Here is a 71337-nt window from a genome sequence, read left to right on the forward strand (position 1 = left end):
GCAGGTAACTTCCACTAAATGCAGAAGGATATCCCAGAGGACTTCTGGAGAATGTGCCCTAGGGATAGGGAGAAAACCTTGAAAATGATCAGCAGGGTCTGAAAACCTTTAAAAAAAAAAAAAGTTAAAGTAGATATGGCTCTGTGGCTTTTCAGGCATGACTCTTTGGGGCCGGAGGAAATGTTTGCCTTGCATCAGCTGCAACGTAGACAGACGCGCAGCAACTGGAGTGTTGAACATCAGAGACTGGGCTAATGTTTTTCCCAGGAAAATAGACAGAAGATCACAAGGAAACATGACAGTGTCTCTGTACAATCTAATTGTCCTGTGAAACTCAGAAGCTGGTGATGCTCTGGTGCTACTGCTAATCCCTTCCACGAAAAAATTCATTCCAGGAAGCAGCAACATCTCCTCTCAGATACCGAGTGTTGCCACCAGTTGCTCCAGGTGCTCCTGCCAACAGCCCCCTGTAGGAAGGAGCACAGCCCCCACTGCGCCTTGGCCTTGGCTGCCCTCTGGCAGAGAAGCCCCCCGGGGGCACAGGTCTCTGGGGCAGGAGACGGGCACCAGCGCTGCCAGGGCACGGGGGGCTGGCAGGTCTGCTTCGGCGGGGACTCTGCCACACCTGCTGATTTCAGCGCTCCCCGGGGCCCCGGGGTCAGAGCAGCATTTGCGCCCTGGCCCACACGTCCTGTGTCTGTGTCACAGCCCCGGCTTTAGGATGGCCACCGGCCGGGACGTGTCCCAAGGAGGCCGTGCCAGCTTCTGTGGAAGACCCCGTGCCCTTCCTGCCATGGCTGTGTTGGTGGCCGTGGGGGCTCCTGGTGCTGCCTCGAGCCCACAGAGCAGGGGAGCGTTTGCTTATGGATTGAGCCATTCCTAAAGCTGCTGTCGGGCTGTCTTAGGCACTTGGGGCAAGGGATTCCTTCCAACCTGGGCCACTTGGGGTGGGCTGGGGGCAGCCCCAGGGCAGGTGGCGGTGTGTCCAAGGGCTCTTTGTGACACAGTGCACCACCGTCACCATGGGATGGAATGGGACAGGGTGTCCAAGGGCCCTTTGTGACACGTGCTGACATAGGTGCTGGCGGTGACGCGGCCACACCACAGTGCTCGGAGCACGCGACAGGACAGGACAGAACAGAGCGGTGCTGTGAGGAGCCCCCGCACAGTGCACTTGTTCTTTGCTGGCCCGGAGCCTTTCCGAGGCGTTACTCCTGCAGGTGACCTCGAGGCCAGACCATAGGACTTGGTGACCCACGGCCTGCCTGAGGCTTCTCTTCTGCAGGTGCCCTCGAGGGCAGACCGTGGGACTCGGTGCCCCGGAGCTTTTCCAAGGCATCTCCCATCCCTGTGGCCGGTGCCCTCGAGGCCAGACCGTGGGACTTGCTGTCCTTGCTTCCCAAGACTTCTCTCTTGAAGGTGCCTTCAAGGCACGACTGCAGGACTTGCTGACCCGGAGCTTTTAAGAAGCATCTCTCCTGCAAGTAGCCTTCAATCCAGTCAGTGACATGGAGCAGAGACCCCCAACCATGCCCAAGCTGGCCTGGGTGGAGGAGGATGAAGAAGGCCCTGGAGCTGTCCCAGAACAGCAGCTAGAAGAGGTGGAGCAGTTCCAGCTGCCACAGGAGGGTGAGTGGCAGAGCTAGGCCGCAGTGCTGGTGCCTTCAAGGCACAACTACAGGACCTGCTGACCCGGAACTTTTTGGAGGCATACCTCTTGCAAGTACCCTTCAATCCAGTCAGTGACATGGAGCAGAGACCCCCAACCGTGCCCAAGCTGGCCTGGGTGAAGAAGGAGGAGGAAGAAGGCCCTGGAGCTGTCCCAGAACAGCAGCTAGAAGAGGTGGAGCAGTTCCAGCCGCCACAGGAGGGTGAGTAGCAAAGCTGGGTCACAGGGCTGGTGCCTGCAGCCAACTTGGCCCCATCCCGTCCCGTCCCATCCCGTCCCATCCTGTCCCGTCCCCTGGGGACATGCAGATGGACAGGACGGAAGAGGGGCCGGGGCAGAGCCCCCCACAGCAGCCGTGCTCCATCCCCTGGGCATACCGGGGCTGTCCCTGCCTGGGGAGCGCAGGGCTGGGCTGTGTTCTCCGGCCTCTCCTGCAGCCCCTCAGCTCTGGCTGCGCTCGCTCTTTACCAGACCCAGCCGTGGACCGGACACAAGAGCACAACCCCGCCCGTGGCCGCTTCCGCAGAACAGCGCAGGTACCTGCAGCCATCCCCACCTGGGCTGGGCCTGCTGTCGCTGCTCAGCCAAACACCATGCTTGGAGCACCCCATGGAACATCCTTCTCCTCTTGCCCTCCTCTTACAGATGGTTTGCAAATTCATCAAGAGCATTCGGGAGAAAGAGACCAGTGTCACGGGCACTGGGGTCATACCATACTCAGAGGTCTTCAAACACGAGGCCAGTGCCGCCCTGCTGGATTTGCTTGTGGAGCAGGGTGTTTCCAGTCCAGAACAAGTAAGCAGCATGTGGCCAGGGTTCAATTCCCCCAGGAGTCACATGGCTTCCCAAGCCACGCCTGCTGGTCACTTTAAGCCTTTGAGGCCATCCCAGGGTGGTGGGAAGGGAAGCAGTTCTCTGGGGAAGCTGGGGACATTACTCCCTCTGGCAGCTTCCAGCTCTCCCCGTGCCTTCTCCAGGTGCCTGCCATGGTGAGGTACATCCACCGATGGCTCATGGCCAATGAGCCTGCTGAGCACAGGCTGGACAATACCCTGCTGGAGCTGACAGAGGCACAGCCAGCTGATGTAGTCATGACTCTCCTGCGTGTGGCCCCATCGTGTGACAGGTATGGGGCCCACCTGCCCAAAGGGCTCAGGGCTCACCAACCCATCACCCTGTGGAGCCTGTCTCCCAGGCGCGTGACAAACGGAGAGTTCCAGGGCCCTCTGGCTCCTCCATTTTCCAGCCCTGGCATGTCAGCCCCTGAGCCTGCTGCCATGCTCCCTCCCTGCCCCTCAGGGGCCAGTGCCCACAGGGCTGGGCTGCCTGGGTGCTGCTGGTGAAGGGCCGTGGGCAGAAGCAGAGCTGGCAGTCAGCCCGGGCCCCTACAGCTGCCCAGGCCACGGTGCTGTGGCTGACACCCCCCGACACAGAGTTCTGACCCCACAGAGCTGCTGCGACCATGTGGATGACAATCATGTCCTCGCCCAGGACTGCGGAGCTGGCGCAGCTGCTGCTCCTCGATGTGCTGGGGAACTGGCCAGAGCACAGCATGCGCACCTCCGATGGCGACAACACAGATGTCTTTGCCCTGGCTGTGAGTTTCTGGAACTGGCCTTTGCTCGCCCCCAGGCCACCTGTCCATCAGCTCTCCATCCTCCTGCCCCCACTGCATCTCCCTGCCTCAGGCGCTGGGCTGAAACCTGGGCTAGGGGCAGGTTCAGGGGCACCAGGCCAGGTGCTCCGCCTACGTCTCCCCTGGCCTCCCCCTTCCATGCTCTGGCCCTGCCACGTGGACGCCTTGGCACTGGGTGCTCTCTCAGGGTGGTTTGTCCTTTGCAGGCAACTGTGGTGATGTGGAAGATCCTCCAGATGCCCTGTGTCCCACACGTACTGATATTATTTTTCCCCCGCCTCTTTGCGTATCTCCTCTTCCAAGTGTACTTCAGCACACTGGATACGCCAGAGGAGGTCAATACCTTCTGGAAGGGATGCCAGGAGGAACACGGCCTTGCCACCAACCCCAGCAGGTGCTCCATCCCAGCCCTCCTGTCCCTCCCATGTTGCCAGGGCAGGAGCCAGTCCCCCAGCGTGACCTGCGCTTTGCTCTGCACATAGGTTTGCAGTGCGGACCCTGAAGGCCCTGCTCTGCCTTCTCCAGTGTGAGCACGTGGTGATGGCAATGGAGCGCAAGTGTGGCTGGGACACGCTGCTCTGTGCCGACACCCACCACTATGCCATGGGTCTGCTGGCCAGGTGAGAGCCCCTTCTCCCCGCTGCCCTCGGCATTTGTGCCCTGTGCCCAGGGTGCCCCACACGGTGGCCATGGTCGTGGGCCAGAGGGCCTTGTCACCGAGGAACAGCTGAGCTGACCGGAAAAGGCCGGGAGAGGAGGGTTGCCCCGGAGCAGCCGCCTCCCAAAGGGCTCAGGTCCCTTCACAGGGTGGTCGGGAAAGACCAGAACTATGTGACCAAACCTGTCCTGGGACAGGTCTGCCCCCCCCCACCCCAGCTCAGGGCCTGAGTGCCTTTTTCTGCCTTCCAGGGAGATGAGACGAGCATCGCTGCACTTGTGTAAAAGCATCTTATGCTGTCTCCTTGAGATGCTCAGCAAAGAGATGCCATACTGGGATTTCCCCGCCCTGGCGTTCCTTGTGGAGGTGAGCCCGATGGCCAGCACTGCCTCGCTGAGCTGCCTCCCAGCTCTCTGCCCTCCCGTAGCCGCAGCTGCCTGGGACGGTGCCCGCGCCCTGTGCTGCTGCCTGGGCCCAGCCCTGTGCGCTTCCCGGCTCCTGCCGGCCGGCTCCCCTGTCACTGCCCTGTGCCTTTCAGGTCCTGGAGTGCCTGGACCTGAGTGAATGCAGTGACAGCATAATGGATGTCGTAACAAGACACCTGAAGAGCGAGCGCAGGGAGATGCGTCGCCTGGCACTCAGGGTCCTCCTCCTGCTCAGGGATGATCCCTCAATGGTGAGAAGCGGGCAGCACCTGAAGCTGCGCTGGCAGCGTGGGGCTGGGGAACGCAGTCGCTTGGGCTTGGCCAGGCTTCGGGCACTGAGGCAGCTGTTTCCAGCTCTCCTGCCTCCTGGTTCAGCTGCCCGAGTGCTTCGGGACAGCCCTTTGGCCTCTGGGCCCTACTGTAGCAGGGTGGCGTTGCACAGCCTTGTGTTCCGCACAGGCCGAAAGAATGTGGAGCCTGAATAAAAGCCTTGTGGTGCTCCTGCGGGATAGTGACAACGACGTGGTTAGGATGACCATCGTTCTCCTGAGTTATTTCTTCCTGGACAAGGATGCCCCGATACCGAGCCCCATCGCCCTGCAGCTGGCTGAGGCCCTCCTGCCACTCTTTGACCACGTAAGGCTCTGTTGCCCCCAGGCAAGGCCACTGGATGCCGCCTAGATACTGTGTACCCTGTGGGTTTTCAGGCCTGCGCCCAGGTGGGCCTGGAGCAGCTGATGTTGAGGTCTTTTTTTCTTCCTTTCATACAGGATGACAGCCAGGTGCAGCTGCTCTCCATGTTTGTCTTCAGAACACTGATGTCTTTTGTCATAGAAAAAGAGCCCCTGAAAACACAAGTGTGCCAAAGCCTGCTCCCACTCTTCTTCCACTGCCACGATGAGAACCAGCACGTGGCAGAGGTGAGGACTCGTGCCCTGGGATGGAGATGGGCTGTCTCCTGCCCTGGCGCCTCGCGGGCTGCAGCCTTCCTCCTGGCCTTGGCACAGGGACGCGTGTCCTGTGCCCTGGGCCGTGGTGCCATCTCCGGGTCTCTGCTGCTCACCAGGCTTCTTGGGAAACGCTGCTTTGTGCGGTCCAGTTTCTGAAGAGGAGAGATCTCGAAAACCTGGTGAAGAAGGAGAAGCTGTGGAAGTTTGCTGAGTGCCTGGTAAGGACGGCCTGGCCGCAGCCTGGAGAAGCCCCCTGCCCCCGGCGCTCAGTGTGCGGGGCTGGCAGCTGTGCTCCCTGTCCAGTGCTGCACCCAGGGGCGCCAGCCTGTGCCCCACACGCTGCTCCCTTCCCTGGGCCGCGCGGGCTCTTCTCCAGGCTCCTCTGGCCCCGAGCCGGATGCCGAAGGAGCGCCGGCCCAGCTGGGCTGTGGGGCGGGGCGGCACCGCGGCTCCCCGGGCAGCACCCGGCCCTCGGCCCTCTCCAGAGCCCGGCGCCAGCGGCTGCTGGCCGGGCCTCGGGGCTGTGCGGGCAGGGGAGGCAGTGCCGGCCGTAGGGAGCGCCCGGCCAAGGGGCTGAGCCCGCGCTAACCCTTCCCTCCTGGCGCTCTCTGCAGCTGGCAGAGGACAGGAGCCGAGCGGCCGATCACCTGAGCCTGGCCCTGCCGTACCTGGAGAACCCGCAGGAGTCCCTGCGAGAGGCGGCCGTCAGGTTCATGGGTGAGCCACGAGGCCGGGGCCCCTCCCCGCCCCGCCGCAGCTCGGCCCCGGTCCCGCCTGCTGCCCCGGCAGCGGGATCCGGGCCCGGGGCCGTGGAGCCCCGCCTTCCCCTGGGGCGTCAGGATGCGGCAAGAGTCCGGGCTGAGCCCTGCCGGGGGGAGGAGAGCGTGTGGCCGCAGGGCTGGCAGCGCCGGTGTGGGGCAGCCGTGCTGCTGGGGCTGTGACAGGCTCTGTGTTCCCAGAGATTGCCGGGCGGAGCATGAGGGGGCAGCACAAAGAGCTCCAGCTCATGTGCAAAGGTGAGTGAGGGCAGCGGGCTGTCAGCGGGGGCTGGTGGGGGGATCTGCAATTCCTGCCCCGGCTGCGGAGGGCTCTGCTCCCTGTGCGGACGAGGGGCGGCATGGGCAGAGCACAGAGAGGTTTCAGGGCCGCGTGGGGCATTGGTGGCCAGCACCTTTGGGCTGATCCCGTCGGTCCCTGCTCCCTCCTGGCCATGGCAAGAGCGGGCTGGGATGGCCCTGGAAGGGGGCTCTCCTCGGGTCCCCGCAGATCCGGGATCTGACCGTGGCTCTGTTCCTCTCTCTTGCAGCCCTTGAACAGCTGACAGAGGACATCAGCCCTGCCGTCTCCAACCTGGCACTTCAAACATTGTACGCTCTCCGGTCACTAGAGACATCTCGATACTCCGTATTCCGGAGGCTGCAGGATCAACTCCGCAGGGCATGGAAGACACGGCCTCGGCTGTCGAGCCTTGGCCGGCTGCGTTTCTGGAGCTCTGCGAGAGCTGATCTGGGAGGCTCTGCCTGCTGGGGCCACCTGAGCTAGAGGGGATTTTCTTTTCTTTAAGAATTTTCTTTTCTTCTCTATATTCTGTAGAATATAAATATAGAATGTGTTATAATACCCAGACTCCCAGGAGCTTTCTTTTGGTGCCCAGTATCGGCAGGGCATAGGGGAAGATGGGAGAAGGGGTGCTCGCGCTCAGCAAGTTGCCCAAGTGTGCGGTGTGGAAGGGAAAATGGCCAGAAGCTCCTTGGCCTTTGGTGGGTCTGCTGAAGCCTAAACGCTGCCGACAGAGCGGGTACGCAGGGGCCAGAGCTGCGGGGATCCCTGCGGGACTGGTGCCGGGAGATGGCCACAAGCCCTGTCCCAGGCAGGAGCCGCCATCTGTGTCCTCCGGCCCGTGCGCTGCTGCCTGGGTTGCTGAGGGCTCCAAGGTGCCTCTTGATCCGGCTCGTCTGGAGCTCTGTCAGGGCTGTGCTGCTGCCGGGCAGGTTGGCCAGGCTGGGGGAGACCCTGAGGGGACAGGGCGGTGGTAGGCCGTGAAGGGAGGAGGTGCTGCGGAGGCCCTGACGGGACAAAGCAGTGGGAAGGCACGAGGAGGATGTGTGAGGGAGTGGGTGGCAGGAGGCTACAAGGGGACAGGAGGCCCCTGAGGGGCTGGGGTGGTGGGAAGGCCTGAGGAATTGGGTGTCAGAGGCCATAAGCAGCCCCCAGGCAGCCACCTCGTTCCTGCTACCCGGCTGCTCTGGCGCTTCCCCGACACGTCTCCCAGGCCTGTGGCAGAAGCCCTTGAAGCTGGGCGTCAGCAGGACAGTGGGGACCAGCCTGAGGTGCCCAGGCTGGGCTGGCTGGGGACAAGGAGGGAGGGCAGAGGGGCCCTGCCGGGGCACGGCCACTGGGTGCTGCCAGTCCCCACGGCTGCCCAGGCCACGGTGCTGTGACCGCAGCCCCCCTGACACAGAGCTCTGAGCCCGCAGAGCTGCTGCCACCATGGGACGGACGGCGATGTCTCCTTGAGCAGGGCTGCCCAGTTGCTGCTGCCAAAGCGGCTCTGGACGCCACAGAAACGGCACCAGAGTGTGCCCAGGAACAGCAGGAGCCCGAGCGCCGGCACCTGCTCAACGAGGCATCCGGGCCAGCCGGGATGCCAAAACGGGGGATACTGTGGGCACAACTGCACGTGGTTTGGCAAAAGGCTCCAGCAGAATTGGCCATGGTGGCTTTCTCTTGACTCGCCAGCCTCCCAGCAATGCTTGGCAGCTTCAGCTGCAGCCTGTGCCCCTGGACTGACTTCAGTGGCTGTGCTTGAGGGCAGACTGGCCTTCCAGTCAGGCATCCCAAGGCAGCAGCATTGGTGCCACCGTGAGAGCGAGACTCTGATGGGACACGAGCCCTGCGCTGCAGCTGCCGTCCCTCTCCTCCATGCAGGCACCTTACAGACAACGTGCATGAGCTTCGAAACTAAGTCCTGGACTTGCTTGGAAGAAAGGAAGCAGCCGCAGGCGCTGAAGAAAAGCAGGGACTTATATGGCTCAGTTTTGCTCACCACTTGGGGAATCACAGAATCCCAGAGCACTTTGTGTGGGAAGGTATCTTAAGGATCATCCAGTTCCAGCCACCCCGCCATGGGCACAGGTGGTGTGCACGCACACCTGTCACTAGAATTGGAAGAACGCTTGGCTGCCATGTTTACCTTTTCCCCTCCTGGATTTCAAGCTAAGAGGAAAAGATCAGCTGGTTAAAGCTGAATCTTGTAGCTCACGGAACTTGGAATAGGAGTCTTCAATGGGACCTGGTATGTCCATTCAACCTTTTGTAAGACCTCATGGTTGGAGCTCAGCCCTGTCCAGCCCAGGCACAGGCTCCAGGCTGGTCCATTTCAGCATCCCCGAGTCTTTGTGGCTTCCTGTGCACCCTGAGACTTCTGAATCCATTCTTGAATTCCCAGTTACTGCTGTGCAGGACGTGAGAACACAGTGCTTGGAACAGCCTGTTTGGCTCATTCTTGGGTTTCTGCTCCCGACTAAAGTAATAATCAGGAGTATATGCTGATGCACAGGTATAGCTGAACACCAGGGACTTTCTATGGAGTGTCTAAAACCTTGTGTGACTGCCCAGAGACTCTAAAATCCAGAGGTGAAAAAGACGGCTTTGCTATTTAAGAATCCTAGAAATTTTGACATCTGATTTTTCTGGTCAAGGATTTTAATGCCAGTGCGGAAATGACAAAAATATTAAAACTTGTTTTCATTGGTAACCCCTTTTAAATGGCATCAGTAAACTTACAGGGGACAGGGTGTGACACTGGGGATGATACTTGGCTTTAGATGTGGGAGAATAATGTTTTGCCCAGTTTCACCCAGGAGTTCAAGTGTTCCCAGGGCTTTGTTCAACTGGTCATTGCAGGTAACTTCCACTAAATGCAGAAGGATATCCCAGAGGACTTCTGGAGAATGTGCCCTAGGGATAGGGAGAAAACCTTGAAAATGATCAGCAGGGTCTGAAAACCTTTAAAAAAAAAAAAAGTTAAAGTAGATATGGCTCTGTGGCTTTTCAGGCACGACTCTTTGGGGCCGGAGGAAATGTTTGCCTTGCATCAGCTGCAACGTAGACAGACGCGCAGCAACTGGAGTGTTGAACATCAGAGACTGGGCTAATGTTTTTCCCAGGAAAACAGACAGAAGATCACAAGGAAACATGACAGTGTCTCTGTACAATCTAATTGTCCTGTGAAACTCAGAAGCTGGTGATGCTCTGGTGCTACTGCTAATCCCTTCCACGAAAAAATTCATTCCAGGAAGCAGCAACATCTCCTCTCAGATACCGAGTGTTGCCACCAGTTGCTCCAGGTGCTCCTGCCAACAGCCCCCTGTAGGAAGGAGCACAGCCCCCACTGCGCCTTGGCCTTGGCTGCCCTCTGGCAGAGAAGCCCCCCGGGGGCACAGGTCTCTGGGGCAGGAGACGGGCACCAGCGCTGCCAGGGCACGGGGGGCTGGCAGGTCTGCTTCGGCGGGGACTCTGCCACACCTGCTGATTTCAGCGCTCCCCGGGGCCCCGGGGTCAGAGCAGCATTTGCGCCCTGGCCCACACGTCCTGTGTCTGTGTCACAGCCCCGGCTTTAGGATGGCCACCGGCCGGGACGTGTCCCAAGGAGGCCGTGCCAGCTTCTGTGGAAGACCCCGTGCCCTTCCTGCCATGGCTGTGTTGGTGGCCGTGGGGGCTCCTGGTGCTGCCTCGAGCCCACAGAGCAGGGGAGCGTTTGCTTATGGATTGAGCCATTCCTAAAGCTGCTGTCGGGCTGTCTTAGGCACTTGGGGCAAGGGATTCCTTCCAACCTGGGCCACTTGGGGTGGGCTGGGGGCAGCCCCAGGGCAGGTGGCGGTGTGTCCAAGGGCTCTTTGTGACACAGTGCACCACCGTCACCATGGGATGGAATGGGACAGGGTGTCCAAGGGCCCTTTGTGACACGTGCTGACATAGGTGCTGGCGGTGACGCGGCCACACCACAGTGCTCGGAGCACGCGACAGGACAGGACAGAACAGAGCGGTGCTGTGAGGAGCCCCCGCACAGTGCACTTGTTCTTTGCTGGCCCGGAGCCTTTCCGAGGCGTTACTCCTGCAGGTGACCTCGAGGCCAGACCATAGGACTTGGTGACCCGCGGCCTGCCTGAGGCTTCTCTTCTGCAGGTGCCCTCGAGGGCAGACCGTGGGACTCGGTGCCCCGGAGCTTTTCCAAGGCATCTCCCATCCCTGTGGCCGGTGCCCTCGAGGCCAGACCGTGGGACTTGCTGTCCTTGCTTCCCAAGACTTCTCTCTTGAAGGTGCCTTCAAGGCACGACTGCAGGACTTGCTGACCCGGAGCTTTTAAGAAGCATCTCTCCTGCAAGTAGCCTTCAATCCAGTCAGTGACATGGAGCAGAGACCCCCAACCATGCCCAAGCTGGCCTGGGTGGAGGAGGATGAAGAAGGCCCTGGAGCTGTCCCAGAACAGCAGCTAGAAGAGGTGGAGCAGTTCCAGCTGCCACAGGAGGGTGAGTGGCAGAGCTAGGCCGCAGTGCTGGTGCCTTCAAGGCACAACTACAGGACCTGCTGACCCGGAACTTTTTGGAGGCATACCTCTTGCAAGTACCCTTCAATCCAGTCAGTGACATGGAGCAGAGACCCCCAACCGTGCCCAAGCTGGCCTGGGTGAAGAAGGAGGAGGAAGAAGGCCCTGGAGCTGTCCCAGAACAGCAGCTAGAAGAGGTGGAGCAGTTCCAGCCGCCACAGGAGGGTGAGTAGCAAAGCTGGGTCACAGGGCTGGTGCCTGCAGCCAACTTGGCCCCATCCCGTCCCGTCCCATCCCGTCCCATCCTGTCCCGTCCCCTGGGGACATGCAGATGGACAGGACGGAAGAGGGGCCGGGGCAGAGCCCCCCACAGCAGCCGTGCTCCATCCCCTGGGCATACCGGGGCTGTCCCTGCCTGGGGAGCGCAGGGCTGGGCTGTGTTCTCCGGCCTCTCCTGCAGCCCCTCAGCTCTGGCTGCGCTCGCTCTTTACCAGACCCAGCCGTGGACCGGACACAAGAGCACAACCCCGCCCGTGGCCGCTTCCGCAGAACAGCGCAGGTACCTGCAGCCATCCCCACCTGGGCTGGGCCTGCTGTCGCTGCTCAGCCAAACACCATGCTTGGAGCACCCCATGGAACATCCTTCTCCTCTTGCCCTCCTCTTACAGATGGTTTGCAAATTCATCAAGAGCATTCGGGAGAAAGAGACCAGTGTCACGGGCACTGGGGTCATACCATACTCAGAGGTCTTCAAACACGAGGCCAGTGCCGCCCTGCTGGATTTGCTTGTGGAGCAGGGTGTTTCCAGTCCAGAACAAGTAAGCAGCATGTGGCCAGGGTTCAATTCCCCCAGGAGTCACATGGCTTCCCAAGCCACGCCTGCTGGTCACTTTAAGCCTTTGAGGCCATCCCAGGGTGGTGGGAAGGGAAGCAGTTCTCTGGGGAAGCTGGGGACATTACTCCCTCTGGCAGCTTCCAGCTCTCCCCGTGCCTTCTCCAGGTGCCTGCCATGGTGAGGTACATCCACCGATGGCTCATGGCCAATGAGCCTGCTGAGCACAGGCTGGACAATACCCTGCTGGAGCTGACAGAGGCACAGCCAGCTGATGTAGTCATGACTCTCCTGCGTGTGGCCCCATCGTGTGACAGGTATGGGGCCCACCTGCCCAAAGGGCTCAGGGCTCACCAACCCATCACCCTGTGGAGCCTGTCTCCCAGGCGCGTGACAAACGGAGAGTTCCAGGGCCCTCTGGCTCCTCCATTTTCCAGCCCTGGCATGTCAGCCCCTGAGCCTGCTGCCATGCTCCCTCCCTGCCCCTCAGGGGCCAGTGCCCACAGGGCTGGGCTGCCTGGGTGCTGCTGGTGAAGGGCTGTGGGCAGAAGCAGAGCTGGCAGTCAGCCCGGGCCCCTACAGCTGCCCAGGCCACGGTGCTGTGGCTGACACCCCCCGACACAGAGTTCTGACCCCACAGAGCTGCTGCGACCATGTGGATGACAATCATGTCCTCGCCCAGGACTGCGGAGCTGGCGCAGCTGCTGCTCCTCGATGTGCTGGGGAACTGGCCAGAGCACAGCATGCGCACCTCCGATGGCGACAACACAGATGTCTTTGCCCTGGCTGTGAGTTTCTGGAACTGGCCTTTGCTCGCCCCCAGGCCACCTGTCCATCAGCTCTCCATCCTCCTGCCCCCACTGCATCTCCCTGCCTCAGGCGCTGGGCTGAAACCTGGGCTAGGGGCAGGTTCAGGGGCACCAGGCCAGGTGCTCCGCCTACGTCTCCCCTGGCCTCCCCCTTCCATGCTCTGGCCCTGCCACGTGGACGCCTTGGCACTGGGTGCTCTCTCAGGGTGGTTTGTCCTTTGCAGGCAACTGTGGTGATGTGGAAGATCCTCCAGATGCCCTGTGTCCCACACGTACTGATATTATTTTTCCCCCGCCTCTTTGCGTATCTCCTCTTCCAAGTGTACTTCAGCACACTGGATACGCCAGAGGAGGTCAATACCTTCTGGAAGGGATGCCAGGAGGAACACGGCCTTGCCACCAACCCCAGCAGGTGCTCCATCCCAGCCCTCCTGTCCCTCCCATGTTGCCAGGGCAGGAGCCAGTCCCCCAGCGTGACCTGCGCTTTGCTCTGCACATAGGTTTGCAGTGCGGACCCTGAAGGCCCTGCTCTGCCTTCTCCAGTGTGAGCACGTGGTGATGGCAATGGAGCGCAAGTGTGGCTGGGACACGCTGCTCTGTGCCGACACCCACCACTATGCCATGGGTCTGCTGGCCAGGTGAGAGCCCCTTCTCCCCGCTGCCCTCGGCATTTGTGCCCTGTGCCCAGGGTGCCCCACACGGTGGCCATGGTCGTGGGCCAGAGGGCCTTGTCACCGAGGAACAGCTGAGCTGACCGGAAAAGGCCGGGAGAGGAGGGTTGCCCCGGAGCAGCCGCCTCCCAAAGGGCTCAGGTCCCTTCACAGGGTGGTCGGGAAAGACCAGAACTATGTGACCAAACCTGTCCTGGGACAGGTCTGCCCCCCCCCACCCCAGCTCAGGGCCTGAGTGCCTTTTTCTGCCTTCCAGGGAGATGAGACGAGCATCGCTGCACTTGTGTAAAAGCATCTTATGCTGTCTCCTTGAGATGCTCAGCAAAGAGATGCCATACTGGGATTTCCCCGCCCTGGCGTTCCTTGTGGAGGTGAGCCCGATGGCCAGCACTGCCTCGCTGAGCTGCCTCCCAGCTCTCTGCCCTCCCGTAGCCGCAGCTGCCTGGGACGGTGCCCGCGCCCTGTGCTGCTGCCTGGGCCCAGCCCTGTGCGCTTCCCGGCTCCTGCCGGCCGGCTCCCCTGTCACTGCCCTGTGCCTTTCAGGTCCTGGAGTGCCTGGACCTGAGTGAATGCAGTGACAGCATAATGGATGTCGTAACAAGACACCTGAAGAGCGAGCGCAGGGAGATGCGTCGCCTGGCACTCAGGGTCCTCCTCCTGCTCAGGGATGATCCCTCAATGGTGAGAAGCGGGCAGCACCTGAAGCTGCGCTGGCAGCGTGGGGCTGGGGAACGCAGTCGCTTGGGCTTGGCCAGGCTTCGGGCACTGAGGCAGCTGTTTCCAGCTCTCCTGCCTCCTGGTTCAGCTGCCCGAGTGCTTCGGGACAGCCCTTTGGCCTCTGGGCCCTACTGTAGCAGGGTGGCGTTGCACAGCCTTGTGTTCCGCACAGGCCGAAAGAATGTGGAGCCTGAATAAAAGCCTTGTGGTGCTCCTGCGGGATAGTGACAACGACGTGGTTAGGATGACCATCGTTCTCCTGAGTTATTTCTTCCTGGACAAGGATGCCCCGATACCGAGCCCCATCGCCCTGCAGCTGGCTGAGGCCCTCCTGCCACTCTTTGACCACGTAAGGCTCTGTTGCCCCCAGGCAAGGCCACTGGATGCCGCCTAGATACTGTGTACCCTGTGGGTTTTCAGGCCTGCGCCCAGGTGGGCCTGGAGCAGCTGATGTTGAGGTCTTTTTTTCTTCCTTTCATACAGGATGACAGCCAGGTGCAGCTGCTCTCCATGTTTGTCTTCAGAACACTGATGTCTTTTGTCATAGAAAAAGAGCCCCTGAAAACACAAGTGTGCCAAAGCCTGCTCCCACTCTTCTTCCACTGCCACGATGAGAACCAGCACGTGGCAGAGGTGAGGACTCGTGCCCTGGGATGGAGATGGGCTGTCTCCTGCCCTGGCGCCTCGCGGGCTGCAGCCTTCCTCCTGGCCTTGGCACAGGGACGCGTGTCCTGTGCCCTGGGCCGTGGTGCCATCTCCGGGTCTCTGCTGCTCACCAGGCTTCTTGGGAAACGCTGCTTTGTGCGGTCCAGTTTCTGAAGAGGAGAGATCTCGAAAACCTGGTGAAGAAGGAGAAGCTGTGGAAGTTTGCTGAGTGCCTGGTAAGGACGGCCTGGCCGCAGCCTGGAGAAGCCCCCTGCCCCCGGCGCTCAGTGTGCGGGGCTGGCAGCTGTGCTCCCTGTCCAGTGCTGCACCCAGGGGGCGCCAGCCTGTGCCCCACACGCTGCTCCCTTCCCTGGGCCGCGCGGGCTCTTCTCCAGGCTCCTCTGGCCCCGAGCCGGATGCCGAAGGAGCGCCGGCCCAGCTGGGCTGTGGGGCGGGGCGGCACCGCGGCTCCCCGGGCAGCACCCGGCCCTCGGCCCTCTCCAGAGCCCGGCGCCAGCGGCTGCTGGCCGGGCCTCGGGGCTGTGCGGGCAGGGGAGGCAGTGCCGGCCGTAGGGAGCGCCCGGCCAAGGGGCTGAGCCCGCGCTAACCCTTCCCTCCTGGCGCTCTCTGCAGCTGGCAGAGGACAGGAGCCGAGCGGCCGATCACCTGAGCCTGGCCCTGCCGTACCTGGAGAACCCGCAGGAGTCCCTGCGAGAGGCGGCCGTCAGGTTCATGGGTGAGCCACGAGGCCGGGGCCCCTCCCCGCCCCGCTGCAGCTCGGCCCCGGTCCCGCCTGCTGCCCCGGCAGCGGGATCCGGGCCCGGGGCCGTGGAGCCCCGCCTTCCCCTGGGGCGTCAGGATGCGGCAAGAGTCCGGGCTGAGCCCTGCCGGGGGGAGGAGAGCGTGTGGCCGCAGGGCTGGCAGCGCCGGTGTGGGGCAGCCGTGCTGCTGGGGCTGTGACAGGCTCTGTGTTCCCAGAGATTGCCGGGCGGAGCATGAGGGGGCAGCACAAAGAGCTCCAGCTCATGTGCAAAGGTGAGTGAGGGCAGCGGGCTGTCAGCGGGGGCTGGTGGGGGGATCTGCAATTCCTGCCCCGGCTGCGGAGGGCTCTGCTCCCTGTGCGGACGAGGGGCGGCATGGGCAGAGCACAGAGAGGTTTCAGGGCCGCGTGGGGCATTGGTGGCCAGCACCTTTGGGCTGATCCCGTCGGTCCCTGCTCCCTCCTGGCCATGGCAAGAGCGGGCTGGGATGGCCCTGGAAGGGGGCTCTCCTCGGGTCCCCGCAGATCCGGGATCTGACCGTGGCTCTGTTCCTCTCTCTTGCAGCCCTTGAACAGCTGACAGAGGACATCAGCCCTGCCGTCTCCAACCTGGCACTTCAAACATTGTACGCTCTCCGGTCACTAGAGACATCTCGATACTCCGTATTCCGGAGGCTGCAGGATCAACTCCGCAGGGCATGGAAGACACGGCCTCGGCTGTCGAGCCTTGGCCGGCTGCGTTTCTGGAGCTCTGCGAGAGCTGATCTGGGAGGCTCTGCCTGCTGGGGCCACCTGAGCTAGAGGGGATTTTCTTTTCTTTAAGAATTTTCTTTTCTTCTCTATATTCTGTAGAATATAAATATAGAATGTGTTATAATACCCAGACTCCCAGGAGCTTTCTTTTGGTGCCCAGTATCGGCAGGGCATAGGGGAAGATGGGAGAAGGGGTGCTCGCGCTCAGCAAGTTGCCCAAGTGTGCGGTGTGGAAGGGAAAATGGCCAGAAGCTCCTTGGCCTTTGGTGGGTCTGCTGAAGCCTAAACGCTGCCGACAGAGCGGGTACGCAGGGGCCAGAGCTGCGGGGATCCCTGCGGGACTGGTGCCGGGAGATGGCCACAAGCCCTGTCCCAGGCAGGAGCCGCCATCTGTGTCCTCCGGCCCGTGCGCTGCTGCCTGGGTTGCTGAGGGCTCCGAGGTGCCTCTTGATCCGGCTCGTCTGGAGCTCTGTCAGGGCTGTGCTGCTGCCGGGCAGGTTGGCCAGGCTGGGGGAGACCCTGAGGGGACAGGGCGGTGGTAGGCCGTGAAGGGAGGAGGTGCTGCGGAGGCCCTGACGGGACAAAGCAGTGGGAAGGCACGAGGAGGATGTGTGAGGGAGTGGGTGGCAGGAGGCTACAAGGGGACAGGAGGCCCCTGAGGGGCTGGGGTGGTGGGAAGGCCTGAGGAATTGGGTGTCAGAGGCCATAAGCAGCCCCCAGGCAGCCACCTCGTTCCTGCTACCCGGCTGCTCTGGCGCTTCCCCGACACGTCTCCCAGGCCTGTGGCAGAAGCCCTTGAAGCTGGGCGTCAGCAGGACAGTGGGGACCAGCCTGAGGTGCCCAGGCTGGGCTGGCTGGGGACAAGGAGGGAGGGCAGAGGGGCCCTGCCGGGGCACGGCCACTGGGTGCTGCCAGTCCCCACGGCTGCCCAGGCCACGGTGCTGTGACCGCAGCCCCCCTGACACAGAGCTCTGAGCCCGCAGAGCTGCTGCCACCATGGGACGGACGGCGATGTCTCCTTGAGCAGGGCTGCCCAGTTGCTGCTGCCAAAGCGGCTCTGGACGCCACAGAAACGGCACCAGAGTGTGCCCAGGAGCAGCAGGAGCCCGAGCGCCGGCACCTGCTCAACGAGGCATCCGGGCCAGCCGGGATGCCAAAACGGGGGATACTGTGGGCACAACTGCACGTGGTTTGGCAAAAGGCTCCAGCAGAATTGGCCATGGTGGCTTTCTCTTGACTCGCCAGTGTCACGATCCGCTAATGCAAGCGGGGGTCGTGATGGTTCGTTTATAGATCTCAGAGTGTAAAAAGGACACAAGAAATTTCAGTTTAAATCAAAACAGTGCACCTTTATTAAGTGCCCACAACACAGTAATGCAATAGAAGAGAGAAAGGGAGAGAGAGAGAGAGACAAAGTAGGGAGGAAGAAAAAGAGGGGGGGGGGGGCAATAGCTACCAACGGATGAGACGAAGTCCTCGTGGTCTTCCGCCAATAGATTCGTCTTCTTTCCGTGGGGGAGATCTCTCCGACTTGGTTATTTCAGAGAGTCCCTTTATAGTCCTTTTCAGAAGCGAGGGGCAACTGGCCAAGAGGTTGGGAAATTTACAACCATTGTTGTGGAGTCTGTTGCTTTGGGAAACAGGTACAGGACAGACGCACAAGACCGGTGTGCAGGACAGGTGTGCAGGGCAGGTCGTTCCTTTCCGCTTCGGCGCAGTCCTTCCCGCCTGGGCAGCAAGAACGGCGCAGTCCATTGCGACCTGCACTAATTTTCCTCAGGAATGCGTACCAGTTCCCAGCGGGCACACCCCTAGGCAACACTCGGCAGACATCCCACCTCAGCAGGGCCAGGACTCCTGTGCTCAGTCTCTGTTCTCGGCGATGATCGTGAGGCAGATGAGGGATCTTTGGACCGTCTCTTACAGCCAGCCTCCCCAGCAATGCTTGGCAGCTTCAGCTGCAGCCTGTGCCCCTGGACTGACTTCAGTGGCTGTGCTTGAGGGCAGACTGGCCTTCCAGTCAGGCGTCCCAAGGCAGCAGCATTGGTGCCACCGTGAGAGCGAGACTCTGATGGGACACGAGCCCTGCGCTGCAGCTGCCGTCCCTCTCCTCCATGCAGGCACCTTACAGACAACGTGCATGAGCTTCGAAACTAAGTCCTGGACTTGCTTGGAAGAAAGGAAGCAGCCGCAGGCGCTGAAGAAAAGCAGGGACTTATATGGCTCAGTTTTGCTCACCACTTGGGGAATCACAGAATCCCAGAGCACTTTGTGTGGGAAGGTATCTTAAGGATCATCCAGTTCCAGCCACCCCGCCATGGGCACAGGTGGTGTGCACGCACACCTGTCACTAGAATTGGAAGAACGCTTGGCTGCCATGTTTACCTTTTCCCCTCCTGGATTTCAAGCTAAGAGGAAAAGATCAGCTGGTTAAAGCTGAATCTTGTAGCTCACGGAACTTGGAATAGGAGTCTTCAATGGGACCTGGTATGTCCATTCAACCTTTGTAAGACCTCATGGTTGGAGCTCAGCCCTGTCCAGCCCAGGCACAGGCTCCAGGCTGGTCCATTTCAGCATCCCCGAGTCTTTGTGGCTTCCTGTGCACCCTGAGACTTCTGAATCCATTCTTGAATTCCCAGTTACTGCTGTGCAGGACGTGAGAACACAGTGCTTGGAACAGCCTGTTTGGCTCATTCTTGGGTTTCTGCTCCCGACTAAAGTAATAATCAGGAGTATATGCTGATGCACAGGTATAGCTGAACACCAGGGACTTTCTATGGAGTGTCTAAAACCTTGTGTGACTGCCCAGAGACTCTAAAATCCAGAGGTGAAAAAGACGGCTTTGCTATTTAAGAATCCTAGAAATTTTGACATCTGATTTTTCTGGTCAAGGATTTTAATGCCAGTGCGGAAATGACAAAAATATTAAAACTTGTTTTCATTGGTAACCCCTTTTAAACGGCATCAGTAAACTTACAGGGGACAGGGTGTGACACTGGGGATGATACTTGGCTTTAGATGTGGGAGAATAATGTTTTGCCCAGTTTCACCCAGGAGTTCAAGTGTTCCCAGGGCTTTGTTCAACTGGTCATTGCAGGTAACTTCCACTAAATGCAGAAGGATATCCCAGAGGACTTCTGGAGAATGTGCCCTAGGGATAGGGAGAAAACCTTGAAAATGATCAGCAGGGTCTGAAAACCTTTAAAAAAAAAATTAAAAAAGCGTGCAACTTCAGATCTCTGAAAGAGAGAAAAACAATAGTCAGATAAAATAAAAGCTTTCTGTGGACTCACATTTTGCGAGGCACCAGGCTGGGTTTTGTTTTGTTTAAAAGGAAAGCATAAGTATTTTATTTACAACAGGTAAAGGTCAGCTAGAAGACAGCCATTCTCACAGAATTTACGAAGTCCACCACTATGGGTGTTCACGGTCTTGAAAACCTCTCCATCTTCCTTGCTTTTTTTTCCTCATAATAATCTTTCCTTCTAATAAAGCTGCACAGAATTTTTAGAAAATATACTGGTTTTATCAGTGAGATTATGCTGATGCTCATTCTTTGCAAGCCCAGTTTCACAGTTAGAAATTCTGACTCATCATGAGTTTATAATTCAAGGAGGAAAGATCACTGGGTAGCGTGAACCTTTTCACTGCCATTACCTGGACACATTCAAGTACTTGTTCAGGTGAAAAGCATAACTCAGGTACTGGTACAGAACACATGACACCCAGAAACAGAACTGTCCCATGCTCCAAACTAGAAAGAAACCTCCTAAATTCATCATCCTAAATTTGGGTATTTCCAAACTACAGTCAGACAGTTTGCAGAGAACATCAAGAGACAAGCAACAGAGATGTTGTCACACACAGTATTATTATAAAATTGCAGCAAAACCAGGTGGAGATGAATTCTATTATTTCTCCAATGGTTTTTACTCTAAGCATAACAGCATTACCTGAATTAAAAATCTCAGTTTGAGGAATTGGATACATTTCCCTCAGCCTTGACTTCAGTGACAGACACAAGGACTGAAGCTACTGCAGATAAGCACAAAGTTTATTGTGCAACAAAGAGCTGAACAAGTGATGTCTGAATATTGCAATAGGAGAAATGTGATCTACTCACAGTTAACAGATACAATTTGTTATGGCAGTGCACAGCTCCTGCATTTTAAAATGTATTGCATATTTGGGCTGGCGTTTTTTTTCGTATTTTTAATTTAGAAGTATTTATTTTTAATTAATATTGATAGTTGCTGTGCAGTTTTTATAATGTAAGTAAGATTGTAGCGGGTTCAGTTCAAAAACCGGGCAGAAACACCAATTTAGTGTAGTGGTTCTGTTCAAAATATCAATTACTTATTTTCTTTCTGTGAGATAAGAATGAGGAGAAAGCAAAGCAGGCACAAACCTTAAACAGCTGCAGTACAAAGGAAAACTTTTATTGCGAACAGAATTAAAAGTAAAGAGAAATAACAAGAAATTAAAGCAAACCCCCTCCCCCTTTCCAGCACTTTCCTCCTTTTACCCAACTCACACAAAGGGTAACAGAACATGGGATGTTAGTCAGTGTTGCAGTTCTTGGTAAGTCTCTTTCATATGCTTAAGAAAAAAAGGGTTTTCTTCAGCTGCACATGGTTCCCAAACTGCCACCGACAGCAGACCCGCCCAGAAAGAAACAATCTGCTGTGGTGTAAGACGTCTCTTCCATGAAAATCTCACAGTCCCTTCATACTGCCAAACATAGGCTATCACATGGGGTTTTTAATTTTTTTTACGGATTAGTTACTTTGACCTGAAAACAAAGGCTTTTTTTTTTCATGACAGGAAGTCTCTAAAAGCCTCTCACTGCTTCTATACAGCCTAGCACAGGCACTTTTCATAATTTTCATGGGCCACACATGAATTTTTCATCCCCCCATGTACTTCAAATGGATTAAAGAGACAAACAGTTTGTGATATTACAGTTTCTTACCGCGGCATGCAAGAAGTTTGTTAAGCTACGCACGAGAATCGCGGCACCGCCCTCTTTTTCTCCCATCGCCACGTTCAGCTTCGTCTCGTGTGACTCGCTTTCTCTTTCTCTCTGACTCTGAAGCTGCCATGTTGAAAAGCGTTCTTGTTCTGGCTTTACAGTGGAGAAAGCCTCGCTCCCTGTGTGCTGCTGGCTGCACGGTGTCCTCTTCAGTTCAGCGTGAGGTGTGCTGGCTGCAGACAGGAGGCTATGCCGGCTCTGCCGGCTCCACATGGAGGAGGAGAGGGACCCGCCGGTCCCAGGAAGCCACGCCAGATGGATTTAGCTCTGTGGCAGTCCATGGCTGGTTTTAGCTGCCTGCGGCTCTAAGACAGTTCCCCCCACACAACAACTCAAGGCCTGTGCCGCGGTGTTGGGAAGGGGGGGCAGGGACCCCCGGCCCGCTGGGGCCCAGAGGCTCGGAGCCCCTCCCACCTTCCGGCAGGCGAGCTCGGACCAAAGGGCAAATCCCACCTTTCTGTGCAGTTTAAATATGTAAATTGTGAGAAGCGTCATTAGTCTGAAAGACTGTCCATCAACTTAGGTTCAACCCACTACAAAGATAGAGTACAATTTTTGGAGGAATGTAAAAATAAGCTCAAGATAAGACTAACTTTTATAAAGATGTGTCCACGTGCTTCCTTGGCACAGCACTGTCACAAACTCAGACTATCCTGCTGATCCAAGTGAGGTCAAGGAAATAACCCTTTGAATGAGCCTCATAATCTAAGTTATCTGGGTTCAAGGTGGTTAACTTAAGTATTTTATTGAGAGCTAGCAGAGATGCAATGCCCCACAAAAATTTTCCCAAAAATGCTGGAAAAGTACACCAGCATCTCCCAAGCTTCTCAGTTTGGTGCATTCAGGGCTGCAGTGGGGAGATTTCTTCAGTTCAGCAAAGCCAGCCTACATGGAAAAGGGTGGGGTAGGAAAAAAGCTGCAATTTGGGTACAGTGTAATGCTTGGGAAAGATTATAAACTCAGTCAGGACCAACTGGAGCCTTAAAAAGTAACATTTTTTTTCTGAGTTCTACAATTGCATATTCTTAACATCATTTTTCCAAATCCCAGGCAGTCTCAGATTCTAAACAGGATGTCTTTTCTCCTACACTTTCGCTCTACTGAAAGTTCTCAAATAAATTTTATTCCTGGTTTTATTCCTGGAGAAATTTAATCTAATTATTGTGGTTCCTGGGCACATGTCATCAATAACATTAATTAGCTTAAGCACTACTTTATCAGCCATATCTTGTCCCAGCATCCCCATGAAACAATAAGTGATCATTTAGAACAGAGATTTTAGACTTCCCTTCAGGCAGAATTAGCCATAGCAATTTGAAAACTCTCACTTCAAGGATCTTATTTTTTCCTTCACCGGCATGATGTTAAAGTGACGAATAAAAAAGTGGCTCACATACTGTGTTCAGAGGGCTTGCTAAATACCAATTTAGGAGCAAGACAAATATTTTCTATCCCAAAAGATAACTTCACTTAGACACAATTATTCAGCCAAGCAATTTGCCTGTTTTCCTCAAAGCGTTCTTTACTAAGGCACATTACCCAAACAAATATTTTCATGTAAAATACCTAATTTAATAGCTGCATAAGTAGTAAGCTTAAAAAAAAAAAGAGTAAGTATTTATTGGATCTGAAATAATTCTTCTTTTTTCTCAGCATGACAATTTACCTCGTGTTTTCTAAATTAGAAACCCAGCATTCACCCAGTTCCACTCAGTTTCATAAAATATAGCCTTTTTTGTTCATGAGGTTTGTTTCTGAAGATGATCTAGCAAAGCCAAGAAGTGCACTGCACAAACACACGAAGTATGTAAACAGCTCTCCCAAAACTTGAAGTGATAAAATTCCAGCTCATTAAAATACTGTAAATAACAGAGAAACAAGTGATATTCACAGATGAGCAGCTTAATACCTAAGCAGCCTCCAAATTGCTATAAACAATTTAGTGCAAACGTGGTGCTGCAGACACAGAGGCACCAGCCCTACCTACCTCACCAGTCCCCTTCAGGACACTTTCCAGTCCACTCATAACCAACAGATTCAGTCAAGCAAGCTAAGCAATTATTTATCTTGCTTCTCCAACTGATGGAAAAACAGGCTTTTGTAATCATGTGTGTAGATAGCACATTTCCTATAAGGCTGCTTTCCCTGGATCAAACAGATCAATAGGCCTGGCCAGCTTATCTGTGCAAGTTTCAAGTTTACTTTGCAGGATCGCATGAGAACTGTTATTACTCCCTCAAGTCATGTAAACTCTCACTCATCTAACTTTCAAACAGTTTTTGCCTGCAGACCTCAACTGGAACACATTTGGAATGCCCTGTAATCTTATCTTGAATTTAACCAGCAAGTTTAATTCACAGATTTAATGACAGATTGGTCAAGTGTCTCTGCTTTTCCTAGCTCCATTTTTCAGCTGTGGTAAGTGTAGGAAAGTTAAAAAGTTTGATTGGTTTTAAATACTGGGGGTTTGGTGTATTGTTGTTTTGTTTTTTTTTTTAACGTAAGCTTTTGTCAGATTTTTTTTTAAATTAATTTATTTTTACAGCCCAGGGAAAACCAAAGAGACACTTTCCATTAAAGTATTGAAATATTTTAGAAGAAAGAAAATGCTATGGGAAATCAATTTGAGGGAATACATATCTGTTTCAGCAGAAACACACTCTATTGGACACTACAGAAGACCATTTTAAAAGCTGATAGATACTTAGCACAACTCCAACCATTTCACCAGCACAAAAGGGAATGTGCAACAGTGTTAAGTTACCTGTCAAAGTATAACCTCAAATCCTCTGGCAACATTCCCACAAGATGGTGGGTACACTGGAAATCAAGAGTTTAGATACTTTAATGCTTGTTAAACCAGATAGTTCTTTGTTTAGCAAATCTGAATGCAAACTGCTCTCTGGTTTCATGATTCTTTTTGTTCACAGCATGATTTTTTGGAAGCTGTTTACACAATTATACTTATTTATTTTCATAAGGCAAGCTGTTTTAATATTAATGTTATTTTACAATCAAAATATCCTTTAGGGTATACTAAACAGAATAAAGAAAGCCAGGTAACTAAAACACACATCATTAGTGACCACAGAATCATATTTAGGTCAAACTTTAAATATTTCCTCATTAAAAAACCTCAAAAAATCCAAAAAATCAAAGGTCTCAGAGCTGCATTTTTATCAGTGGAATCTATGGCATTATCACCTCCCCTTTACTACACCTACCTAGGTCAAAAGTGAACTAGGCTTTATTTCAAGTTTGTGAAGCTAATTCGTTGTTCATCACAAGCTGGCTCCTAAGAAAACTCATCCCAGAATTAATGTGACTGCATTTAAAGCCAGTTTTATAAAAATTTCTTAAAAATCCAGTTGCTCAACTGTAGTCAATATGGAAAACATCTGACTTCATTCATTACAAATTACTCTAATTAGTTTAATATAGAGATACTGTTCTAAACTGCACCTAAAGATATTTATGACTGGATGTGGGGGAGAAAACACCATACAATGGGGGGAAAATTAAAAACACATTCCTTAATTTAGTAAAGCCTAAGGGAGGCAATTTACTGAGTCAAAAGAATAATTCCACATTCAAAGTTTACTTTATACTTTATAAGGAATAATTTCTTATATTAGATAAGCTTCCTTCATGTAAATGAAAATAAGAGTCTGCATTAAATGAAGACATTATTTAAAGGATAAACAAAACACCTGAGAAGAAAAAAATACCAATCCTGAATTCTGTATTTCTAGCAATGGGATTTTTTTACACCTGAAATCTCTTCTGGGCTGGGATTATATGATGCTGCTCTTGCCAGTTTTCCCTCACCAGACTGAGGTCTGGCAGAGCTGAGGTAACAGGTGGGGAAAGGCACTCTCTTTTCATTAGAGAAGCAGTGTAACAGCACGTATTAGCACAAGGCCTATTGTACATCAAGTTGCAAAATTATTCTGAGATTCAAGAGCCCCTGGCTGATGGCCCAGTAAGTACAGAATTTTCAAAGTAGATGGAAGTGACAGTCTGGTTTAATACCAATTTTTATGCTAATAAAGACACGCAGGACCTGTCTTCACCAGTCACTTCTGAGTTTTTAGTCAGTTTTTGGCCATCCCTGTGCATAACCTAGAGGAACCATTTCACACAACAGTGGTCTCTGGAGCCAGCGGTCACTGGCAAGGGGCACTCAGGAACAAAAGGAGTAGGCACCATATTGACAACTAAGAGGCCGAAGATGCACTATTGATCCTTCTGTGTCTTCAAGTCAGATGCCAGCATTTGGGAAGTGAACCACCACTGCCACCATCTCCCACGTGCCTAAAGCTACACTGCACTCAAGGGAACACTTTCAAGAATAGACTCGGATCCTCAGCCTTCAAACAGTCCAAGATATGGAAAGATTGTCAGAAGCTGTTTACAGTCCTACATTGTACACTCCCCCCGGCTCCCCTGCTGACTGCTTCCATCCCTCCTTAAGTTGCTCAATTCCTTGTCCTCATTCCACTCTCACTTATTTCAGAACTTCTGTGTTTGACCTGGAGCCTCTCAGCCTAATCAGCCCTGTTCCCAGGTGCATTTGTGTTTCAGTTTTTAAACTATAGGACACAAGCCACACTCCAAAAATTGCCTAAATGGGGAAATGTCCTTACAACTCACAGAACTGATGATACATTCATCAGTCATGGTACCACCTGCATGTTTAATCTCCTTCTACACACTTTGTATTCAAAATAGTACAGAGGGAGTACAGGCAATGTGATTTCGTAGAGTGAAAGGTCAACAGCTTTCATACAAGATCTGTATCAAAACACTATTTTATTTGCCCTTAAAGATTCTCTCTTCCTTGTATTATATTTAACAGTCACAAAGGCATTAAATTAAATTTTAAAAAAGAGCTATTTCCATATTCAAAAGTCAGATTTTACAAAAACATAGGCAGGTCCCAAAATATTAAGTTTTCTGTTATTCTCCCCCAATTTTTCTTTTGTTAGTATATAGCCCGTAACTTGGGTCTAAAAGGCTGCAGGCTGCTATTAAAAGGACAGTTTAGCAGCCTGTAACAACAGGAGCTTCCCATCAACAGATGACAATAAAGACTACAGAAGAAGGATTTTATTGCTGCCTGATCACTGCAATGACAACATAGAAGCAGGGCAATTGCCACTTGCTGTTTTGCTTTTTTTTAAAGGAAGTTTTTCATATAAAGTGTAACTATACAGTTCACCCCTTATGACTTTTTCTTTAGGCAAAGAGAAAACACAGCCAAGGGAAAACTTTTTTTTCTTCTTTCCCCTGAAACCTTAGATCCCTTGGAGTACTGGGCTAGTCCTCACTTTGCAAGGGAATGTTTCTTCACTGGTTATTTCTCAAAACATTCAATTCTGCCCCCACCAAAAAAAATTGAAGTCCTCAGCAAATTTAGTACTTTCCAGAAGGACGTAACTTCTGGGACTACTGTAAAGAATTCCAGAGCTGTCTTCCACAATGGAGTGACCAGAGAACACGGAGGCAAATGAAAATATATATATATGGAATATATCATAACACATAGAAATAAGAACAACTGTATTATTACATACAAGGTGTTAAGTGTTGACCTGCAGTTTCAGAGCTGCACCACAGTGTTATAATAAATGCAGTAATGGGCTGCTTCCTTCGTAGGAATCTCAGCATTTCAAGGTTTGATTAAGGAATGGAACTATTGCCAGGAGCTAAGCTGAGGAAACAGAACCTCAATCCTTGAGAAGAACTGAAAAGTCTCCTGCAAGTATTCTGCAGCCTGCTGTACATATAATGGATGGATATGTTTAAATACAGACATTTGTTGCCTAGATTCTTCACTGGAAGTACCCCAAAAATGTAACTATCCATTAAGAGAGCTAAAACAAATACTGCACCTTATAATCTCCCTTACTTCCTTCCTAAACAAAAAAAATTTCCTAAAACACCCTTGCTGCACTTTAACTAAGAAATTCTCTTTTTCTCCAAACAAAACTGAAAGAATATTAAGTTGTGCCAGAGAGACAATATCAAAGAAACTCATAAACACAAAACATACCATATGTCTCACTGTAAAGTGAGAGTGTCTGTGAACAAGCTCATCAGTTTTGTGAGACACGTGCCAAAACCCTGAAAGAAATTGCTGCAGTTCCCTGTTGGAAGCTGAGAGTTATTGACCAAACCAGACTTGGAGATCTTCCATCTTGTTAAAGGTGCTAATGATTCATGTATGCAATTTTTGAAGAAAGAAATGGTCTTCAGCAGTGAGTTTGATTTTTCTGTCAAGAAGTCAAACTGCGCTTGAAATTGTGCAGTGCTGTTATCTTAGTGAACGTGCTGAGGCACTTCAGAGAAAAATTATAATTCAGTATATTCCCTAAACAACTTGCCTTCAAAAAGAAAAAGATATATATGAGGTTTCTGCCTTCTGTATACCCTATTTGTTAGACCAAGTACTTTCATTAATGTGTTCACCATCACCAACACATTAATGTGTTCACCATGGCCACATCGCCATGACACTGGAAGCACCTATAAAAAAGCACTTGCAAAGTTTAACACTGTCAAAGTTTAACAATGCCAAAAGCCTTTCCAGCCAGGTAGGCAAAGGATCACTTGTGTCAGGTGATCCTGTACTTATGTATTTTATATGCAAAGCCATGGAAAAGTTGTGTTGCAGTACATTTGTCATATTTCCTGTCATGATGGAAAAATAAATAGCATGGAAGAGTGTTTTCTATTTGTTTACAGAAGTTTCCATTAGAACCAGGGAAAGCAGAGAGGGAGAGGGTTGTGTCTCATGCAGGGAAACTCAGTGTTATTAAGCAGACACAGGAGGATAAGAACTTTTTGCGTCTGTAGGTATCATGACCTACATTTAAAAAAGATTTTCCTCGTTATCATTCATTTTCTGGAGTTTCTAGTTAAGTCACACCAATCAGTAAAGCTTTCAAAAATACATACTTAAAGTGGAGAAGATGAAAAAGGAAAATTGAGTATATTACTGGGCGAGAGAAGGGGAAGAGTGAGAAGCAAAAAACTCATCTCTCTGGGCTGGGATTCAGAATAAGTGGATAATCTTAGATATGTCTCTGGTTTCCAATACTACAGCTGAACATTCTCTGTTAGTATCCTGTCCTAAACTGCAATCCTGACAGCACACCGGAAAACCGAACATGAGTGGCAGTCATTGTCAGGAACAATGGATCAGTTAGATCAGTTTAGTCAAGATAAAGTAGTCTCAAAGTATTACTTCCTATTCTAAAGCAGAACTACTTCTCAAGAAACAGTTACCCATAGAATACCTTGTGAATTGCAGAAACATTAAAAAATAAAGAAAGATAAATCCAGTTTGTGGTGAAAATTCCTCTTGCAAATCTGGTAGGTGGCTGGTCTAGGCAAACTCTATTTAAAGAAAACAAAATTCATAGAAGATATGCTTTGATCTCAGATCCCCTAACTGGGCATAAATAAAATATGTAAATCATTGTCATGAAGAGAATACACAGCAAGTTAATCCTGCTCAAAGATTATAAATCTGTAGTAAAAGGAAAATATATTCCTCAAAGAAAGATTTTCTAAATTAACTTTGACAGTAAGCCAAAGTTTAAATCAGGAAGTATTTAATCATATATTGGACATGCTGCATTTTTCCTGGGCCTTTTGTTTCTTTTTTCTAAACCATAGTTTATTGTGTAGCTGTGTCCCAGACAGAGTAACAGCCTTTTTCATGGTAAAGACATAGAAAATTGCAGAGTTATGCTTGATGCAACAGCTATGCTAACTGCTAAATTCCAAAAACCTCTTTACCCCACTTACCCAACCCACCAAATTAATTTGTTCTACATCTGTCCCATAAAACTTTCTTGAAACCTGAAATGACATTATCACATTACAAATTCACCAACACAGAGTGAGTCACAGCATAAGAACAAAACAGTACAATTACATGAAACGCTGATACTATGAAAAATCTACAGCAAGAAGCAATGATGCTTCAACCTGACCTTCCCAGAATGGCATGCTACTGTAACGGAACCCCAACATTCAAACTCCTGGCAGAATTTTTAAATAAACCAGGTGCCCAGTAGTTTTCCAAAGGAAATGCTGGAGGCACAGCCAGAACACCATTAAACCTAAACTGAGTGAATCCAAACAGACGCATCTTTGGTTTGCCATAAGAAATTCTTGAGTACAACCAGTTACTGATTATTACCATGATTGTGCCACCCCTGAGGAAACACACCACAAATTGTTCAGCCCCCGACTATGAGCAGTACTTGGTTGCAGGGCAGGGGGATACAAGTGCACTGCAGGCTGGGCAGCAACCACAGAGTTGTTCTCTCAGTGTACACACACACACACTGAGCAAAACAGTTGCAGAGAAATTGCAATTAGCAGGGTTGTTTCCAAATTAAAAAAAAAAAAAAAACAACAAAAAAACCCCAAGACCAAAACTAAAAGCGTTTCAGTGAGAAAAAAAAATTTAAAAAGGGGGAAATTACTAAATTAATTGGACTTCTTTGTACTTTTCATGATAACATAAATGGCACATGTGGGTTTATTTTTCAGCCGTACCTCTGCTAAGCAAATGGGGAAAACTTTGTTTTAAATTCACACATTTATGTGAAAAATACAGTGCCAGTTTGGACTTCTTCATAGGAAAGAAGCATTGCAAGATTTTAAGTCCAAGACACCCTTCTGTTTATTTTTGAAAGGGAATTTCCAGTGAGATGAATAAGCTAGGGATGCACGAGATGAGGCTGTTTCAAAGAAATCACACAATCTAATTAACTGCCCTGCTGGCAGAGGCTCCGACATCTCCATGCCTCAAGCCAGTTACCCAGGGAAACCACAGCCCCACAGAGTCATTGAGCTTGGAAAAGACCTCCAAGATCATCGAGCCAGCCAGTCCCCCAGCATTGCCATGTTCACCACTAAACCACATCCCCATTGCCACATCCACATGGTTTTGAACACTTCCAGGGATGATGATACCTTATTTCAAACATTGCTGTGCCTGACTTTACACCAGCAGTTTGCTAAGTGCCACCAGCACACAGTACAGGTTAATTCCAGCTGCTAATTACTGCTCAAACGAGCTCTGTCACACCCCAATCATTTGTGTGAGACCAAACTTCCACACCTGTTTGACAGATTCACCTGATGCAGCACAAATGTCTCAGATCTAGTGCTATTCCCTCTGATTTCTTCCAAAGATGAATGGGACTTGCATATCCTGAAGCTTAAGAATGCATAAGCCACAGGCATTCAATTAAAGTCAGAAAGAAAGAAAGTAAGAAAAGATAGGAGAGGAAAAGAAAAGGAAAAGAGAAGAAAAGACAGAGAAAGGAGAGGAAAAGAGGGTGATGGAGGGTGTTGGAAAATAGAATTATTGGGGTCAATAAAAGGACTGTACAAGCAAAAACTCTGCATGAGAAAAAGCCCTGTGTGAGAAAAGGCCTGGGAAACAAAGAGGGAGTTTTGAAACGATGCAGCTGTACTGATAAGATGTGCTAACCAGTAGAGAAGGGAGGTGAACTCTGAATTCTTTTAATCATAGCATAACTGTAGAAGCTTGCCAATGTAAGTCCAATTAGGTGGAAGTAGAAATGCGCTTTTGATAAGCTTTAAGCCACTTAAGAATTAACAAGCTGGTATACTATATGAGTGCCTCTGGATTGCTAATAAACGGAGCTTGCTTTTATCAACCACATTGGCTTTGGACTGCAATTTCTCCCCCCGCCAGAGCCGCCGGGCCTTTTTTTTCAATTCCAACAGGAGAGGGAAGGAGTGCAACAGGGGAAAGAGAGAGGAAAGAAAAACTGGAGAATGTTCTGGGTGTCCCAGCACTCTCCACCTCCTGCTCCTTGGCCACTGTCCTACCTTGCTTGGGAAGGGCTGGAGAAACTTCAGCAAGTGGAATACAACAGATCAAAGCTAGGAAAAGCTAAAGACCCTCTTCCCCAATGCCTGTTCCTCTCACTGCCTCAGCTTACCCTCATGCCCAGGAGCAAACATCCTGCGTTTCAGGACACCTGCTGAGCTCCCTCCTGTCCACCTTTGAAAACTTTTCCATCTATCATGCTTCAGATAAATGCCCAGAGAAAGAGACAGTAAGACAAAAGGATAAGAAAAATCACAAGCTTCTTTTTAATTGGAAAGCAGTGTACTGAGTCACACTGACATCCTTCATAGGAATAGTGTTCTTCTGGGGAAACTCCTCTGTTAAGAGGATTCATCCAGGGAAACAAAGTATTTCCAATAAGCTTTGAAGTGGTATTTGTTAATGCTAATCAGGTGGAAGCAGACAATCCATGGAACTGTCCTGTGCTAGGCTTTGGGGCTCTGAGGGATTCTTGAACACCGCACATTATCTTCAATGAAACTTAGAAGACCCCCTCAGAGTAGAAGTCAAAATTCTCAGAAAACAAGGAAAGCACCTCAAGAAGGTTATCTGGAATTAGGGGTTTCCCTATGCCAAATAAGATACTTGTAAAGGACTTAAATTTAGAAACTAATAACTGGCAAAGTATTGGCTGTTTTGAAAGATTCCATTTAACCAGGTGAAGCACCTCATCTGTGAGGAATATCTTTGGATGAGTACAGGAGCTACTGAAATCTGCTGATTTCATGTAAAGTGAAACATGCCATACAGGTTTGCTTCTAGCATTTTTCAAGAGGAAAAAAATTATGCAGCAGAACCAGACAAATACGTGCAGTGGCTAAAAATGAACACAGATGAAAATCCTCAAGAAATAATGTAACTAGGAAAAAGTTTAATACAACAGTGCATCCATTTAGAACACAAGTTTGAAGAGGTAATTGATGTTTTTGTTTCAATAGACAAGGAAGGAGTAATCAAGGTCCTTCACAGTAGTGAAGGATTTAGGCAAATATTTATCTAATCTACTTTTCTAAAGTTGCCATAATTTTAAATGTTATAAATTGAGATTAAGCCATATTTTAAAAAGAATAATTTCTACTAAAGATACATTTCTACGGCATGTTCACATAACAAACAAACTTAGAAACTTGGCAGACTAAAATGAGAAAGCCTCACTCTAGCACACCTGAGTCAATCTAGGCAGCTGCAGTAAGAACAATAGGGAAGTGCTTATTTTTTTTTTTTTACACCAGGACACAAAAGTTGGAGCCTAGAAGTTTTCTGTATTTTGATGGTAGGACAAAAATTGAGCTCAGTAGTTGACTAGCAGAGATGGCTCTGCCATTTGTTCAAGGACATAAAAAGTACCATGTTGCTTTATAGTAGGTCAATGCTACAGGACCACAAATTGCCCCGAGAGTAGGAGTGGGTTTATACATTGTTTTTTGGTGAATACCCTTTATCTCTCTCAGAGAGATGAAAAGATTTTTCATTTGGCAGGAGCTGCTTTTGAATAAAAAGGGCTTTCCTATATACTGAAATATAGGCCAACAGTTAGCATTTGAAATCTGGAAATGCTGGGCAAGAAAAAGAAATAAGAAACAAGGATCCATAAACAACTTTGCCTGTCCAGTATTTTTCTCATTTCCACTGAATTATTAAAGCAAATTCTGCCTAGTCCTTTCCCATCCCTGGCAGATTCATTCCATCATCCCCTTGCTGTGGAGTCCTCACTTGCTATTGCGTATCGTTCAAATCTCTTGTGGACTCCAGAATGGTCTTTCCCTGACTGTGCTCAGTGGATTCCCAAGGAAAGAGAAAATACCCTCCACTTCTCTTCCCCATGGGTTTTCTATGCTTCAGCCACCTCTTAGCAGAACTTAGGGTATAATAGGAATGTGTGAGTAAAATCGTCCTTCATTGTTGGCATTAACTGAAACTGAGATAAATAACCTGACACAGAAACTTGGTGGGTGCTGATGGTAATAGAGACGCAGACCCAAAATAGGCATAATTATCATTAGCTAAAGAAGGATATGACTTGTATACTGAACATATACCTGGGAGAGACTTGGAGCTGGCAGGCACACCCTCTAGACCATTACATTAAAATACACGAAATTAGGTCCAGAGCTGATTTAAAGACTACATAACTGCCCAGTCTCACATGAAATATAGATGTATAGATTACGATTTCCAGGAATACTTGCAAGGAAATTAATTTTAGCTCTTAAAACAGAGCACCCAGGACAGCACATTTCCAGCCTGTTTAAACAATTAGAAGTGACTCAGGAAAGCAGAGGCTCATTGCATAAATAGAAAAAAAATACAAGCTAAGTGGAAGTGCTGGTGGTAGCACCCTAAGCGAAGGAAGGAGAGGTTTGTTTCTGTATGTTTGGAACAAACAAACAATGCCAGTTCTGCACCTCTTCATTCTTGATCTCACTTTCTTGAGATTCTTTTCTAGGGGATACTTGGCCAAGCATGCAATTGTATAGATTTGTTTTCACTAGGCATACTGTATCTGGAATGATCATCTCTGGCAATAGACTAGAATTTAATGGAAATGGATTTAAGGAATGCTTAATGTTATATGAGTAACATCACTGCAAGCCCTCATTAAGTTCCCAGATGACAGCCATATGGAAATTAATATAGAACTCGAACTGCAGAATTAATTCAGGACAAGCTTACATTTTTTTTCACCAGAGAATGAGAAATAAGAATACCTGTATTATAATGAACTGATGTCAGAGTTGTTGGTTACTTGCAGGTAGATAAAGCAAAACTAACATAACCTTGCTTCTTAAAAGTGCTGCTGAGCACATCACAAAGGGGAAAGCACAGCTCTAAGGGGTTTTGTGCCAGGCTGAGCCCTGCAGGGCTGTGGAGTCTGAAGCCAGGATGAAGACTAGATTTCACAGAAATATGTTGTTTTATCTCCTGGCCACTTGAAAAGTTGAATTCATGGAGCATAGAGACAGGTGGGTTTATCTGAGAATACAAAACCTGTGCTAGCCAAGGAGGTCTAGGGAACACAGCACAAGCCATCTTCATGCACTCTTGTCCCAGAGTGGGGCTGAAGATTTCGATTTACTGTGCACACGCTCAAAATAACTTTGTTGAAAGTAACTCAAAATCAGGTTTTAAATAAATAAATGAGCAAGTCACTGGTGGCCAAAGATGACTTTCTGTAGGTGGAAATTGAATAATTGTTGGCATTTTCTGTCATAAACTTTACAAAGACTCATCAAAGAGATCACTTTGTTCTAGCGCTAAACAGAAGGATGAGAGAAGAAAGACATGATTTTAGCATATCGTGACAGAGCTCAGCAGGAACGTCTACAGAAAGAGCTACAAAGCATATATCATCTGAAGCAGTGAACTTTAATAGAAATTTCATTTTACACATGAATGTACCCTGTGTGATAATCTCCAGTCTGTTTATTCATCAGCTGGAACTCAGAATATGAATGTGAAGGTGACAGGAGCAGTGAGTTTTTATGTTCCTGAATTATTAGAAAAGGTATTAACCTTTTAATGGTTCTTTGTTCAAACCCAACTCTCTCAGTGTAAAGTAAACCAATCTCTTTTATTTTCTCTGTGATATTAAGCATGAAAGGAAATCCTCGTTCATAGTCGGAGAAATAGTGAGTAGGAAAGATTTTATGCCATTTACATCAGTACCGGAGTTGTCTAAGTGACACATAAACAGCAGGATCATCAATGTAGCAAAACAAACCCATATACAATGATTGAAAATTTAGCCCAAAGGCCTTTCTTTTGGTCCTGATCCAGACAAGCATCTTCCAAAAGCATCTTTTTTCAAAGTATCTGGGATAGCCTAATTCCATCCGTAAGTAAATGTACTGTGAATTTTTTTAATGTGATTTACTAGGGGGTTGGACAGACTCAGAGAACTGGTACTGGATGTTATGGTGAAAAACTGTGAATTTCTTTTAAATGAAGGGCAAAGCAAGGATTTGTCATTCCTTCTGATTTCAGTTTTCTGGGATGTGAACCACAGGTAGTTTAAAAACAGAAAATGTGCAAAAACGTGCATAATCCACATCAGATCATTTATTTTTCAGTACCTAAATTTAAATCAAATTCTAAATAGAAAACAGGTAAATAGCCCTTGAAAATTATTTCTAAGGGCTACATAACATCTAAATACAAGATTTCCACTACCCAGAGAAATAACCTAGCAGTCATAGCAAGAGATTTTTTTCCTGTGATCTACAGGCATTTAACAGGAATAATAAATTTCTTCCTGTGTGTTATTTATCCAGACAAAGAATTAAATAGATTATCCATCCAGGGCTTTTCCTGCAGCTTGTGTTTTCACTGGACTAGTAACATAAAAATTAAGACTCATATCCTTGTATTGCTTGGACTCAATGACCTTAAGGATCTTTTGCAATCTATATGATTCTGTAATTCTGTCTCCTTGACGGTTAGGTCTCAGCATTTTCTTCCAGACTGTGGATATTGAAAAAGCTTTGAAGATGTGTGTGCCTTGTTTGTGGTGATGCACTGACTGTACAGCAGGGCTGAGACCAAAATTTACTGGGATGCCACTGCACTTTCCAGCCTTACAAGCAAGATTCTCATTGCAACTAACCTGACTTCAGTGCACTTAAGACAAAATTTCAGCTGCCCAGGTCATAGGTTATGGTCACTGACATCTGAACAGAATCAAAGCAGCCTTTCCATTTTTCCCTGTGTGATTAATGAAAGTACAGGCCCCTCATCTAGCTCTCACACAACACCCGCAAAGGGAAATCACATAACAAGATTTTCCTATAGTGCAGAAAGACCTTGTCTCTTTTGCTCTTTTAGATATTAATTAACATTTCTTCTCTTAAAAACTGCTCTGTAGATCTTTGGAGCAGCAAAGGATGTCACATTATGTTCAGTTGCTATGGTAACTAATCCTTTCTAAAGGGAAGAAACAGAACAAATTTGTAGGACTTCATATCTTACTATGAACAAAGGTTGTCACTAAATATTCTTTGTTTTGCAACCCATTGCTTTCTTTTGTTTTACTCTTGTTTATAAACTATCACAACTGATTTAGTTAGATTTAGACTGTGGATTCTTTTTCTTACAGTCTGAATATTCTGAGCTTCCTGTTTTCATGGAGTGGCAGAAAAACAACTTCATTCCAGATCTTGGATTGTTTTTTTAAAAAATTTATTTGTGTGAAGGTATAATATCACTGAGCACTCTTTAAGAGATATATTTTGGGTTGGAAATGGCTACATTTCCCAGAAAAATTACATGTAGTGAAGAACTTCTGGCAAATGTTAACATATTTCTCTATTTCTGTTTCTCTGTCCTGAACCAGAGAGGTTCAACAGGACTAGAAAGGTCCTTCATGTCTCAGTTACTCTGATCTCACTGCAAGCCTCCATCTTGCAATGGGATGTCAATCTACTCCTTTCACAATTAGTTTCTGAGATATCTTTTACAGGCCTTCTGAAATTCTTTTTTCAAAGAAAAGTACAAGCATCAATTTCCTAAAAGAGACATTTCCTTCTACCTGATCTCCATCAGTCAGTAGCCTCCAGGACTTCTGCCCAGAGAGGTGGTAGTAATAGGCTTCATAAAAATACAAAGACAAAAATATTACTACTTTGTTGGTGTATCTTTATCCCAGTGTGAGACAAACCGAGCAGTTTGGGAGTGCTGCTCTTGAGACCTTCTGACAGCAGAGCTATTGCAAGGAGCACCCCCGAGCCCAAAGATAGCACAAATACTCTAACAGAGACAGGGCCAGTCCCAAGGGTGAAAGATGAGAAAATGTGGTGATGGTGGGTAGGAATGAAGAGAATACCTTACTAAAAAATCTCCCTAAATCATCTCAAAAGATTTCTCATTTGCTTGTCTCAGCCCTTCCTTTCTCTCTTCTCATCACTGCTGTACTCCATGACAAGACAAGAATCATGAACGAAACAATTCAAAGAGCTGTGTAACAAAAATACACTTCGTGTTGTTCAGACATACAGGAGAAAAAGCAAACACTTCAGCAATTTTATTAATTTGCTTTCTTATCAATGTACTGGCAAAGAAAGCTTGTACTTTGCCAGGCATAAAAACACAGAATAAAGTAGTTTCAGCACTCTGCAGCCATTTAAAAATTGGCTTCACTTGGCATAGCTTTGAGCAATGGATTTACTTTATCAGATTTACCAAATTACTCCTCTGCCTCCAGCAGACATGGATGGGAGGGAAATGTAGCTCAGCTGTAGGAATACTTTCTTTGGTATTGGTAGCAAGTCAGAATTAGTACATTGCAAGGCACAGGAAATTCCTTAACCCTTGTAGTTGCTGACCCTGAGAACTGGAAACAAGCACAGAAAAATGAGGACCTAAAGAATTCTGTGGAATGCATCATTAAATTTCTAGATTTAGAACAAATTATTGAACAAATAAGTGTTTATTTCAGAGAACACTTCTATGATCGTGACTTCTCTTCCAGTATCTATATCAAGAGCTAGATGAAATAATTTTTCCCTTAGCTAGGATCCTCCATATCCCAAGAGACACTGCAATGGAGATCAGATTTCTCTAGAGAGGCTCTAATTCTTCCTTATGGAAGAGAAAAAAAATATCATAAGAAGTATTCTTTTTTAATGTTTGAAAGCTGCAGTGTCAGCAGAGCAGCTGCAAGGGGAAAAGAAAACCAGGTAGAAACTAGACTTGAAGTGTGTTTGACAGGAAATCACCTAAAAGCTGTAGATCACTGAGAAAGTGGCACAGACAGACCTTAAGGGAAAGGGGAGAGCTGCAAAACTTCTAGAAGTTTTGAGGGTTATTTGAGACCAGCTAATTACACAGCTGAGGGAGCTGAGCTCAGGCAAGGCAGGGGACAGGAACAGAGCAGCTTGATCTAGGTCACAGAACTGCCACGGCTCAGGTTTTTCTGTCTGAGGAGCTTTTATAGCTCCCATCTGCATAGTATCTAAGAGCCTTACACTGCTTTAATGGGTTTATTCTCAAAATGAACCTGTGAGGCAGGAAAGCACTAATTTTGTCATTTTACTGATAGTACACTAAAACTGGAGACTGTGGGGAAGATCCTTAGTTGGCACAAATTGTCAAAGCTCTGTAAAAACCAAGAGTGTCCACTGACCGTCCAGTAAGGGGAGTGGAACTTAGATTATTTAAACCACCTGAGGTTTTTTCAAGATCACATAGGATCATGACAGTATTAGGAAATGAAACCAGTATTCTGAGGAACACCAACAACTGGCCCATCATTTTGTTTTGCATGTCTGATACGGCCATATGTGACTGAAGAAGAAACCTGAGCCTCAGGACTGTAAAATGCATGAGGGAGCAGGTGCACAGATTTAATTTACTTGGGCCATGGCACCTTTTTCTGGTCCTTTCTAATTCTTTAACAGTTGTTGGGTCTGTTGGTTTGTTTGGGTTTTTTTATTTTGGTGTGAGTTTTTTGGGGGGACCTGTTATTCTACCAGCAGCAGAAAGTACTAGAACTCAGGGGAAGATGCTTGTTTCTCATGGAAATGAAGTTGGGAGATAAGTATAGAGAATTGAGGCTTTTTTTCCAAAATTAATAGTTCTTTTAAAAGTACTTTCACTGGCTTTATAGCAGTTTGAATTTCACAGTTGTGAAACATATAAAATATTTTGTATATTTTTTATACTTCAGCAGCAAGAGAATAAAACTAAACAATTCCCTTCCTGTGAGTTGCTGTGCATATCAACTGCTATTCTGTGATCCATCTTATCTGTTAATGGTAGCATCAACATCTGGCAGCCTTGAACAACATCCATTACTTTTGAATTTTTCAGATCAAAAACTTGAAACAATGAGCAGGGATGACAGATGTCAGTCACTGCCTCTGACAGGTCAAATGCAAATTTCTGCTTAAATGGTTCAGATGTTGCAGCATTTAAAGCAAAACAAGAATTATTACTACAGTATAAAATGAATTAAGGTGCACACACTAAATGCCAAAGACAGATGTATATATCCCAATAATATAAAATTACTGCCAGTCAAACAAAATGCCAACTAGGGGCAGCACAGGGAGTGTATGGCTGTCTGTCAAGGCAGAAGAAGATTTGTGCTCTTCATTGGAAACACTTTTACAGCAGCCAAAAGACAAATCTTGAACTTGACAAAGAAGGTCTGCACTGACTTTGATCCTATCAATCAAGAGTCCAGTAGGTCCTAACTCAAATAAGCTATATCTTAGTTTCAGCTTTGGACAAATAGAAAGTCTTTTCCCTTCTACCATTCTGAAGAATAATTGATTTCTTTCTTTTTTTTAGGTATATAAGAAATGATCTTTGGACAGTTACTGGTAGTTTCAGTGTTATTGACAACTGCCTCTCCAGAAAAATATCAAGGTGACAAATGCATTTGAAAATGACTATTTTTAATATTGGATAGTGTGGCAGAGAACTAATTAAAGATGTTGTTTATGTTTTATTTGTGCTAGGAATACACTGCCAGCACCTCACTAATATAGATAGCACAATAGGCCAGATAAATTCTGCTCTCACACTGCAGAGAACCCACAGTAAGTTCACCTGAAATGAAAGCTACAGCAGGAGAAAGCCAAAGTTGTGCAATCCATTGGTAAGCTGCCTCTCTGCCCACAAGGACTGTCCTTTCTGGCAAACAGGTTTGAGTCTAAATCTCTATCTCTTATTCTTTCATACTCAAGACAAGATTTAGAAAGCAGGAAACAGACATGGGATAAAAATACATCAGAAATAGGCAAGGCCAGCTGGGAGGAACAAAGGGCAAGAAAAATGTAAGAAATTTTTTCTACAACATTCATTCCAACTTCTCTGTCATCAACTTTATTTCAGTCCCTCTTTACTTTTGTATCATACCTTTATCCTGTTGGTTATCATATTTGTCTGAATGGGATCATTTAGAAAGTGTCAGGCTCTACACCTCAATTGCAAATCCCAGGAGCAGAAATCTGTAGACAGGTTTGGAGTGTATAATACATCTATATATGAAGTATATAACATATCTCCTAGTTCTTGATAAATAAACCCCAGAAAATTACTGCTCTGGAGTTCTCTTGCTTAAGCAATACGAAAGTCTTTCTTTAACAAGAAACAAAAAGAGAATGCACAAATCAATTTCTTAGACTCAGGATTAAGGACAAAAGCAAGTAGGAATCCTTTCTGAGGCCAGTTCAGAAGCCTCCTCCAAAACTTGGAAAAACAGTCACACACATTAATGACAGTTTAAGGCTTTTTTCCTCTTTAATTTCTTGCAGAGTTTAATAACAAGGCAATTCCTTGTAACAGGAGCAACCAATGGACTTGGAAAAACAGATAAGCCTTCTGTCACAAACTTTTTTCATGTCTCTTCTGCTGCTTAAACCCACAGAACTTGTCTTGTTTACATCTATTAAGCACCTTTGTTGCAGCCATGTTAGTGCCACTTTTCCTTCCCTTACATCACAATCTCTATTCAGCACCAGTATGGATCCTGAATCCTGCAAACAGCACAAATCCTATGAATCCTGATTCTAGCTCCCTAATGTGAAGTACCTCATCACCACCATCAGACAGATTTCTGCACACTATTTACCCGCAGCAGAAGAGGAGGTGCTAATAAGTTAGACGGTACCCTTGAGTTGAAGCACAACTAAGCCCATAGGGTTTTGCTACCCCAGCCAGCTTTCCAGGATTATTTTGATAAGTATGCTTTGGTCCTTGTGGCCAGACAAGCTGGGATTTCACATGTTGCCTTTTTTATTCCCTTTTTCCTTTTTTTTTTTTGTCTCCACCATCTGTTTTGTAAATCCTTGAATTGATAATGTAAAGGTCATTGTTTCAGCATACAGGGATTTCATTAATAAGGCAGAAGTTGGCAAGAATTAAATGAATATACACATATTAATAAATGTATACATGCGTGCACTGCCAAAAGTGGTTTGGACCACATAACTTTAAAGTATTTGATAAATGGCTGGGAGGGTTCTAAGAGGAAACTTTTGAGTGACTGACTCTAAAGAAGAGCTTCTGCTCAGATCCTGGGGTCCTGGTATGGATTCTTTCCATTTAAAACAGACACAATTAAGCACATTCCTGGGGTTTTTTTTGTGTGTGTACATCTGCATAGGAAAGACTGTTGCAACATTGTATCAACAATATAGAGCGAATGTCCACTTGAGATCCTACAGGAGAGGAATGGTGTTGGGGAAGATGAAACAGGAAAGCCTTATAAATATGATTGCCTGACAAAAGATTTTGGGAATATCAAAACTATAAGCGACATCGAAATGAAGGCCATCTTTGAGATATAGAGTCTTAGTTACTGAACAACTGGAAAACCATGATATGGCCGGCTGAAGGTAATCCCCTCTTGATTGAACAATACCCTCTGCTTGCAGACAGGTCCAAGGGTCAGAGCAGACCCTACTAGCTCAGCAGAAGGGATCCAAGGATTAGTTTTTAGAAGTTAAAATGTAACACTCTATGGTAATGTAATAACTCTTATAGGCTGTATGTAAATGCTATAGGATTTGTATCTTGTACTAGATTGGCTAGTGAGAATTAGAATATTCAGTACAGAAGATGATTTATTGTATTGTAACAAGGACCTCGCTCTCTTAACTCTCTTAGCTCTCTTTTACTTACTCTCTTGCTCTTGCTCTTGCTCTTTTTACTCTCTCTCTCTTACTCTGCTCTCACCTTGGGCCTGCTCCAAGCTGCGGCTGGCAGCTCTAAGCAGTGCCCCTGTACCCACGCCCTTTGCAATAACCGCGTGTTCCACGATCTGACTTCAGAGATCTCTCGTCTCCGTCCGTCCCGACCGATCGAACCCACACCCCAGCTCCTACAGAATGGGATTTAAAATTAAAACCTGAAACAAAACAGACCTCACTCTGGCCCAGAGAGACTCGTAGTCACCAGCACTGGGTGCTGGGATGCCCAAGAACTCTGTCCAGCTGTCAGGGCAGGGGTGATCACACAGTCCAGCTGGTGGCCAGGCATCCCAGTGCTCCTGCGCACAGACGTAAGGCCCAGGTTCTGTTGAGAGGACAGGCAGGACAAGCGATGGCAGCTGTCAAATCCTTGCCACATCTCTTAGCCCTTGGTATGCTGCAACAATGTTCAGGTTTGGGATTTGTGTTTCTGAGAGCTTCTGGAGCAGACAGTGAGGAGTGTCTCCATCCTGTCCCACCTCTGGAATCTTCGGGAGTCATCACAGTCCTTTGCCTCCAAGGCAGGTGCCTTATGAGACTGTGAGGGGATGTGCTGGCATTCTGAAGGTGTGAGTTAACACTGACCCTGCTGGGTTAACAGCAGCCATTCTGAGAGCCTCTTCCCTGCTGTTTGTCCCTCTGGTGCTTCCACAGCCAGACCTTGCCACCAGTTCCCCATTCACACTGTCCCCAGCTTTCTGTTACAGTGCCCTGTCCCTGTCCTTTTGAGTGTGGCATGTACTGCTGCTGGGGGGAGCTGTCTAATGCTTGGAGTCAAGGATTACTCAAGGCAATGCTTTGCAAGATATGAACTTCAGTGAAGGGTTGCTCATCCAGATCCTTGGGGTGTAAAACGAGATGGCAAGGCAATCCTGCAGTGCTTACAGGATATAATGAAGCAGAGATCTGCACAGCTGGGATTTCACTAGACAGCCAGATGGAGGTGAAATTCTCCTCTGTGATTTCAGGAAGAATCTCACAAGATATTACTTCTGGCAGTATTAAACAGTGGCTACTAACATCCAATTTCTTTTTGCTTCGTTCCTTTGGAATTTCAGCAGCATCACTGTCCTTTCTGGAAGAGAGACAAGGGAATCAAGGCACTGACATTCAAAGGCGGACACAGCAGAGACCTCTGCTTGGGTGTCAGGACAGAAGACTCTGAACTGCTGGTGTTATTTAACCAAATCTAAGACCAGGCAAAAGGAATATGGACATTTGTGACTGTCATACCATAAGTATGTGTATAAAATAGACTTACAAGGCTGGGGGTTCCCTGCTTGATGATTCCCTTGGGTTTAGAATGGCAAAGGGGGCACAGACATTCTTGATAATTCCCTTGAGTTCCTTGTGCTAGGTTAATGTCTTCCTTCCTCCACTCAGAAAATAGTCTGAAACCAAGTCAAATGAAAGAGAAGCTACATGGCATATCACATTCAGTAACTGATTTTAACAATTGTTTTTGAAATGTGATTATTTTAGAACTGAAAAAGCAACCTTTTTTCTATTTGTCCTGGGTTGAGGTGTATTCTATTACCATCCTCATGAGCAGTGGAAATCAGGTGGGCAGTGTTTCCTTGCCTCCTCCCCCCAGACTATCTTTCTGTTAATGGCCCATCATTGTCCTGCTGCATGACTCAGAGAGAACTCCCTCTGGACTATCTTCTGTTAACGAGCCTAATCAATACTTGGCCTCATGACTCATTACCCTATTGTGAGATGCTCCACCCAGAGGGAGGAACCAAGCATCCCATTGTGGATATAATCTGGGACTCTGAACACCAGAGGAACTCTTTCCACTGGATTTCCAGAGGACAGGAGCTACACAGCCACCACTGGACTTTCTGAGGAAGAGCAGACCCCGTCTACCACAGGATCACCACTTCAGAGGACTGCAGCCACCATTCTACCAGACTGCTACCACCATCCTGCCTAACAAGGACTGAGGTTGTATCTTGGCTCTGTCAGTGTTTTCTTTTACTTTCTTTTCCTTTCCTTTCCTTTAATTTCCATTAAATTGTTATTCTGACTTGGTGCCTCCCACTGGTTTGTTTTCAAACTAGCACACTATTGTATTGTGGTCATTACTTCTGGGCCTTTATCATTTCCTTAACTGGATAATTGAAAAGTTAACTTTTAAACAGCATTTGCAATGTCAAAGCTCTAGGTAGATATTTCAATAAGGATTGATGGGTTTTTGTTTCACCAGATTTACAGAATGCATGCACCATGCTACATGAAAATAAGGTCACATTTTATGATCCCCTACTCTGACACCTGAAAATAGCTAAGAATCTGTCAGAAGCTCAAGTTTTTCCAGTCACTGACTTTCCTACCACAGATAAAAGGCCAGGATGGGTTTTAGAAAGACTTTCTTTCCATAATTTATGGCATATTCCATCTAAATTAGGAACAGGACTTACAGGAGAAACATAGGGTAAAAAATCCCAAAGATCTCAATTAATAACATAAAATCCTAGGCACACTTAATGAATATTCAAACATTTTCTATGCAACACAGCAGACTACACATTTTTCTTGAGCAGGGATTTCCCTCCTCAGCCTCATTCTCTGTTTGCAGGTCAGACAAGTTAATGCATCCCCACATTAGCTCTGTGCAGCTCCCACTGAGGGAAGGGCCCCCATGGCACCATGGCTGTCCGTCACACTGAAGTGATTAGACAAAATCTTGCTTCCCCTGGCAGTGATGAGGCTCTGCCAGCCTGGTCCAGCTCCCCACTGACTGTTCCAGCCAAAGCTGGGAATCCAGGATGTGCTGTCATCCCTGACATCATCCATCAGGTGCCGCCTGCCAGCTCAGAGCAGTTCTGACCCCAACACTGAGCCAGCCTCTCCAGCTTCCCCTGTCTCAGCTGATTGCATATGGGGACAACAGGAGGACCAAAGGACTGGCCTCTCAAAAGTGATTTTTTTTCCTCTCTGCCTTTGCTATTCAGTATTCCTGAAATAATTTTCAAAAGCACTAACATCAGTCTTTTCCAACAGAATAAAGAGCTCACAGTCCCAAATTCAGTTATGAAGACATGTAGTCATTAAAATAAAGTGCTCCAGACAGTAACCCCAGTTCCAGCTGGGGAGGTCTGAGGTTATGAATTCTGATCTGTCAGCGATAAACAGGCAGTCAGATATTCACACATAAGAACAATTCTCACTGGTATCAGTGTGAAGCATATTGTGGGCAAAGGGCAACGTTTAACTTTTTTTTGGTAACTCTTCACAGTCAGTATCATGCCTCTGAACTCTTAGAAACTTCAGCTTAAGCAGAGTCCATAGGAGACACTGAAGTTTTGAAATGGGAAAGAGCAACGCAATCTGATGCAATCTTTGAGATACTTTGAAACTATAAGTACCAGAAAGGTATTTTTTTCTCCTTTTATCATTGCCCATCACAACTACTGCTGTTGCCATGAAAAAGCCTTTTTAATTTTTTTCTTTTTTCTTTGGTAGCAGAACACTCTTTATGAGTCAGCAGCAGTCTATTGCTTTTATGTCTCAAGAATTTTTGGGACAGGCCCTCAAATTAGATTGGGTCTTCACTCATGTCAGTCAGAGAGAATACACTGATTTCACTGACTGCAGACTGGTGAAGAGCACATCTTCATTTTTTTGCACCCCAGCGTATTGGTAAAGCATATTCCAAAAGTTTTGCTAAACTTCCAAAGAGTGGCAGGCAGTCCCATTAACATCACTGATTTTATTTGCCCTTCTGCATCTTTATCCATGTCTTTGAGAACTGACAGAGAACTTAATGCTGTAAAAAAGTGTTTGCTCTCTTATCATAAATGTGATAATCTCTCCTTCATTCACTCAATAGGTAGAATTTTAAAGATGAGATTAACAGATCTAACACCCCACAGGACACATGATCTTGAAGTACGTAACAGTAACAAATATTAATATGAACAGAGGAGAAACCAAAAAGCTTCAGTAGAGACATATCCTGCTGTTTTCCAGTACACCTCAGAGGTGTGAGTTACAACTCCATAGAGAGAAAAACAGTTTTCCCCACGAGGTTCAGTGTACTAGTGAGGGATACTTGTGGGACCTCCAGAGATACATACAATTTAAATACACAGGGACAATACAAACCAACATAAGGTCTTTCCCATTCATAGTCCAATAAAACCATCCAAAACTGTCGATAGTACAAAGGCAGAGCAGAGACCAGACCACAGCTGTACACAAGATAATCTTTGCTTTCCTACCATGATTTAAACAGAAAAATAATACTGAAATAAATATTTTTTAAAAAATACCCAAACCACATTGTGGGCTGACTGTATTCCTTCTAGTTACTTTAACATACAAAAAACCTGTGAACAACATTGTTTGGGTTCGAGCAGTGCAAAAGGGAAGAGTGGGTAATCAGAACACTTACTGCAGAAGACTACTGAATGATTAATGATTAAACTTCAAACAGCAAATAGATAAGGGACAACATGCAGCATTACTGGATTTATAAAATGCAGATACACAGTGGTCATGGTCTGCCCACAGATACACAGCCCAGATCATGGCTGCTTAAATGCCATGGAAGTCCAGACCAGAGCCAGATTAAAAGGAAATCTTTTCCAGACTTGCTGCAGCCACGAATAATCATGGATCAGTCATCCTGAATATGAAGTTGGGTAAAATAAAGGTAAAACTAACCTGGACTTCAAATACAACCAATAATTAGATAAAGGACTGAATTTATGGAAAATTTCTCCCTGGAGCTCAAGAGGATTTGGGCTTTGGTGTCACGTTGTAACCAAGAAAGTTACAATAATGTATTTAGACAGAGAAATATTCCATACAAGCTGAAATAATATTTAATTTGGCAGATTGACTGCACACTAGAATTTTGAATTTTCACCAGACATCTAAAGATTGTTGGGCTGGCTGCAAAAGTCAGATGAAACTTTCATTTAGCCCAGTATTTGGCATTTAACAATAGCAACTCACAGAGGCCCAGAAGTTTTTTAGCCTTGACAGAGCAATACCTTCCCTGCCTCTAAGCTTCCAGCAGTTCCCAAACTGACAGTTGCTTCAATGGTATCACAATTATCCAACTCTCCATCACTTATTTAATCATTTGGAACCGATCAAAACTTGTGGCATCTGAAAAAAATCAGTGGGTGTGAGTTTCTCAACTTAATTATGCATATAACAAAAAAGTTGCCTTCATTCAATATCAGCTGTCCTCCTGATCATTTCACTTCATGTGCCTTATTTTATGTCCTTTGGACCATGAATAATCATTCCCTCAACACTTGCCCTGTGTCATTCAGGATGGTATAGACCTCTATAATAACCATTTGCACTCATTTGATTTCTAAGCTATAGAGTCTTCGTTATTTCACTTCCTCTGCATACAGAAAGTATTCTGTACCACTAATTATTATTCTCTGTGTCCTTCTAGGTTATTATATCCTTTTCTAGAGTGAGGTGAGCAGACTTGTAGAATAAATTGAAATGTCAGATGCCCAAAACCACATGGAGCTGTATAGTGATGCTTTATCTCTTCTTTTTCAGTATTTCCTAACACCTTCACTGTCCTGCCCACTAACAAAGACCAAGATAACATTTACAGGAAACTACAGATAAATTTATAATTCTCTTTCAATAATGGCATATTTAGAACTACCATGATATATATGAAGGTTTTTTGCTTATTTGTTTGTTTGCTTTCCCCTGTGTGCATGGCTTTTTATTGATCAATATTGAATTTCAGCTGCTCCTTGCTTGGCACTGTGAGATGGTAGAACAATGGTCTATGCCATCCTCAGTTTTGATACTCTCCATCATCAGAAAGCTTTCTATTCATCTCTTTTCCATCACACATAAATATGTTAAATAGCAATCATTCTGGCATCTAATTTCATTGCAAAAATAGATCATTTCTTCTGACTGTTTTCTAACTTTAAAGTAGCTATCAGTTTCTGAGAACGCAGCTTCTTTTGTCTTGTGACAGGTTAGTTTCTTTTACAGCCATTGGCAAGATCCTTCTCAGACCCTTCATCGTGTTTCAGGGATGGAAAATGCAGCTTGTGCAGAGCAGAGCTATGGAATTAATGAAGAGATATAAATGCTTATAGCACTATAGTGAGGGTCAAAATACCTAAGGATCATGCTGAAAGATGAGCTTATTGCAATTAAGCATACCTTCTTATTGAAAAAAGTTTTGTAAAAGTGATTACTTAATCTGAAAGAAGCTGTGCTGAAAATTGAAACATGATTTAGACTTGAAGCAGAGTGCAATATTTTTAAATGTTGAAGGAAATCAATCATTCAAACAAATAACCAGCAGCAGTGGTGCATTCTATAAAAGTATCTTTCCATTAAAATTATTTCTTGCAATTTCTATGTTTTCTATTATGAAGAAAATTAGATTAGTCTGTTTTAATGGTCTTTTATGAGTTGAAGCGAGAGTCTACTTAATGATGTGCTGCTTTATTAATTCCTTTATTGGTCCAGTTCCTGGAAAATGTACCAACAATCCACTTTTGTACCGAGCAGCCTGGAAATCTTACACAGATATTAGTTTATTAAAAATAGCAGTTAACAGTTTTCTCTCTCTAATCTCAGCTGAAGAAATGTGCTCTATTAATAAGCATTCCCACTGTGGTATTTACAAACTCTGTGCCACTCTGTTACACTGTTCTTATGTGAACACTAGGGCTTGGAATATTTAACTGTTATCAAATCTCCTCCTGGATCCTTTGGAGCTGACACCCATACGCAAAGTCAGTAGCTGGCCACTTCCTGATTTAAATTTCAAGCTAAAGCACCATAGAGATCCTCTGATGGATATGGAATACAACAGCTGCTTAGAGGAGCAATAGATGTCTGCTCTCATCTCCTTGAGCGATGCTGATATAATGCCTTTATTCTCAAATTGCTGTGAGGATCTCCCACATGGCCAAGGCAGCCAGCACAGGCAATGAGAGGGTTTACTGCTTTCAGCCTCACGATTATACAATTATCTCTCTCTGATATACTGTTCCAGAATCATCTGAGCTGATAGCCATAAGTCTGTTCAATGCTCTATCAATTTATGTAATATTTCTTCCTGTAATCAAATGTCATATTTCTGATCTAGCCAACTTGGTCTTATATTGAGACCACTGGCTCCAGCTTTTCCAAGAGCCATGTGATCTCAGTGTGCACAGAGAGAGATTGTCCTTGCTCTGAGCTCCATAAACAAAGAGCAAATGTATTTATTTGGAGGGCATTGGCTACACTTTTTTTCCTGCGTTCCTGAAATACGTGCCCAAGCACATCTCAAGCGATGCCTGTAGTCTGTAGTTTGCTGCCTACACTGCTGACAGTTTAGAGATCAAATAACGACATGTAAGAGGTGTGCTGATCACTGCAGACCTGGTTATCTTACATTTCCAGAGATGTGCAGCAGACTCACAGGCATCCACTGCCACTCAACAGCTCGTTAATCAGCAGCCTGCTGCTCTTGTGTCTGTGCTACTCCACACTGTCAGGAGCTGTGTTTACATGAGAGCTCTCAGTGAAGCTGTTCCTACGAACGATACAAATACCTGTCTGGCTCCTTTCCTGACTGTAGAATGTGCTCATTGACAAGAGCCCACATAGAACTCTCTGGATAAATGGATGCCATTTCCCTCAAAACCAAAAAAAAAAAAAGTTGTGCATGGAAAAGAACATAAACAGATCCCTCTCACCAGTTCACTTGGAGTTCAGCATGAGCACTCCAAAAGAAGGAGAAAAAATACAGAGGGGACATTTCCAATGTTTCCTAAGATATATTCTTTCTTTTCTCTTTTTCCCAAACAAGAAGAAAAAGAACTACTACTTATATTCAGAAAAAAGTTAAGCAGTCCAAGATCAAGGGTAAACTCAGTTAAACAGAGGGACCAGAAAATTTGCTTCTAAATTGGGCAATAATGAATGTGTACTTCTCATGACCTAGCTTTGAAAAATAGGTAAGTTACCTGCTGGCTGTTTGGGGAGCACTGTCTGGGGCTTGCTTCTGCAGGCTACAACTTGGGAAGAACAAAATGAGGAATGGGAGGCTTTGCCAGGAATGTATGGGGGCAATATAAATGGGACTACAAAGCAAACACTCATGGAAAAAGAGGAAAGGGTGGGGAAGTATGATTTGCTTGACAAAGACTTAATTATGATCCAAGGATTTAGCCTATTATGTTTATTGAAAACATTGTTCTCCATGAGGACTTTTTGTTAGTGAAGCATAGGCACAATGCTGAACTGAATTATGAACTGAAGAAACAGTAGTTAGCTCTAACTGAATGCAAGGAAGAAGATCAGACAGACCATCCATGAGCACAGAATAGGGATCTCTTATTAAAATTTCTCTGTCAAATTTCTTTTGGATATCTTATATTTTGGTGTTTCCTGCTACGATTTGCCATTTTTTAAATAGTTGTTTAAGAAAAACTCCAAAACACCTTTTTCCATAGAAAGCATCCAGAAAAGTCTTTGTCCATACCTTCCAGAATGCTCATACTGTAGGGTTATAAATCAGGGTACTACTAACTCAAGAACTCTGGAAAAACCCCACATTATGGTGAGAATGAAAAATCACAGAATGAAGAGTTTGTCAGCCACCATGCAGGACCTTCCTGAGAACATGGGTCTGTCCCCAAACAACAGCACAGGGGCCAGCAAGATTACTTTCAGGAAAACAGCTACCCCACATGGAAACATCGAACACCTGACCTGCTGTTAACACTTCTACTCAACGTTCTAATAAATTCTCGAGGAAAAGGCCTTCCATTATACCCAGTGCATTTGTGTGCATCAGACACCGTGCCATTGACTGATTTGCAGAAATTAGTCTCACTGGGGAAAGCTTCTGGTGTATCATCTATTTCAAGAGAAAGAAGATGTAGGATGTGGTGGGATGGCGGAACAGTTGTGATGATGTAGGAATCTCACTGTGAAAACTACTGTTGACCAAGCAATGTGACAGGGAGCCATATCCAGCCTGATTTTTTTTTAACAGCACCCATCTAGTTTGCACACTTGATTTCATATTTCAGTTAAAAATAAAAAAGGTATCTTCTATTTTAGAGGTGGAAGAAAAGCAATTATTATCTTGCCTCGCTAAATCTCCCAGTGGATATATGAAAATACTTCAGTGGGTGATAGTTCATTTGTTAAATGTGGCACAGACAGGATGGTATCCAAAGGAAATAAATTATTTCACTCTGATAATTTTTTAATGTATTATTTGTAGGACATCTGTGTTCAGAAATCTTAATTTAAGTCAAAGGTCTGCCCTTTCAGATGCTGCAAAGTAGTACCAGTAACAACCAAAACAAAAAAAAAAGGCTGACAAACTTTTAGGATTCTTGTATGTTATGCAAGTTTTCAGACTAGTAATGGAAAACACTGGATTAACTCTCAGAGTAAATGGACAGAACCATTAGCTCTTATTCAAATTCAGTCAATGGATTATGATTTTTCTTTCATAATTACTATCTGATTGTTTTTCTGAGACATTTTAATCTCTTTCTTTCACTTCTTAGTTTAGATCATTGGCAGCTTTATCACTCTTTTCCTGCTGATGAAATAAGAATTAACACTATCTTTGGATGCTTGATGCTAAATTAACATTTCCAATGTACTCCTGCAGGAAACACCAACAAAATATCGCAATCTGATTACCCAGCTAACTGCTTCCTTCTCATTTGTCCTTTTGACTAGTAACCAAAGCACTTTTTGGACTGTTTATCTTGTATTTCCTACAAATGAATGAGTAGCCTCAGTATTTTCTTTCCTCTTTGGTCAATAACAATGAGACACACAAAGCCCACCAGATAATCCTGTGCATTTGCCTACATCCACAAAAAAAAAAATCCTCCAAAAATCCTGAGAGCCATTTCCAAGCTTGTGCCTCGCAATTCTGTCCTCCTTGCAGGAAAACTTCTCCTCAATTCTACCTTCTTTTAATCTTTCCACAGTTATGTATGGACACGGAGAACACACAAAAAAGAGCATTTACTTTTTTAACAGTTGCATATATAGCACCTCTGAGGTTTTTAGTTATAACCAGATGCTCTCTTCAGTCTGAAGTCCAGCCGTGACAAACTGCAGTTATGGGGGAAGTGAGGGAAGGGGTTTAAGCAGCTCATCACACTGGTTATTATTGTCTGGAGAGTGCAAATTCCATGTTAAGAAAAGGAGTCACAAGGAAGGAACAAGCAGTGATGTAGCTGAGGGCAGGAGAAATTCACCTGCTTCCCAGCTCAGGAGGGAATATCACATTTATCCTGTCTTGCCTGCTATGCCAGATTGGCTAATTTAGTGTTCCACTGCCCTGCTTTTAGGAGATGGAAAGACCACACAAATTCAACATGGATTGCTGAAACAGAACATCTATTTTTTGACAAGCTACTCAAAAGATCATAATTCCAAGAGGAAGTTTTAAACTAAGAATGGAGTCTGTCCTGAATATTATTGCCCAAAATGTGAACTAATGGCTGTATTTGGAACACACCTCTACAAAGGACATCAATTTGTCTGGCACTGATGAGAGGGAAACAAGAGCCTCAATTTCCCTCAGTAGCATCCCAAAGTGTGAATGTCCTGGTAGGTCCCGACCTCTGTAATCAAGCTCTGCAACACCTTTGCGGTGATTATCAAAGATAAATATTAGTCAGGTAATATCTGGCAAGGCAGTGGCCTGGTTTTAACATGGTACACAAAATTCAGCGTGGACATGTACCACATATTTTCTTGAGATAGCATTAAGCAAACAAAAGAATACTAAATAGAAATATTTTTGGTTTTAAGCATTTAAATTCATTGTTGGGTAATGTGATGCAGCCATGTTGTGGCACATATGCCTCAAACAAAAAGCTCAAATCCCTCAAAAAGGCAGAGGATTGCAGAGTGTCCCAAATGATCATCCCATGACTCTCAGTGTAATGTGTTATAACAGAATATGCAGTTTAGGCAGCAGAATGCTATTTTCAGCAGGCTTGATCAAAAGTCATGAAGCTTAATTTCAACACGAAACATCATCTGTCAGTTCAAAAAAGAGAATAATGATAATCTTTGTTTAACAAGTGCCAAGGAGTGATTCAACATTCATCAACTCCCTCCATTCTCATTAGCAAAATCTAAATATCCAATTTAGCAACCTTTCACTTTCATTTTTAGATGATGGTGTGTTACCAAACTCATTTTATAGAGAATAATTGGTAATAATACTCCCCTTCTTTCTGTGAAATCCTGAGACATTTCATGAAATAATTTCCATTTCATCTGGAAAAATTTCCCTTCTCCAATACCTATGAATCAACCCAATTGTCTGCCTGTTTGAGAAATTACTGTCTAGTGCAAATCATCTCTTAGATGCTTTCATTACTTCTGAAGGCCTTACCTCCTGATGGATGGAGTGTAATTGAGCACAGATGCTATTTGCCATGAATAAGCAATCCAAACTTCCAAACAATTGCACAGCAGTTGAGTTCCTCCGAGTGCACAAATAAGCTTCTTATTGCTTTTAATTTTATCCACTGGGCTAGAAACTCGCAGCCACATGAAAACATTACCTGAATTAGAAAAGCAGAATAAGCACTGAATGTCCTGGAACTGCAAAGACAGGATGGTCTTGATCTTACCTGCTTTGAAAAGGTAAGAACTCCTGTAGAGTTCATTGGGGTTTGGAATGGACCGTCTGTGAGGCACAGAAACAAGATCCACTTTGTGTACACTTGGTATGAGTTCTCTAAACAGAGACTAATTAAAATTTTGACATTTTAGAGTGGTAGTTGATATTTAAACAGAAATATTTCCAGAGATCATTGCACTTGATATTGAACAATGCAATTACTGACATCAGAAATATGTCATTTCCATTGAGTGGATTAGTGTTCTCGGAGCGATGCACAAGGCATATCAGCAGTACTAAAGAGCAAAGGAAAAACCAAACCACGTATGAAAATTCTGTAAATATCAAATACATTCAAAAGGATGACCTTTTATGGGCATCCAATAACTTAGATACTTATTCTAAGTTAATCTGAAACAGCAAGAAATCAAATTTGGAAGGAAGCAAGCCTGAGGGCAGGATTCTTCTTGGCATTTCAGAATTCATTTTTTTCCTTCTCCTAGAGAACAGAGAGTGCTCTCTATTTAATTTGCATCCCACCAGAAATTTCCTGCGTATTTCAGTTGAGGTAGGAGCCTCAAAGAACTTACTGTTTTGATTTCCAGCTCTGCTGTTTTGAGCATTCTTATAAGGAATTACTTGTGGAACATATGTGTTTCATTGAAGTCAGTGGATTTGTACAGATATCATACAACAGTTTCACAAGTGTAGCACTCCTTGCAAGGGCATTGGTGGGATAAAGATGTGTTAAACTGACAAATTGCCTCAGAGATGTTCAGTTTCTGACACCCACACATCTTGGATCTTGCTACAAATCTTTAAAATAAATAATGTTAAAGCACTTAATTCATTAATTAATTCCTTTCTTCTAGACACTGCAGTGAGAAATCAAATAGAAAACCAGGACCTGCTAATTGGCTAATACTTGTTAAAATATTGTTACTAATCTACTTTTTTTTTTTTTGTCTTAACTTGAATGTGTCAGAAGAATTTCAAATGGACTATGAATACTCATCCCAGGATTACAAATTTAATTGAGCTGACCGTTTGAATTTGCATTTAAAAGCCTCTGCACAAACCCAAAGGATATTCAGAGGTTTTTTTTCAAGTTTCAGGTTTCCTCCTCTGTGACCTGAGAATACAAATCCCAACACTGAGCTTCTCTTGCTGTAACTTGCCCACAGAATCAGAGTCAAGCCACACTGGTACCTTATATGTGCCTCCTATAGGAAAAATCACACAGGAAAAAAAGGAAAAAGGAAATGTCATACCATGAGTAAACAATGCCTGTCTATTCAGAACAAGAGTTTTTAGCTGTTTTTTGCTTTTGCTATTTCTCTTTTGAAAAGGGAAAGAAGAAAAATGTAACTGGCAAGGCTGTCTATAAATCACTGTAAAGAAGTATGGCAACATTTGGAATACATACACTTTGCAGTTTTAACGTATTCTGCATATTTTACATACCGGCAAATAACTTTTTTAAACATAATATTGGATGAAAATCTAGACAGCAAACTTCTGAAACTACCGGTTTTTATCCCATTTTTTGTCCTTTAAAAAAAGGTCACATGATGAGTGAAAGAAAATTAATACATAACAAAACAACAGTACTTTATCAGGTAAGAAATATAACCATGTCATTAACTCTGCTTCTGTCTCTCCCCAAACTCAACACCGGCTCTTAGATTCTACTTGAGATAATTTTTGCAACCCTTCCCCTTCTCCTTTTTCATGTGACAAACATTTGATAGTATGTGACTGTCCTCTAGCTATCAGGCAGAAGCCTTGTTCCTCGGGAGACTGACAGCACGTCACATCATTGGAAAGCAATCTGTCTGGTCAGGCAAGTATTTTCTCAGGGATTTTTTCAGCAAATTCTATCAGAAGCATGCATTCAAAACTGCCTGTTAATGTAGGCAGTTATTCATGTTTGGGGAAAAAACCCGACAAAACCTCCATGACTGAATGCTGCAGTATTGTGCAATAACCTTTTAACAAGGCACATTTATCATGCAACAGCTCAATATTTAGATATGGTGGTAAGCACATTTCTGCATGGACATTTTTTTCATTCCAAGTTCATCTCCAAACATCATACTTGGATTTGCACACTTTTATAAATCTGTTCAGTCTGACTTTATCCCAACTGATAACTAGGATTAAGTCATTTAAGCGTGATTGGTAAGTCACAATTCAGGAGCACTGGTTCCTCCCTAATCAAAGTCCCGAGGCAACAGAGATGTTTGGAGGGTTCAGGCATGTCTGGAAGTAACTTTTGTTCTTTAAAACACCCTGAAGTTAACCAGAGTGACTGCGGCCTTAGCAATCCTACTGTATATCAGTACCAGCATTAAAGGTATATTCCTTCCGTCATTTCCAAATGTTCCTATGTGAAGTGCCAATCTTTTACTGCCACAAAATGTACACACCGCCACATTTTTTGGAAGCATGGGGACGCTGTTCAGTGGGCCACAAGCTCTTAGAGTCAGATTTTTAAGGGCACAGACACAAGTTTGAGTTTTAAGACTTCCTTAACTTCCTGTAACACTTTCTTTAGCAACAGAAGGTAAGAGCTCAGGCACCTCTTTGCATCTGTAAACAAAATTAGAAGTGCTGCAGAGGCCTTAAAGCAGAATGATTAACAACAGCACTGTAAGCACTGAATGACTTAAGATTTGCACCCACATAGCAAGAACAGCTCAAAGGAATGAAAATGCAGTAATATAACAGAATGGGCCCTGGTTCCTAATGTGTGCTTCTGTCACAGGAGAGTTAACATCTAATCAGTTATTTAAATTAAAATGTCTCAGAATCAAATATAACTAAATGCCTCAAGCTAGGGTATTTAGCCAGAAAATGCTAAAATACACATCAAAGAATATTTCTAGCTAAAGGCTATGGACTCAAGGCCCTAAAGGTGCAAAAAAGCTCTGAGCATTTTAGGTTTCAAAGCTGAAACACACAGAGGAGCTGGTACATGCCAGATGCTAAAGGGGTGTAAGGTTGTCTCTTGCCTGTAGCAGAGGAATGATGGATGCAGGTACAGAAGCTTCTGCTACTGTGTGATTAGGCTACATGTGGAAAGCAATAGGTGGATGAATTGAGAAAAATTTGTAAATTCAGTACTGACTCACTGATTAAGTCCTGTCTTCCTTCTGGTAAACCTGACATCCCAAAAGCAAAAATAAAAAAAAAATCTCTTGGAAAAGTACAAAATCACTAGGAAATTTCAATCTCAGTTCCTTACAAAACACACACATCAAGAACTCCTGGATGTGTATTCAGCTCTTCTGAAGTAGGGCTGAGGGCCTAATGTGAATGTCAGTAGTCACACCAGAAATCAGAACTGTTTATTACCTCAGAGGAAACTGATTGAGATAAGCAGTCCATAAAAAAGACATCTTGGTTTCACCTGTGCAAATTTACTGCATACCAGCAAGCTAAGTTAGAGAGGAACTGAAGAAAATGGAGTACCTGTAAGGAAAGTGCTGTATTATCGCTAGACTGTCATTAACCTCTGGGATTTTTTTTATACAGCCATGGAAAACATGCCTATCCAGGCTGTTCCAGTGAGGACTGACAGTGGTCTCAACCAGAAGTGATGCTGAGTATTTGCCATCATTATAGGTGGCACTGCAAAAACTGAAGGCAGGTAGGACTCAGTGTCAGGAAACAGTGGGTGCTGCTTTGGGACACAGAGGCTACAGGACCAAAGAAAAGACAAAACTTTTTTCCATGAAAGACAAGCTCATGATATCTGAATGAATCTCAATCACATGGAACATAGTTTGGCATATACAAATCTGGGAAAAGCATGAATCTTTTCTTGTTCATCCTGTGTAGCTTGCAGAGTTTTGTATAATATGAAAAATAGCAAAAAAATGGGTATGTTCTCACCTCTCTATCTTCTTTTCTGTCTCAAAGGCAGCAGCATGTGCTGTGAGCTCCTGGGGCGAGGACAGGAGCAGCGGAGCAGAGCTGTGACACCAACAGGGGCTGTGGGGCATTGCAGTCATCTTTAACTCTTCGGACAAGATGAGTTATTTGCCCTTCAGCCACATGTGTGTGAAAACCACAGCTGATAAGTGTACAGAGCTGGAGAAAGCATGTGCAGTGTTAGATATGGTGGCTTTTAATCCTGGTGACCCTTTGTTCTCATGAATGCCTGAATTTTGCCACGAGATAGACTCTGCATGTCTGTATTAGCGGCAGCTGCATGTTCCAGGGGCTTAGAAGGACATAGGAAAACCTTGACAACCAACCAATCTCCAACAGAGAGCTCAGACAAATCTTTCTTAAATATGGTGTTCTGGAGGACCAGTGACAGGCCCTACCCAGACTCTAAAGCTCCCCTGAAATAACAATGGAACAAAATATTATCAAACATCCCTGTTCCAGATCCTACATTTTTTAAGAGTGAGGTGAATAAATAGTTAAAAACAGTCCGGACAAATCAATTCCTTTTTTAGATACTGTCTAACTCCATGAGCTCTGTTAAGAGCAGATCTTCATCAGTTTTGAGTGAAAAGGATGACAAGAACTCATTTAGATTTAATCTTAAGCTAAGATGGTGAAAGAACAGTAAAATAAGCTTTTCAAAATCAGTTTGTGTATATCATTCCAAAGAAAGAGTTAAGCCAGAAGAACCTGACCTGTATCAGTTGTTTTATGAGCTATGTGCTCTCTCCAGCAGGCTGTATATCATTCTGGAGGAAGCTGGACCCTTGTTACTCAAAAAGCATTACACTAGTGTTTGAACTCTAAGGAAATGTCAGGACAGGGTTTGCTTATGAAGTGACATGGAGCTCAAGAGTCCTTTACTTTTACTAATGATGTTCTGAAGGAAGTCAGGAGGATTTCAGCCTTCTGGCAACACCAAACACTGGGAGAATCTATAGAGCTGAGAGACTTGGAGAGTAAAAGGTAATGTAAAAGAAAGCAACCCTTGCCATCTGAAATTAAAAAAAAAAAAAAAAGAAGCTTCATAAACATATTTTTGTTCATAAACTAGGAATAAGAAAGGGATCAACGGGGAGTCAGCCAGTTGCCCGAAGAGATAAAGGATAAAGCTGCTTTCTTCCCTGTCTCTTGTTTCCTGTCTGTTCTGTGGAACTTTCCCTTCATCCTCTTTGTTGTATGACTAATATAAAGCTGCATGTTTCCTGCAGTAACTAAGTAGATTAGTTTCTTGTGAACAGAACAGCTGCTTTAAAAAGGCCCTGTATCACTCCTGAAAACAGGAGTTAGGCACCTAAGTAACTTCCTAATCTCTCCTGAGAATTTCACCCTTAGCATACCACACGCTTCTCTTCCCCATCTGCAGACTGGAGATAAGAGCTTTTGAATGTGGCTGCTGCTGTCATCTTGGGAACAAGGGAGGTAAAGGGAAAAAACACCCACAGCAGCAGTGAGCACTCAAGCTGCTATAATGGCAGTGCTGCACTGATAGCATCCTCTTTCGTACACTGTGGAAAAATGTTACTGCTCATCTTATCAACTCAAGTACACTGATTCTCACCAATGCACTGCTTGACCTCCTGTGGCTTGTTTGAACCTTATGAAAACCTATATATCAAATCATACAAATTAACTGGTGCATATTCCTGCTCCTATCAGGCTTCCTGTATGCCAATGAAAATGAGAATATACTCAAATGGAAAAACAGGCAACCCTGTATTCAACAGGATCCCTTATAAGGCAGTCTAAGAGAGTTGAGGTCCAAGTTCAGTTCCCTGCTAAGCAGAACTGATGTCGACTGCTGTGTTTACCTTTCAAACTGCCTCTATCCATGCAAAGGAAAACAAAAGCAACAGGCTAAAATGTTATGCTGAACCTGAAAGTAAGAGTTACTGTCATGTGCTGAATGAAAAACGGAGTCAGTTCTAATTTGGGATAAACTACTGTAAAGGTAACATTTAGAACTTATGAGCATTTTCTGATCAGTTGTGGTTACTTCAAATTATGCTGAAAGATTTTTTTTATCTGCTGCTATCAAAAACCAGTGAAAACTGAACCTCAGGGGCTTGGAGGTCTCAATTGTGAGGTGGGCCTTGTGATCTTATGTTGATGCACAAGTAAAACATTTCATTGTGAAATCTGAAAATACGCTTGGTTTTATAGATTTCAAAGTCTATTCCTTAACCCTTAATTGTTAAAACCAAAATAATTTAAAGTGCCATTTTCTTTTGAACTAAATTTTTAATGGGCTTTGTGCAGCAAGAAAAGATAAGAGTGCCATGGTGTTTCATGTCTAACACTAGATCTACTGGATGAGAACCCCCACTGGAATGGAAGAATTCGGCATGTGTTCCTTGCTCTCAATTTCACAACACCTCAAGTAAAAGTTCTGTCCCTAAGTCCTCTAGTTGTAAAAATGACTTTCTATATCTTCACTGTGCCAATGAGGAAACCCCTGTTTATGAGGTTTTGAATATTTATCTGAAATATAAGTGACCAGCAGATGGATGACCACATCATCCATGGCATCCCCTCAGATTTTGCCCCTTCATCCCGCTTTGGAGAAGGCAACTCCGTTGCCTGCACAGAACTGTCCTTATGCGTTTTTACAAGTCCCATGAGGGCACATCAAGCAGCAAACATCAAGCTGCTGATACTTCCTTAAGTGTTTGCACTCTGCTCGGCCACACCACGTGTGACAACACCAAGTGTTGTGATGATGACATGAAACTCAAGCCCTGGAGGGAAGCAGTGCTGCCCCATCCTAATTGATCAAATCCACAGGCAGCAAGGCTCTTGTTGCAGTGGGGATTTCTGCAACATATGTAGACAGCAAGGCCCGTGGAAAGAAATAGGGACCGATTCTTGATAGAAGTTTCAGAGATCTTTATTTTCCAGCCACATGGCCAGGGGACTGCTGAAGAACTGTCGCAGTCATGGGACAACCAGGGTCCTCCCCACCCAGGGGAACACAAAACAAGCAATGGGGAATGGGATTCACCAGGGAGTAGGGAAACTCCGTAGGCCGTGCCTCTACTCCAGGGTCCCCTCTCCCAGGACCCCATGTCAGGGGGGAGGAACCCCAACACTTCACCCTTTTGTTTTAACTAAAAGAGATTTAAAACTTAACATTGAAAACAGCTGGATAAACATAAGATAACAATTTCAAAAGAAAACAAGCCACTCTCCTGAGTCTCTAAATGTCCAAACAGATTTTTTCTTTGGAACATCTTAGGGCTGGCAGAAGGGAGACAGGACTCTCTGAGCATGCTTTGTGGGGAAACTGAGGCAGGAGAGGGTTTCTTCCATTTGTACCTGTTGGAACTCTAAACAACAATAGTTAATGCCCCTCCCTGCCTTGTCATCCCCCACTCAGCATGGGAAAGGGATTTGGGGGAAAACAATTGGTAAAGGCATGGTTTTGTGAGGGAAACCATGAGTGAAAGAACGGATTAAGAATACACTGAGGGTAATAGGATATAGGATAAAAGGGAAAGGTAGGATTGCGTAAGGGAGACTGTATGGGTTGTTCATAATGGGGATATTGTCTGACATGACTACGATTTGCAGCAAAAATACTGCCTTTCACAGAAAAACCACCAGGCCCGGCAACATTTGCTGCTTGCAGGCTTTTCTTTCCTTGTATAATTTTAAACTCCGCCACTTTTCTGTCTCCTAAGGCTGGGATATATTTTTTGGGGTTATTCTTCATAATGGCAGTACAATGAACGAATATGTCTTCCTTGTTGTCACATCTCGTTATAAAGCCATAATTTTTTTTGACATTATACCATTTTACTATTCCTAAAACCTTAGCTACGATAATTTTTTCTTTTTTCTGTGTCACTGCTGTTTTTTTGTCTTGCTGTGTTCCTGCTTTCACTTTCACTTTTGCTCGCTCCCACGTTGGAACTGCTGGAGCTGCCAGGGCTGCCAGGGCTGCCCGTGTCTGCATGCTCTTGCCATGGAGTCTCAATTTCTCCGGGTCGCATTTGGGGCCGCACGGGCCAGGCTGGACTGTGCCGCTCAGCCCCTTGTGCTCTGCCTCTGGTCACAGCTGCGCTGCCGCTGCCTGGCACCGCGCCCACGTCTCGGCTGGGCCTCTGTGTGGTGGCTCCCCCGTGCCCTGCGAACGACTCTGTTCCGGCGCGTGTTTCGGCTATGTGCGGCTCCGCTCCACTGCCATTGCCGCTGGCCACCGCCCGTGCGCTGCCCCTCTCGGCCGGGCGTTCGCGGGGTTTGCTCCACCATGCACTGCGCGGGGCCAGGCGGGCACCACCGGGTTGCACTGCTCCCGCCGCGTCTCATCCCACTGCCGATACCACAGCTCATGCTGGCCCGCCCGCACGCGGGAACTGCCTTGCTGCCACCCACAGTGCACTCAGCGCATATGGCCGAGGCCGCGCGGTCCCTGAGGCAGCTTTCCTTTCGCAAGGACACAGCTGATATTGTTCAACAGTCTCCGTCATTAGATAATATTCATGGAAATATTCTTCCATCGGCATATATTTTGACTCAGAAATTAACTGAGTCCAAACATTCTTCCAAAAGTCTTTGGTAAGAATCAAGTCCCAAGAAATGTAGAAAAAACTTTTAAACAACCATGCCAGGAAGTGTCTCAGCTCTTTTTGAGCTTGAATTAAGCTAAAATTTACATATCGTTGTTCAAGAATCTTTTCCATTTTAAGATAAATGTCCCTTTGCAGCTCAGAGAGCCACGAGTCTTTCCATGGTTCCTCCATAGTTTATGGAACAGCAAAACAAAAGCAAGAAGAGAGATCCAGAGAGTTTCTTTACTCACGAATTTTTGGGGATCTTCAAAATCTTGATCGTTTCACAGTTGCTGACTCCAAGGAATCGTTATGTTGCCCGCAATCCCACAATTTGTTGCAACGGGGATTTCTGCAACATGTATAGACAGCAAGGCCTGTGGAAAGAAATAGGGACCGATTCTTGATAGAAGTTTCAGAGATCTTTAGTTTCCAGCCACATGGCCGGGGGACTGCCGAAGAACTGAGCAATCACGGGACAACCAGGGTTCTCTCTGAGCAGGGGAATGCAAAATAACCAATGGGGAACAGGATTAGGGTACATGTGACCAGGGAGCAGGGAGACCCCATAGGCCGTGCCTCTACTCCAGGGTCCCCTCCTCCCGGACCCCACACCAGGAGGTAGGAACCCCAACAGGCTCTCAGCAGCTGGAGGGCCCCATCACTCCAGCCTGAAAGACAGCAGAGGCAAAGGGATAATGCTGGGCTGATGCGCAGTTCTTAACGAGCAGAGCAAGTTGAAGTGCAGGGAGCCGCTGCAACTTGAAGCCGCAGGAGCAGAGCAGCAGCTGCACTGTTTATCCCATTTTTAAACAAGGAGACAGTAGTTAAGATCTGATCTTTTAAGCTCAAACTTTCATGCTGAGCAAACCACAAGTATCCAGAGTTATACTTGAGGAGTTCTGGAATTTTAAAACTCAGGTGTATGAACAGCAGTGACGCAAGTCACACGCGAACAGCTCATCTGAGTGAGCATACACTTGCTACCTTCATTTCCCTACAGCTTAACATTTCCACTCCCTGAAATTCAGTGAGGAATCAGAATTTATGCTCCGGTGTCATTCCCTGGAGACAATCAGTCCAATGCTGGGTTTGGCTGAGACAAAGTTCATTTTGTTCACAGTAGGCAGTATGGGGCTTTGGAAATTATGAATAAAATCAAGCCTATCCCAGCCCAAACCAGCCCACCACAGATTAATTAAATGACATAAATATGGATGCAGGAATAATACCTACCTGTGAATGAGAGGAAGCACCATTGTTTAGACAAGGTATTCCAATCTCTTGATTATTTAATCAATGCAAGGCCATATTCCATCTGTGAAGCCTCCCCGTATCCTTGTGGCAGTGAAGTTCACACAGCTGGCAAATTTTTAAAAAAAGCCATTACAAGAGGCATTTTGAAAGTTTGGGAAACTCTGAGCAGTATTAAAGACTAAATATTAATTATAACAAGTATCATTAAAACAACTTATAGGACTCTGAGGTACTAATGAATTTTGTTAAGAGCAATAATCAGGTTACGAATTAAACTACTGGATTATATATTAGGCAAGCTTGAATTTGTTGAAGCTTTCTGTGTAATGAGGTTATTTTTGCCTCTCGATACAATAAATCTAATTTTACATGTTTATTATGACATCTTATTAAACTGCTTTATAGGAAGAACGTTAGAGACACTTTTAGGAACTCCTCAATGTCCAAGCTAATTTAGGAAAGAACATCAAGTTCTCCTTTATAACATCATTATTTTTAAACCATTTACTAGCAAAAAATAAATGAAAAAAAATTCAAAGGGGAAAAGAGAGAAGTGGTCGTTTATGTTTCATCTACAGTAAATTTATACATGTTCATATTCATGTTCATGTTAAGCCTTAAAACCTGAATTCTTTATTTTATATATGTATATATGCTCAAGTCCTTAAGTTTTCAATATTAGCAAGTCATAAAGTAGTCATAGTCACAGATTTTCCTGTTGCTTGTGCATCTGGCAGTGCTACCCAGAGAGGCTGTTAAACTATTTTGGGATACTTTGATTTAAACTGAAATGAAAACTGTAAGTGAAAACAAGGACTGTGAACAGTGGGATCAGATGGTTTAGAAGAAGGAAGGAGAAAGGAAAAGAAACTTTCTATGTACACACTAGGTAGGGACAATACATGTGCTGCTGAAGGCAGCACTAAACAAATGAAGGCTGAAAAGCATAAAGATGTAGTTTTAAGCCAGTGGTAAATAAACAGAATGTGACATGTTAAACTTGCATTACTTCAAGTAAAAACAAAGCAAAAATGGGAAAAAACCAACAACCAACAAAACCCCTCCCCAAAAAACCAAACCCAAACATTTACCCCCCACCAAAACCCAAGTTCTATCCTCCAATTAAAAATTGTAAAAACCTAATCTCAGTGTACAATCAACACAAAAATAGTGTTCCATCCTTAACGTGGTTTTCTCTATTTCCATTGATAGATTTAGCATCCAGGTATCATATGAAATTTATCATTTCTGTTCCAACTCCAAGATAAAACAACTCTATTTGCCATGTGTCAAACAACTAACAAATTTTACCCTCACTATCCAGTTATGATTCTTTATGATTTGTGTTGCAGAGGACAAAAACCTCTGTGTCTGCAAGGGTATAAAAAGTTCCGTGTTAAGTAAACACTATGAAATGGTCAGTCTGTTTGACAAACTCAGAATAAGTGGTATGTTTTTGCATTACAGGGATTGATTAGTCACGTAAAGTGTTTGGGGTTTTTTTTAGTGTTCATCCCTTAGGAAAAAAAAGAAAAGCTCCATTTTCAGTTTTCCAATTTTCCATAAAGAATCTTGCTGCTTGCATAAAGCAGTTTCCAGCAATTGTCATATCTGGAGCAGCAACTTTCCCTTTTTACTTTTCATTATCGGAAGCTTAATAGAAGGTAATGCATTTTTTTTTATAAGTTTAAAATTTATGGATATGAAATGTTGGGTTTACTGCTTAGAAAATGAACGCATTACAATACAGATTAGTGGCATGTCCATAAAACCACACAATGCTGCACAAGCCCTGATATTATTTTGTCAAATGAGCTTCAGAGCCTACCTAAAAGCGAAAAGACTAAATGAAATATGACCAAAAGGTTAAGTTGTGAAAAATGATGCCTATTCTACTATAAATACAATTGTTTAGGCAACTTTATGTTATTTGAGCATCCAAACCAGAAAAAAAACCTGAATAAGTTTTCTAGTGACAGAATATCTGTATTGACATGCAGAACTCAAGCCTTGGGTTGAATTTTTTTGTTTCCACTGGCTGTAACAGCAGGCAAATTTTCTTGCATCCCCTCATAGAATGTGACCTTGTATATAAAATCAAATGGTACTGAAAACAAAGTCTTCACTGGCAAGACTTAATACTGAAGCATTAATGATAATTGAAACCATGAAAATACCAAAGAAATTGGTGCAGTAATAAAAAATCTTCATTTTTCCATGTACTTATAAAATATATTTAAACAATTGTTAGGCCATCTCAGGAAAAATAGCATGTGGAACAAAATGCTCCCCCAGCTGCTCCTCTGCCAGTGACCTGTGGAGCCGCCAGGCACAGCAGCAAGCTGCCAGCTCCCTTTCCCTGGAGGAGAGGCAGCTCAACACTCAGAGGTGTGGGAAGCATAGCCAAACCTGCCATGTTCAGAGCTGGAATGCATCGAGATGAGCTTGGAGATCATTCTTCCATAGCTCTGGGTCATTTCCTTCTCATTTCCATCCAACCCACCCCCTTAAAATGCAGTTGAGCATCTCTGCTGCACACCATGACCATATGGAGGCATCACTCTACCCCTCACTTTTCCCAGCCTTTCTGATAGGTGAAGAAATAGCTTGACATTTGTATTTCAGCTCAGATTCTTTAAAACAGAGAGAGTGATTGTGGACAGCTGCTGAAAACAAAGGTTGATCCTTCCTCACTGACATTTGTCCTGGAAAACTCTCTGCACCAAAGATGAACCACAGACAAGCACCAGCCATCAGACCTCATCAATACACTTTAATTCCCCCCCCCCCCCCCTTCCTAGGGAGGAGTCACCAGCACTCACAAACTTCACGAGGTGCATTCTTTATCCTGAAAATCTATTATGAGCATTTTTTGCATTTATAAAGCATTTTGAAAGACACAAAACTATCACCTATAAAGTAAATACCTCAGAGAAGCCTCAGGAAAACCAACCTCCACAATTTCTCTGATATACTCCTCGAAACGAACTTTGGACATTTCCAACATCTCTTTTCAGAATCCCTAGCCTGCACTGGCAATACAATGGCAAGAGGACATTACCCTAAAATACTTTCCTAAGGAGCAGGAAAAACTAATGTGTTTCAAGTGACAATCAACAGAGCTGCAGAGCTCTCTGTTGTTTGTCATTTCTAGTCAGATCCTTGAGGGTTTTTTTTCTGTACGATTTGATTTATTCATTCTATTTCTGAGTGTCATGTTTCTACAAGCCTCATTACACGGCTATGGAGAAAATATTGCAGACGAATTTTTGTTATCTGAAAAATGAGAATGCCTCCCATGCTAAATGATTCAAGGTTTGTTAGGTAGAGAAGTCATTATGTAAAAAGAACTCTTTTGTAAGAAACTCCAGCTTTTTGACACCAGGCTCTTGAACTCCTACAGCTAATGAAGGATTCTACGTAATGATATCAAGTCTGCACATTCTTTTGGTAAAATATAAATAAGCAAGAAAAGGACATGTAAGGAAATTTTCCTTGAAATAGAAATGCATGAAAGTATTGAATTATTTGACCTTTGAATTTCTTATATTTTTTTCTTCCTCAAAGGATTGCCTTAAAATTAAATCTTTAATGTTGACAGAAGTAAGGATGATTACAGTTTTATAATCCAGAGTGTTCTTGTGTATCTGGTTTTGAAGTGCTTCTGAAGCCCACACCCAAGGTAAAGTTTATGCTCTAGGACTTAAAATGACCACGTGTTATTGCATAGGTGCATTCTCAGATTCCTGCAGCCAGTCTTTGAGTCTGAGGAAATGAATAAAATTAATTTCTACTTTTGACTAGTTCTGAACTGCAAGCTGAGCATACAAAGCACCACACATATCGATTTGCAGTCACACAGGCACAGAGATCTTCTTCTATCCCTGCTATGCCAGTGCATGTGCAAACACACATGAATACCTGCCTTAACTCATGGCTAAATCAAGCCTGTTAACTATTGGCCATTTTAAGCCAATTCCTACTTTGGCTTTATATGTAACAGAAAGAGATTAAAATTTTCTTTCCAGGAGCAAAACTAGAAAAACCTCTGAAACTTACAAATGTGCTTCACTGCTGACCCTCGAGCCTGAGTCATCAGTACTGACGGAGAAGGAGGACTGAGTCCTGCTCTTGCTTTTTCTTCCATGTTATACTTGCTGGTTATTTGGAGAAGTCATGGATATTTTGAGGTCTACTTAGCTTTATTTATCCCTTCCTGTATTAACAGAGACAAGTGTTTTAGTTCAATAAATGTGCATGTGGAAGAAGTTTATCTGAGGACTCCATACATTATTCTGTTACACATGTACATACCAGTTTCATTAGAACTTACATTCATACTAAAACAAGCTATTGCTGGTTTTATTCTGCCTTTGCTTAGTGAGTAGATGTTCTATTAAAATGTTCTTTTTTTCACATTCTGCAGATATGACCTTGGTTGTGTTTAATGACTGAGTTCTTGCAGGTTAAGAAAAGCATTTCATTTCAAAATACCATGTGAAATCTCCTTACCTACAAGGAGAAAATGTTCTATATTCCTGTACGATAAAAATAACTTCACATCTGTGCTCTGTAAAGCATTAGCAGAGCAGAAGTTGGTCAAAATCCTTTATTCAGTGCTCCCCTCAACCTTTCTGAATCAGAGAGAACGAAAGAGAGAGATACCCAGAAAGGCTAACCAGTACATCAGAAATCTGTCCTAGAAATCTGTCACCAGGACTGCAGGCTTTGCTACAAACAGCAGTCAGCAGTGTGGGCAGCCAAAAGAGCAAGCAAGGTCACTCAAGAAGCTGCCACCACAGACCTAAAAGCTGCTAGAAAAAGATAGGAATTGCAGCAAGCACATTTGAATAACACAGAGGTCACGATGTACACTGCTGCCAAGCACCAGGGCTGCCACTCCATCAGGGCTTAGTTTCTACTAATTCACTACCCAAGGAGTTCAAGAGATTGGTGCATTTGCTTCTTTGCAGATGGAACAGAAGCTGCTCATTCATCTGAATGTGGAAAAGCTGAGTTTTCTTTTACATTGTTACAGGTGGCCAGCAGGCCATGAGCTTACCCACCACAGTAAAAAAACCAAAACAGTTATTTCTGATGTCATCTTTATCTTGTTCATAAAAGCAGTGCCTCCTTTGGGAGTGACTTGTATCTGGACTTGTGAGAAAGTGAACAAATGGATCCCTGAGAGAGAAGTAGCAGAACGTGAGATGCGGTGACAAAGTTCTTTGTTTTCAGTCCTGTCCATATTCTGCAGACAAGAGTAAAGGCCATGTGTATGAGGTGCTTTTCTTCCATGGCACAAATCCAGCAGTACCAAGAGAACTGGAAACTATTCCAGTCACAAGAGATGAATATAAGCAATTCAACAGGTGTGCTTCCTGAAGAAATGCATATCTCCCCGTTTTGCTTAGAGAATCTTAAAAATCACATGGAACTCCATCAACAAAGACCTCCTGCTGATTATTGATGTTGTACAGAGAACATCAGTTCATCAGTGGCTTATCCATTTTCGATGCCTTATTAGATGTTTGAGACTGGAGCTGTAATTAACGTGTTAAAAACATGGATTTATTGGATAAAAGAGCTGATTTGAAAGCCCTATATGATTGATTCTACTGAGGCAGTAATTGTGGTCATTACTCCCTTTTCGTGTAGAATCTTAAATTCTCTTCCTTACTTGGAAATTTCTTTTCCTGGAATTCATTCAGATACCAGGTCCTTACCTACCTATGAGAACAGAGTAACAGAACAGAGCATCAATCGTGAGACCACATTAACTAAAGAAGAAGATACTTATAAGCTCTAAGTTGGTAAATGAGAGCTGTCTGCTATGTGATGAAAACATTTTTTGTCCTGAACAGATGATAATGCCAGAAATCTTTATAATTTTATTTTTTCTTTAATGTTCAAATGATGTTGGAGTCATCATTGGAGAGAGAAGATCAGAAAAACGGACAAAAGCTGCAACAAAAACTGATTTTAATACTGAGGCTCATGACCATCACACTTTCAATCAGTCTTTTCATGACCACTAATAATCAAGTACTAATTATCTAGATTTCTTGTTAATGATACAGGAATGCAATGGTTTAGTCAGATATTACCTGAGACATTTGCTTGCTTTTCTTTCTCAGTTATTGACGGAGACACTGAGCTGACAGCTGCTGATAAACCAGTTTCTGTCAATTTGAATTAATCAAATTTTCACACAGATAACTGAAGGCTTCCATACCACAAGGCTGATCAAAAGCAGAATTTCCAAACCAGAAAATGAGATTATTTTAATTCCTATAATTCCAGTGAATAATTGCAATCATGCAGCTTTTGTTTTATTTTGATATTTTATTCTGATATTAATGTTGTATTTTCTCTATTTACCAAGCCTACATGTTTCCTTCAATCAGTATATCCAGTTTAATATACTAATATTATATTACCTCCATATGCTTCAATTAATTTACACAGTTTTATTTTGCTGTTACTGACATCAGTGTAAGAGGTGCGTTTCAGAAAGACTTGGTTACAAATGTAACATCATGGTTTTAGTCTAGAGATACAAAAAAAAAGACCCAGTAAGAAACTGATTTTTTTTCATTTTTATGCATTTTTCCCCTAAACTCAGAACCTGAAAAAAAATTAAAATACCTTTCATTCATAGCTTTAAAAAAAATCTTATATTTCTTATGTCACCCTTAAGAGATAATTTTTGCTTCTCAGTTTGTATCTACTTCGAAGTGCTTTCTGTCTGACAAGTATTTCAGACAAGTTTAGCTACTGATTTCTGATCTTACAATTTGAAATACTTAATTCAAACACTCACAAAGCTCTGTCTGCAAAGAAGAAAGAATCACTGTAACTACAAGACCAGGGATTAAAATTTTATAGGGCTTAGGTACATTTTCAGATACTGGCCTACCACCTGGTATTGGCATAACAAATGGTTTAGCAGTTCTGCGATGCAATTTCTTTGCAGCAGACCCAGAAGATGAACCTATTTTCATAAGCTGTATCAGTTGAGCTGATATGGGGGATACCTTCTTGAGTGGCAATATCAAATCAGGATACAACTGGAAGACTACTGTGCCTTATTTTTATCTCAAAATATCTCACTGTATAGCTCACTACTTGAGAAGTAGCTTGGAAACTTTTTTCTGCCTCTGAAAAAGTGAACTCTCTTACTATTTCTTTACACTTCCCATTCCTTTAAGCTAATGACTGAAAAGGAAGATGATCTACTAAAGACAAGTAAATTGGGCCTTTAGCATTTAGTGCTATTATTTTTCTTGACATGCATTATAAAATCCTGCAAGTGATTTTATTGCACCCATTCCATTACATCACATCCTGGATGAATTTCGAAGCCTAATTTTGACACTAAACCAGAATAGAGCACGCCAACTGGCAAAAATAACACATTGGTTTCATGTAAAAGCTTTGTTCAGATATTCCTTTACTGTATGAGTAGATGCGTTCACTGGTGTCTAAGGTTTGAAAGACAGGTGTCTGCTAAGGAAGGCAGAAGCCTCCCTTGAAGTGGCAGATATAACCCCTTACCCTCTGAGTTATTATAATTTTGAAATCGAGGGCCTTTAGGCAAAGATGTGGGAAACAGGAATAACAGTTCTTTACTATATCTATATCTATATAGATATATAACCAGTCACACAAAACAACAACAACTCTGGCAGTAACAGCAAACACAAACCCAGTCCCAGCCTTCTCGGCTGTCAGGCCCTTTCCCCTCGGGTGCAGTTCCGCTCACAGCCAGCAGGGATCGCTGGTGGCTCCCGGTGAGCAGGGCAGGTGCGATGGTTCCCCTGCGGCTGCAGGGGGCGCTCCGGAGCGAGCTCGGGGAGCACGCAGCTCTGGTGCCCTGGGATCCCGGGGAAGGATGGAACAAAGGCTTCACAAACCCCTGGGCAGCCGATCCCGAACTCTCGGGAAGAGCAGGCTGGAACGTCAGGCTGGAGCGGCAGGCACAAACACAAATCCTGGGTGGCAGATGAGATGTATGCAAAAAGGGGAACCCCCCGGAGGTCCAGGCAGGCAGGGTGAGCACGGCTAAAACGCAGCGAAGGCTCGAAGCAGCAGCGGGGCAGGGCGGCCACAGCCCAGCCTCCAGCAGGGCAGGGAAAGCAGCTTTGGGATCCCGGCGTTGTTTCCAGCAGAAAGAAAGATGCCGAAAACGGGAACCAGCAGCCGTCTCTGCAGCTTCTCTCTCCAGACGCTGAGAGCGAACTGACTCCACACCCA

General features: G+C 45.3%; 2 protein-coding genes across 2 annotated transcripts; both read left to right on the forward strand.

The window, feature by feature from the left end:
- The first annotated feature begins 1508 nt into the window (after nt 1-1508).
- On the forward strand, nt 1509-6880 carry LOC138113336 (maestro heat-like repeat-containing protein family member 7). Its single transcript, XM_069021490.1, has 15 exons — nt 1509-1629; nt 2141-2205; nt 2315-2464; nt 2647-2795; nt 3119-3266; nt 3512-3699; nt 3788-3925; nt 4215-4329; nt 4502-4639; nt 4848-5024; nt 5159-5308; nt 5455-5556; nt 5953-6055; nt 6298-6354; nt 6645-6880. Exons 1-15 carry the CDS (start codon nt 1509-1511, stop codon nt 6878-6880), a joined length of 2037 nt encoding a protein of 678 aa, XP_068877591.1.
- Nucleotides 6881-10748: 3868 nt separating this feature from the next.
- On the forward strand, nt 10749-16121 carry LOC138113310 (maestro heat-like repeat-containing protein family member 7). Its single transcript, XM_069021473.1, has 15 exons — nt 10749-10869; nt 11381-11445; nt 11555-11704; nt 11887-12035; nt 12359-12506; nt 12752-12939; nt 13028-13165; nt 13455-13569; nt 13742-13879; nt 14088-14264; nt 14399-14548; nt 14695-14796; nt 15194-15296; nt 15539-15595; nt 15886-16121. Exons 1-15 carry the CDS (start codon nt 10749-10751, stop codon nt 16119-16121), a joined length of 2037 nt encoding a protein of 678 aa, XP_068877574.1.
- Nucleotides 16122-71337: the final 55216 nt, after the last annotated feature.

The sequence above is a fragment of the Aphelocoma coerulescens genome, chromosome 7, assembly GCF_041296385.1.
Source record: "Aphelocoma coerulescens isolate FSJ_1873_10779 chromosome 7, UR_Acoe_1.0, whole genome shotgun sequence".
NCBI lineage: Eukaryota > Metazoa > Chordata > Aves > Passeriformes > Corvidae > Aphelocoma > Aphelocoma coerulescens.

Bases quoted from the DNA above. Each gene is read 5' to 3' on its own strand.
- LOC138113310 (XM_069021473.1), top strand. From the start codon at position 10,749: ATGGAGCAGAGACCCCCAACCATGCCCAAGCTGGCCTGGGTGGAGGAG. The intron at 12,940-13,027 runs GTGCTCCATCCC...CTCTGCACATAG, and splicing joins CTTGCCACCAACCCCAGCAG to GTTTGCAGTGCGGACCCTGA. The intron at 14,265-14,398 runs GTAAGGCTCTGT...CCTTTCATACAG, and splicing joins TCCTGCCACTCTTTGACCAC to GATGACAGCCAGGTGCAGCT.
- LOC138113336 (XM_069021490.1), top strand. From the start codon at position 1,509: ATGGAGCAGAGACCCCCAACCATGCCCAAGCTGGCCTGGGTGGAGGAG. The intron at 2,206-2,314 runs GTACCTGCAGCC...CTCCTCTTACAG, and splicing joins GCTTCCGCAGAACAGCGCAG to ATGGTTTGCAAATTCATCAA. The intron at 5,557-5,952 runs GTAAGGACGGCC...CGCTCTCTGCAG, and splicing joins GGAAGTTTGCTGAGTGCCTG to CTGGCAGAGGACAGGAGCCG.